Here is a 57216-nt window from a genome sequence, read left to right on the forward strand (position 1 = left end):
TACTGAAGTGGTTTGTCATTCCCTTCTCCCATGGACCACATTTTGTCAGAACTCTCCACCATGACCTGTCTGTCTTAGGTGGCCCTACATGGCATGGATCATAGTTTCATTGAGTTAGACAAGGCTGTGGTCCATGTGATCAGTTTCATTAGTTTTCTGTGATTGTGGTTTTCCTTCTGTCTGCCCTCTGATGGATAAGAATAAGAGGCTTGTGGAAGCTTCCTGATGGGAGAGACTGATAATAGGGGAATCTGGATCTTGTTCTGATGGGCAGAGCCATGCTCAGTAAGTCTTTAATTCAATTTAACCCAAGCAAAAACTAGAAGAGTTCATCAATACTAAACCTACCCTAAAAGAAATTTTTAAAGGTCTTTTCTAAGTATAAAAAAAAAACACTACAAACTTAAGTAAAAACCTAGATGAAAGAAAAAATCCTACTAGCAAAAGCTGTGGATCAACCACTTAAATGAGCTAAATAAAGATGAAAAATCCAAAAATTGTCAAATGAACTATAACTATAATAAACAGTTAAGGGATAAACATGAAAGTGCAATATATAACATGTAAAACATAGATGGGGATAGTAAAAAATATAGACCTTTTAGAATGTACTGCTATTGTTCAGTTGCTAAATTATGCCTGACTCTTTGCAACCCCATGGACTGCAGCACACCAGGCTTCACTGTCCTTCACTATCTCCTAGAGTTTTCTCAGTTTCATGTCCATTGAGTCAGTGATGCCATCCAACCATCTCATTCTCTGCTACCATCTTCTCCTCCTGCCCTCAATCTCTCCCAGCATGAGAGGCTTTTCCATTGAGTCAGCTCTTTGCATCAAGTGTCAAAGTATTGGAGCTTCAGTTTCAGCATCAGTCCTTCTGATGAATATTCAGGGTTGATTTCCTTTAGGATTAACTGGTTTGATCTCCTTGCTGTTCAAAGGACTCTCAAGAGTCTTCTCCAGCACCACAATTTGAAAGCATCAGCCCTCTTTACAGTCCAACTCTCACACCTGTACATGACTACTGGAAAAACCATAGCTTTGACTAGACCGACCTCTGTCAGCAAAGGGATGTCTCTGCTTTCTGATATGCTGTCTAGGTTTGTCATAGCTTTTCTTCCAAGGAGCAAATGTCTTCTAATTTCATGGCCGCTGTACCAGTCTGCAGTGATTTTTGGAGCCTAAGAAAATAAAATCTGTCACTGTTTCCATTGTTTCCCCATCTATTTGCCATGAAGTGATGGGACCGGATATGCCATGATCTTAGTTTTTTGAATGTTGAGTTTTAAGCCAGCTTTTTCACTTCCCTCTTTCACCCTCATCTCAAGGCTCTTTAGTTCCTCTTCACTTTCTGCCTTTAGAGTGGTGTCATCAGCATATCTGAGGCTATTGATATTTCTCCTGGCAATCTTGATTCCAGCTTGTGGTTCATCCAGCCCTGCATTTCTCATGATGTAGCCTGCATATAAGTTAAAGAAGCAGGGTGATGATATACAGCCTTGATGTACTCCTTTCCAAATTTGGAACCAGTCCTTTGTTCCATGTTGGGTTCTAACTGTTGATTCTTGTCCTGCATACAGGTTTCTAAGGAGACAGCTAAGGTGGTCTGGTATTTCTGTCTCTTCAAGAATTTTCCACAATGTGTTATGATGCACACAGTCAAAGGATTTAGCATAGTCAATGAAGCAGAAGTAGATTTTTTTGGAATTCCCTTGCTTTTTCTATGATCCAACAGATGTTATGGATTTGACCTCTTTTTCATCTTCCTTTTCTAAATCCAGCTTCTACATCTGGAAGTTCTCAGTTCATGTACTGTTGAAGCCTAGTTTGAAAGACTTTGAGCATTATCTTGCTTTTAGAATGTGTTTGAACTTAAATTACTACCAATTTAAAGCAAATAGATGTAGTTACAGGTCAACATAGATGAACATCACAGTAACCACACAAAAAGCCAACAACAGATACACAAAAAAGAGAGAAATACAAATACACCACTAAACAAGATTATAAAACCCTAAAAGCAGAAACTAAAAGAGAAAAGAACAGAGGGAAACTACAAAAACAACCAGAAAACAACTAAGAAAATGGTAATAAGTACATATCTATTAATTAATTTATGTCAATGGATGTGCCAAATGCTCCAATCAAAAGACAAAGGATATAGATATTTCACCTCTTTGGTTAAGTTTATTCTTAGGCATTTTATTCTTTTTGATTAATTTTAATTAGATTCTTCAAAAAACTGAAAATAGAACTACCATGTGACCCAGAAACTTCACTCCTTGGTATATATCCAAAGAAAATGAAAACACTAATTCAAAAAGATACATGCACCCCCATGTTCAAAGCAGCATTGTTTAAAATAGCCACAATACTGAAGCAATCTAAGTGTCCACCAACAGACGGGTGAATAAAGAAGATGTGGTGTGTATATAATGGAATACTACTCAGCCATAGAAAAGAACTTAATTCTGCCATTTGCAACAACATGGATAGATCTGAAGGGTATTATGGTTAGTGAAATAAGTCAGACAGAGAAAGACGTTTGAGTGTATGTTATCACTTGCATGTTTCAATATAAAAAATAAAACAAATGAATGAGTATAACAAAACAGAAAGAGACTCACAGATAAAGAGAACAAACTAGTGTTCACCAGCGGGGAGAGGAAAGGGGGGAAGCACAAGATAGGAGTAGGGGATTAAGGGATACAAACTACTATGTATAAAATAAATAAGCTACAAGTATATATTATACAGCACAGGGAATACAGCCAATATTCTACAATAACTTAAAGTTGAACATAATCCATAAAAATATTAAATCATTATGCTACTGCTAAGTCACTTCAGTCGTGTCCAACTCTGTGTGACCCCATAGACGGCAGCCCACCAGGCTCCCCCGTCCCTGGGATTCTTCAGGCAAGAACACTGGAGTGGGTTGCCATTTCCTTCTCCAGTGCATGAGAGTGAAAAATGAAAGTGAAGTCGCTCAGTCGTGTCCGACTCCTAGCGACCCCATGGACTGTGTAGCCCACCTGGCTCCTCCATCCATGGGATTTTCCAGGCAAAAGTACTGGAGTGGGGTGCCATTGCCTTCTCCGTTAAATCACTATATTGTAGTTAAAACTAATATAGTACTGTAAGTCAACTATACCTCAATAAAATATTTTATGTATTAGATATGTGTGTTAGTCACTCAGTCATGTCCAACTCTTTGCGACCGCATGGACTGTAGCCTGCCAGGCTTCTCTGTCCATGGAATTCTCCAGGCAAGAATACTGGAGTGGATTGCCATTCCCTCCTCCAGAGAAATTTCCCAACCCAGGAATCGAACCCTGGTCTCCTTCTTCACAGGCATATTCTTAACCACTTGAGCTACAGGGAAGTCTATTTTATATATATATATATATATATATATATATATATATATATATACTCTCATTTTTAGGCCAGTTTGAGTCAAAATTGTTGTTATTTAGTCAATAAATTGTGTCCAACTCTTTTGTGACCCCAGGAGCCTGCCAGGCTCCTCTGTCGGTGGGATTACCCAGGTTAAAATACTGGAAGAGGTTGCCCTTTTCTTCTCCAGGGTATCTTCCTGACTCAGGGATTGAACCCACCTCTCCTGACGGCAGGCAGATTCTTTCCCACTGAGTCCCCTGGGAAGCCCACCTGGCTACAGCAGTTCCTTGATCATGGCTCCCATTATGAGGAACACTACTGTTCTTATATCTAAGCCATGTCCCCCAATCTAGTTTCTTGAGAGTTTTTTATGTCCCCCAATCCAGTTTCTTGAGGGTTGGTTTTTTGGGGGGTTTTTTTGGCCTCAACACATGGAATGTGGGATCTTAGTTCCTGGACCAGGGATGGAACCCCATGACCCCTGCCTTGGAAGCTCAGTCTTAACCACTGAACCATCTGGGAATTCTGCCAATCCAGTTTTGATTAGTACTAAAACTGAGGTTACAATTTCCAAATGCTTGACTCTATATCTCTCCCTTAAGTGGATCTGAACTCAAGCAAGTAAAATGTGTGTTATTGTGAAGCCTCCTCAAATCCCCACTGAAACCAAGAGAGACACATAGCTATAGCCTTTGCTTGGAGAGGTGCCTGTTATAGATGAAGCTACCTTCCTAGACAGGTCCAACACTGATTTATCAGTGGTGTGGCCAGAGCACAGGGCTCAAAGGGCCAGTGAAAATCAAGAGGTTTTAAATATCCGAGGTGGACACCATGGAGGAGAAGGGAACCACTGGAAGCCTTGGAACTGATGATGCTCTCCCTGAAAATTTACAAAGTTTACAAGATAGATGCCATTCGCTAGGGCACTCAGATAAGTAGATTTTCCCCAGCACATAGTGCCACATTTGACCTTCAGATGGAAACTAACCCAGGTTAAAATTAAGTTCCACAATGGACTCTAGACAGTGACCAACAATTTTTCTTTCCTCTGTGGTTTGATCTGTTTGTTGCTCACACCCCAGATAAGAGGAAGTTTTTACTAGTGTATAGCCATTGGTGTCCTGGGATCAGATTATACATTTCTAGGTTGGCTTCAAATTTTCTTGGTTTTTTGTTTGTTTGTTTGTTTGTTTTTTTGATTTCTTTGTTTAATTCTGTGGGGTGGAACCAGACTTGTGATATTCTTGTTAGATCTGGTTACCCTCTTGCTCCAGGGACTCAAGAAACACAGGACACATAGAGACCAAGGCATAGATGACACTGGGTTGGCAGAGCGAAAAGAACCACATCTTCCAAGAGGCATAGCTGCTGCAGCCCGGACACTGAGAATCCAGACTCTACCTGGTCCTCTGCAGCTAGGTCTGAGCGAGCAAGGACATCAGCCCGGGGCACTTTGGGCTACAACCCCTTTGGGAGCTTAACTTACAAAACAGTTCAGTTCAGTTCAGTCGCTCAGTTGTGTCCGACTCTTTGCGACCCCATGAACCACAGCACACCGGGCCTCCCTGTCCATCACCAACTCCCAGAGTCCACCCAAACCCATGTCCATTGAGTCGGTGATGCCATCCAACCATCTCATCCTCTGTCATCCCCTTCTCCTCCTGCCCTCAATCTTTCCCAGCATCAGGGTCTTTTCAAATGAGTCAACTCTTCACATCAGGTGGCCAAAGTATTGGAGTTTCAGCTTCAACATCAGTCCTTCCAATGAACACCCAGGACTGATCTCCTTTAGGATGGACTGGTTGGATCTCCTCACAGTCCAAAGGACTCTCAAGAGTCTTCACCAACACCACAGTTCAAAAGCATCAATTTTTCAGCGCTCAGCTTTCTTTATAGTCCAACTCTCACATCCATACATGACCACTGGAAAAACCATAGCCTTGACTAGATGGACCTTTATTGGCAAAGTAATGTCTCTGCTTTTTAATATGCTGTCTAGGTTGGTCATAACTTTCCTTCCAAGGAGTAAGCGTCTTTTAATTTCATGGCTGCAATCACCATCTGCAGTGATTTTGGAGCCCAGAAAAATAAAGTCAGCCACTGTTTCCACTGTTTCCCCATCTATTTGCCATGAAGTGATGGGACTGGATGCCATGATCTTAGTTTCATGAATGTTGAGCCTTATGCCAACTTTTTCATTCTCCTCTTTCACTTTCCACAAGAGGCTCTTTAGTTCTTCACTTTCTGCCATAAGGGTGGTGTCATTTTACAAAACAGGGGAGATTTTCTTTGGGTCCTTGGTGACTGCAGGCATGAAATTAAAAGATGCTTGCTCCTTGGAAGAAAAGCTTTGACAAATCTGAACAGTGTATTAAAAAGCAGAGACATCACTTTGCTGACAAAGGTCCATATAGTCAGAGCTATGATTTTTCCAGTAGTGTACGGAGGTGAGAATTGGACCATAAAGAAGGCTGAGCACCAAAGAATTGATGCTTTTGAACTGTGATGCTGGAGAAGACTCTTGAGAGTCCCTTAGACTGCAAGGAGATCAAACCAGTCAATCCTAAAGGAAATCAACCCTGAATATTCATTGGGAGGACTAAGCTAAAGCTTCAATACTTTGACCACCTGATGTGAAAAGCTGACTCACTGGAAAACACCCTGATGCTGAGAAAGACTGAGGGCAGGAAGAGAAGGGGACGACTGAGGATGAGATGGTTGGATGGCATCATTGACTCAATGGACATGAGTTTGAGCAAACTCCAGGGGATAGTGAAGGACAGGGAAGCCTGGCATGCCACAGTCCATGCAAAGAGTTGGGCACGACTGAGCGACTGAACAACAGCAACAATTTTACTATGGGGCTTAATTATGCGAGGGGGAGTCAGGAAAGATGGCAAAATGTCAAGCTCCAAAGTCTGTCTCTCCACTTAGACAACAGCTGTACTAGCAGAAACTGGCCACAGGGTGGGAGGCACCCAGCAAGGTCTCAGAGAGAGTGAAGAGTGAGATCCTAACAGATCACTCAGGTCTTGACAAATATCAGCAACTTCTCAGAGCTACACCTGAGCTTCCTATTCTGCTGGTTTCAACAAACTCGAAACAAGCTCCGGCAGAAAGCACTGGTCTCCGCTTGAAGGGAGCCTTCCAGGGGGCCCTCCTCCTCTTTTCCCTAAATTTCATCCTGGGGTGAACTAGGTGTGGCCAAGATGGACTTAATGGCAAAGGTGAAGAAGAACTCCTGTCCGCAAAGGAAGGAATCATGATCGGATCCAGACAAGGGACGAGCAACTGAAGCCGCGCTTGGGTAACAGAAGATCAGACAGAAGATCAGGCAGGAGCGGTTTTCGACCAGCAAACACCGGATGTTGGGGACGGGTAGGGACTTCCCCGCCGGCACAAGGTCGCTTACTGGAAGTCAGCTGCTAACGCAAGCTCAACCCCCTGGTAGCCAGCCACGCACTTTCCCAAACCACCCTCCCCCTTGTAGGGCAAAAGTCAGCCAAGACGTTCCTCTAAAGCGAGGCACGTTATCAAAAGTGGTTTTGACCCAGTGGGTAAGTAGCCGCTGCCCTGAGCCCCTTTAAAGGGCCTCCCTCCACTTCCTGCTGCTCTTGCCACTCATCTTAAACCTAAACACCCCCCCGCCACCCCACCCGAAGACGTCTCCAATTAGCAACCAATCAGTCCGGGATCCTCCAGGAACCTGCTGCAAACTGCGGCCAGCGTCAGTTTTCATCCGGAGCACACAGAGCAAGATGAAAGGAGAAGCATGCTACCGGGGTCACTTTTTTAAAATTCTAATTTTAGCAGATGAAACTTCGCTTTAAATCTGCATTTTTCAGGGTGGGATGCGGGGACGTAGGAGGGATGTTCAAGTGGCAGGGGACACGGGTAGACCTATGGCTGATTCATGTTGATGTGTGGCAGAAACCAACACAATACTGTAAAGCAATTATCCTTCAATTAAAAATAAACAAATTTAAAAAAAAATAAAATAAACAAATTTAATTTTTTTTTTCATTTTTTAAGGTTCTTTACCCCGTTCCCGGCTCCAGAACCTTCAGAACGTCTACACTGCCCCCTGGTGGCTGAATGTTGTTATTGGTCAGTTCCCTTTAGAAATGTCTTAAAACTTTTCCTCTCCTAATTCATCCTGTTGTCAGTCCTGAAAAAGTAGAACTCATTTTTTAATCCTCTAAACAAAGATCTCAAAATCAAGGTTAGAAGTGATAGTGTTTGTTTAGTTGCAAAGCCCGTCTGACTCTTTTGCCACCCCATGGGCTCCTCTGTCCATGGGGTTTCCCAGGCAAGAGTACTGGCGTGGGTTGCCATTTCTTTCTCCAGGGGATCTTCCCCACCCAGGGATGAAACCCAGGTCTCCCATGTCTCCTACTTGGCAGGTGGATTCTTTACCAGTGAGCTACCTGGGAAGCCCTAGAAGTGACATTATGAAAGTCGCTCAGTTGTGTCAGACTCTTGGCGACCCCATGGACTACAGTCCATGGGATTCTCCAGGTCAGAATACTGGAATGGGTAGCCTTTCCCTTCTCCAAGGGATCTTTCCAATCCAGGGATTGAACCCAGGTCTCCCGCACTGCAGGTGGATTCTTTACCAGCTGAGCTACAAGGGAAGCCCAAGAATACTGGAGTGGGTAGCCTATCCCTTCTTCAGCAGATCTTCCTGACCCAGGGGTCTCTCTTCCCCATTCAGGGGTCTCCTGAATTGCAGGTGGATTCTTTACCAACTGAGCTATCAGGGAAGCCTAGAAGTGACATTATTTCCTTCTAAATAAAAGGGAGTGAAATAATATAAGAAATTGGTGCCTGAGATGGTTTTCCTGTTTGGCAGTTCATATGCCCATAATTGGATTCATGACCTAGACAGAGAGGTCTTAGTTCAAATTGTGAAGATCCTTTGTCTTTGACTCTTTTCCACTCCCACTTCTGAGCTGTCCCTGAGAATGTCCTTGGGCCTAGAAGTCCTCGAGGACCAGACATTCCTGCCCTCCGGACTTCCCCCTTAGGCTGGGAATGCTATGAGGTGAACTTCCCTCAGAGGACTCCCGCAGTGAACCAAGGGCTATCTGAAGCTACAGAGCAGCGACATGGTGTCTGCACATTCATCTGGACAGCCTCCACCTCAGCACGGAGCCTGTTGACTTCCACTGGCTTGCCTTACAGATTTTGAATCTGAGAATGCTTCTTAGGAGTCTCAATGGTGGCTTGCACAGAGAAGAAAGATCTGGGTATTAAGGTGAGCATAACTGCAGCTGACAGTTGTCTTTTAAGGGGAGATGAGAAGTGGGTTGCTGTGGGTGGACATTGTCCTGGGGAGGGCTCATCCGTGCACTGTCGTAACTGTTGTCCAGCGCGAGTTCATGTGCAGGATGTGACCTCTGGAGGTGATGTGTGTAGAGAAGTGGCTTCACACCAGAGGTCATGTTCCAGTGGGAACTCCCTCTGTGACGTGTGTGGTTGGCAGACGGAACCAAACTCTTCGTGCATTCATGAGGAGTCCCACACAGAGAACGGGGTGGGTTTTCTCAAACTGACAGTCATAACTAAGATGGCATCATGGCTCCAGCCCCAGGAAATTGTATCCACAAAAAGCATCAGGCAGATTCAAGCAAACACTGAAGCAGGAGCAACGTGCCCGGAGATGCGTGTTTCCCAGTCTCGTGACGAGGAAATCATAAGCAAAAGAACTTCACATCACAAGTCCTGAAAGTTGAAACCAAATAAAAATTAAGTCTGTTCAACAGGATGTGAACTGAGAACTTCCAGATGTACAAGCTGGATTTAGAAAAGGCAGAGGAACCAGAGATCAAATTGCCGACATTCGATGGATCATAGAAAAAGCAAGGGAATTCCAGAAAAACATCTACTTCTGCTTCATTGACTATGCTAAAGCATTTGACTGTGTGGATCACAACACACTGTGGAAAATTCTTCAAGAGATGGGAATACCAGACCACTATACCTGCCTCTGAGAAACCTGTATGCAGGGCAAGAAGCAACAATTAGAACCTTACTTGGAACAAAGTATGGGTTAAATTCAGAAAGGAGTGAGTCAATGCTGTATAGTCACCCTGCTTATTTAACTTATATGCAGAGTACATCATGAGAAATGCCAGGCGGGATGAATCATAAGCTGGAATCAAGATTGCCGGGAGCAATATCAATAACCTCAGATATGCAGATGACACCACCCTAGTAATAGAAAGTGAAGAGAAACTAAAGAGCCTCATGATGAAGGTGAAAGAGGAGAGTGAAAAGGCTGGCTTAAAACTCAACTTTCAAAAAACTAAAATTATGGCATCCAGTCCCATCACTTCATGACAAATACATGGGGGGGAAATGGAAGCAGTGACAAACTTTATTTTCTTGGGCTCCAAAATCACTGCAGACAGTGGCTGTAGCCATGCAATTAGAAGACATTTGCTTCTTGGTAGAAAAGCTATGACAAACCTAGACAGCATATTATAAAGCAGAGACATTACTTTGCTGACAAAGGTCTGTATATTCAAAGCTATGGCTTTTCCAGTAGTCATGTGTGGATGTGAGAGTTGGACCATAAAGAAGGCTGAACACCGAAGAAGTGATGCTTTTGAATTGTGGTGCTAGAGAAGACTCTTGAGAGTCCCTTGAGCAGTAAGGAGATCAAACCGGTCAATCCTAAAGGAAATCAGTCCTGAATATTCATTGGAAGGACTGATGCTAAAGCTCCAATACTTTGAACACCTGATCCAAAGAGCCGACTTATTGGAAAACACCCTGATGCTGGGAAAGATGGAAGGCAGGAGGAGAAAGGGCAACAGAGAATGTGAAGGTTGGATGGCATCATTGATCCAATGGACATGAGTTTGAGCAAACTCTAGGAGATAGCGAAGGACAGGAAATCCTGGAGTGCTGCAGTCCACGGGGTTGCAAAGAATCAGACATTATTGAGTGACTGAACAACAATGTGTGTATGTCTGTATGTTTGTGTGTGTGCGTGTGTGTGTGCACCCGAACTTAGTCATATCTGATACTTCGAAACCCCATAGACTGTATCCAACCAGGCTCCTCTGTCCAGGGAATTTTCCAAGCAAGAATACTGGATCTGGTTGCCATTTCCTTCTCCAGGGGATCTTCTGGATCCAGGGATTAAACCCAATCTCTTACATCTCCTGTACTGGCAAGCGGACTTTTTACCACTGCACCATCTGGGAAGCCAGTATGTATGTACATAACAGTTATATGTGTATATAACTGGATCATTTAGCTGTACATCTAATGCACAATATTGTAAATTATTATATTTGTAATTTTATCAGTTATAAAAATGATTATAAATACCTTCCATGATGCTGGCTAACTCTTATAAATAATTCTCCATGTAAATAATTTTTAAAGAAGCAGTCTCAGTGGTTGCTAATCAATGAAATAAGAGTTGTTACAGAGAACAAGGAATAAGACTATGAGGAAAATAGAACAGAATGATTTTATAGACTGGGAGCATAGGTGGCGCAGTGGAAAAGAATCTGCCTGCCAGTGCAGGAGACTCAGGAGACACGGGTTCCATCCCTGGGTCAGGAAGATCCCCTGGCGTAAGAAATGGCAACCCACTCCAGTATTCTTGCCTGGAAAAATCCCATGGACGAAAGATCCTGGCAGGCTAAAGTCCATGGGATCACAAAAGAGTCGGATACAACTAAATACACACAGCCCAGCACTGTAAGGAGGGAACACTTATCCTGTGACCTAAATTTTCATGTACAAAACCATCCAGACACAGTGGAGTCATCCGTGGAGGGAACGGTTCTGATAACCCCTTCAGTCCCTTATTGGCACTCTGTTATAATGTCTACCATGGGGCTGTCATATGTAATACTTTTTTATCTTGCCTACAAAGTTACCATGGATGATTCACTTGTGCCTCAACTAAGGCTACATCCCTCACTGGCACACTGGACCCTGTTTACCTCCTCAAGGGCATCTCTTCTGCAATCCTACCCTCCACCTACTGCATCATCAGGTTTTCCACTAGTTCTGGCTCTTTCCCAGCAGCATAGGAACACACTATTATCAGTTCAGTACAGTTCAGTTCAGTCACTCAGTCACAGGACAGTCACTCACTCTTCGAGACCCTGTGGACTGCAACACACCAGGCTTCCCTGTCTATCACCAACTCCCGGAGCTTGCTCAAACTCATGTCCATCCAGTCGGTGATGCCGTCCAACCATCTCATCCTCTGTCGTCCCCTTCTCCTCCTGCCTTCAATCTTTCCCAGCATCAGGGTCTCTTCCAAGGAGTCAGTTCTTCCCATCAGGTGGCCAAAGTATTGGACCTTTAGCTTCAGCAATGAATATTCAGGACTGATGTCCTTTAGGATGGACCGGTTGGATCTCCTTGCAGTCCAAGGGACTCTCACTATTATCTCTTCCTAACATCACCGTTTCCTGGCCCGTTAGCCCCTCCACCCACTGCTGCATTTCTGTCTTTGCCTTTACAGCAAAATGCTCCAGAGAGGTCTCTGTTCACTCTCTCCACTTCCTCTTCTCCCTTCTCTCTTGAACCAGTGTAGCAGGGCTCTTAGTCCCACCACTCACCAACATGGCTCATTGTTGGGGTCATGAGCCAACTTTTATGTTGCTGAATCCAATGGTCAACCTTCATCCTTAATCTAACTGAAACTTCTGGCACAACCTGCCACTCCCTCCTTATTACACTTGCTCTTGGCTTCAGAGACTTGACTCTCTCCTGGACTTCCTCCAGGACTGCTTTCTCCCTATCTCTTGCTGGTTTCTCCACATCTCCCTGGCCTCTAAGTGAGGACATGGCCCAGGGTTCGATTCTTGGATTTCATTCCTTTCCTAACTATTCCTCAGAGATCTCACCCAGCCTCACAGCTTTCGATACCATCTCTGAGAGGATGATTCTCAAACACATCACCTAGCCAAATGTCTCACCTGAGCTTATTTGAATATATGTGGGTATGTATGTATGCATGTGTGTGTGTAGTCACTCAGTCATGTCTGACTCTGTGAGACCCCATGGACTGTAGCCCACCAAGCTCCTCTGTCTGAGCTCCAGGAGGAGATGTTAAACAGGCAGAGGCTTCCCCGATGGCTCAAGTGGTAAAGAATCTGGCTGCCATGCAGAAAATGTGAGTTCAATCCCTGGGTCAGGAAGATCCCCTGCAGGAGGAAATGGCAACCCACTCCAGTATTCTGGCCTGGGAAATCCCATGGACAGAGGAGCCTGTCAGGGTACAGTTCATGGCATCTCAAAGAGTCAGACACTGCTGAGTGAGTGAGCATGCCTGGAGCTAGAATGATCCTTTAAAGGGTGAGTTGGATGCTGTCACTCCCTTGCTTAAAATTCTCCAGTCCTTGCTAGTTTGCTCAGGGTAAAAGCCAAGGTCATCAAACCAGTCTGTAGCGTCCTCTCCCTGAACTTCCATGACAGTCCTGGATTCATTCTAAGATCTGCTTGTGCTGTAAGAAATTTTGCAGAATTGGAAACCAATGATCAGATACTAGTTCAAGTTCCCACAGAGCAGGTGAAGGAAGTCCCCACAAAAATGCCTCTTTGTCATTAAAATTATTTTGAGCTGAAGGCAATTAAGAAAGAGCAAACACAGGAAAAGCTCTCTCTACCCTCTGCTTTTCTGCCTAAACGCATGCTAAGTTGTTCAGTCACATCCAACTCTGTTCGACCTTATGGACTGTAACCTGCCAGGCCCCTCTATCAGTGGACTTCTCCAGGCAAGGATACTGGAGTTGGTTGTCATTTCCTCCTCCAGGGGATCTTCCCGATCCAAGGTTCGAACCTGTGTCTCTTGGGTCTCTTGCATTGGCAGGCAGATTCTTTACCACTAGTGCCAGCTGGGAAATCCCTTTCTGCCTAAAGATAGAATATAAATTATCCCTGGGCTGGCCACAGACTGTTAGCAGCCCCAGTGGAATCTGCAAGCAAGCTTTACGCCGTCAGCTTCCTCCCATGTATTTATTTACCTTATTGCCGTTTGTCACCCTAGGAAACCTAAACCTGCTTTCCCCTGTCCTCTCATTTCTCTGCAGGTTTTTGATCTTTGTTGAAGATGATAATAAGCCAGGGTTGTAAGCCTCCACTTTGAGTTACTTTTTCTGGCGGTTTCTCCCACATCCTACTCGAGTTAATAAACCAGCTTTCTCTTGTTAATCTGTCTTTTTATTAGATTCCCCCATTGCAAGCTTAAGATGAGTAGAGCTAAGATTTTGTGTCCCCTCTGAGGACCAGGAGCAGGTCATTTCTTTGAGAAGTGGACTAGGACACACACATGATGGAGGGACTGCAGAGGGGAGGGAAAGACAGAACAAACGGCCTGTTTATGAAGTAGGGACATCAGTGGCTCTGTCTCTGACAGAACTCCCTGAGGAACTATGGCCCACGCCGCTGAACCAGCTCATGAAGGGAGGAGGTGGCAGCTCCATGGGCTGACTCCTGTTCTCCACTCACTGATTGCTCCCAGGGACAATAACAGCTCGGAATTTCCAAGGTTTGCTGCCTGCAGCCCAGCCAGCTCCCACAGTGTCGCAGAAATCCCTCAGCTAGACAAGGGAGAGGCCAGGCACTTGGGGAGGAAGCTGTGAGATGCTGGACCGTCTTCCTCAGCCTCCATCAGGGAGGAAGAGGGACTCACAGGTCGGCTGTGAGCCCACACCAGCCTCTGATGGTTGAAGACCATGACATCAAACATCTGAAAACTTGACTTAAATGCTATTCCTGGCCCTTTCCTTTCAAATATTCCTCTTGCCCCATATTTTCTTCTCTTTCTGTTTCTGTCCTCTAGGTCTTTTATTCTGGCCTTCGTCCCTGGGTCTGACACTTGCTTTGGCACTAAGGCCCCGCGGTAGAGACCAATGTGACCAGCAGACCAGTGAAGGGGGAGCTGGTGAGGTGGTCTCAGAGAGGAGGCAGATAGACAGATGGCGGAGGGTCTGGGAGGCTGTTTTAGGGCTTTGCTTGAATGTGAAATTGATGGACTGTGTTGGATGATTTTAAGTTGAAATTTTCATGTTCTGTATCATATTCACAGGAAGTAAATTTTCCTTTCACCTTCAGAATCTCTTCTGTCTCTCCCTCTTACATTTCTCATTTCTTCTTTCTCTCAATTTCTTTCCGTCTCTCCCTTCCCAGGGTAGTTCACTCCATCCCAGTTCCTCCCCGCCTCCCTTCAACCTCAGCCTCTCTGCTCATTGAACTTTCTTCTGCTAAGTGCCCTGTAAGCCCTCTGGCTTCTCCCTTGGTCTGGATCCCTCCCAGTCATCACTGCTCTTCTCTGCTAGTATTTACCATTCAGAGGCTTTGAGCCATGCTGCTTGCCAGCTTATGCAACAGTGAGCCTTCTGAAATATGACTCTGTCTCTGACATTTTGGATCAAAGCTATCCTACCAGAAAAAAAAAAATCCAGATATAAATTCCTGATGTCAAATGCATTCAGCATCTTAGGCAGTTTGCGAGTTCGGGTCACGTTGTTGGTGTGACCCTGGGATCACAACACAGGGGAAAGGCATCAGCATCTGTGAGGAGTCCAGGGGGCCATGAGTTGTCTGATGACATCACACCTAGCCTATCCCAGGCCCTGCACCAAGAAGAAGCCTGCTTCTTGCAGAAATTGCTCTAGGCAGAGGAAGGACCAGAGACTACAGTCTTTGATCCCTCCAAGTTGGGAAAATTGCACACTGAAATTAAGAAGCATTTTTCCATCTCCCAGGAAGTAAGGTCATGCTCAGTCACTACAGTCATGTCTGACTCTTTGCGACCTCATGGACTGTAGCCCACCAGCCTCCTCTGTCCATGGGATTCTCCGGGCAAGAATACTGGAGTGGGTTGCCATGCCCTTCTCCAGGGGATCTTCCAGACCCAGAGATTGAACACACGTCTCCTGTGTCTCCTACATTACAGGCAGATTCTTTACCCACTGAGCCACCTGGGAAGCCTGTAAGTAAGATCTGAACATACTTCCGGACCATGCTTGTCCTCTGGTCCGGGGAAACCTACTTTCAAGGTCACTGAGGTAGGCAGAATTTTGGCCCCTATAACTTTCACACTCTGGTGTCACAACCTCAATTATTTTGCCTTACATGACAAAAGGGAATTTGTAGATGTACTCAAGGCTATTAATCAACTGCTCTTAAAATAGGGAGATAAGCTGGATTGTCCAGGTGGACCCAATGTGACCACATTAGCCCTTGAAAACAAAAGAAGAAGTCAGAGATATTTGGAATTTAAGAAGGACTCAACACATCAACACCACTCAACATCACTGTTGGCTTTGAGGACAGAAGAAGGGCCACAAGTCAAGGGATGCAGGCAGCTTCTGGAAGTTGAGAAGCTCCTCCAGCTGATGACCAATGAGGACATGGGGACCTCAGTCTTGCAACCACAAGGAAGTGCATTCTGCCCACAACCTGAATGAACCTGGAAGCAGATTCTTCCCAGAGCCTCCCAGTAGGAACACAGCTGGCCAATACCCTAATTTCAGTCTTAAGAGACCCTCAGAAGAGGTCCCTGTTGAGCCTAGCTGAGATTTCTGACCAACAGAACTTTGAGATAAAAACATTCATTGTTTTAAGCCACTCGATGTGTGGCGGTTTGTTGCAGCAGCACTGGGAGACTAACAGGTCCCCTCTGCTTAGACCACTGTAAGCTGGAGCTATCTGCCTGACCTCTGCAGTTGTGTTCCTTCTGGCCTGACCTCTGCAGTTGTGTTCCTTCTGGCCTGACCTCTGCAGTTGTGTTCCTTCTGGAGAGGTCTTTCTTTGCCAACTGTAGATTGGGTCAACACTGCCCCCGAGCTCAACAGGAAAATCCTCTCCCATTTACTCTTGGAGACTTGACCAAGATATTCTTCTACTTCGCCCTTCCTTACAGTAATATGTGTGAGGATAATATAAACTTCCCATCAGTTCTAGATGTTATTGAGACCAGAGACATGATGTCTTAATCAGGGTTCTCCAGAGAAATAGAACAGAGGCTGTGTGTGTGTGTGTGAGTGTGTGCGTGTGCAGAGAGAAAGAATTTATTTCAAGGAATTACTGATGTAATTATGGAGCTGGCAAGTCCAAAATCTGCAGGGTGAGCAGGAGGCTGGGGACCCAGGGAAAAGCCAATGCTGTGGTTCAAGTTCAGAGGTCATCTTCAGGCAGAACTTCTTCCTGCTTGAGAGAGGCCAGTCTTTTGTGTTATTCGGGCCTTCAGTTGATTGGATGAGGCCCACTCACACCATAGGTCACACTGTGCAGCCATGTTGGACAAATAGCTGAGGAAAGAAGAGAAGCAAAAGCAAAGGAGAAAGGGAAAGTTACACCCAACTAAACGCAGGGTTCCAGAGAATAGCAAGGAGAGAAAAGAAGGCCTCCTTCAATGAACAATGCTAAAAAATAGAGAAAAACAACCGAATAGACTAGAGATCTCTTCAAAGAAATTGTAGATATCAAAGGAGCATTTCATCCAAAGATGGGCATCACTGATTCAATGGGCATGAACTTGGGCAAACTCCAGGAGATGGTGAGGGACGGGGAGGCCTGATGTGCTGCGGTCCGTGGGGTCACACAGAGTCGGACACGACTTGGTGACTGAACAACAACAAAATGTAGCTGTATTACCTGTTCCTTAGAATGAGATGGATCCATATGTGTGGACATGGGAATTGTGCTAAGATACATCATTAAGCAACGAAGGCAGAGTGCACAGCAGGGCTATTGTATAATCCAATTTGTGGTGTTTAAAGAATTCACGTGTATTAAGTTCTACATAACCACTGTGGAAGAACTTTTTTTACTTTACACACTTCTGCAATTCTCATTTTTAACTGCATGAATGTAAAACTTTTGTTTTTTAAAGTTTATTTTTTAATGAGAAAAACGATGTGACAGATATTAAAATGGAGTGATATTATGTGGAAAAGGTTACACAACAGGATGTATATGATAATCGTATTTCTTCATGCATCTGTAATTATTTCCAAATGTATCTATGTGCATTAAAAAAAATCTGGAAGAATTTGGCCAAAATGTTAATTATAAAAATCCCCAGTAGATACTATTTTTACATTTGTTTCTTCGAAGTTCCTATTGTTCTACAAAGGATGTTTCAAACTTAGTAGTATTGACATTTGGGGCAAGACAATTCTTTATTGTGGGGGCTGTCTTGTGTCTTATAGGATGTTTAGCAGCATTACTGGCCTCTACCCACTAGATGCCAATAGCACCCACCAGCTGTGACAAACAAAAGGTCTCCAGACATTGCTCAGTGTCCCCTGGGGAGAAAAATTATATCCCCACCGACCCACACCCCCACTGTAAATCACAGTAAACATGATTTATGTATGTAATTAAATGGTTAAATATGTATAGATTGGACAGAAACATAGATAATAGACAAATGGATAAAATGAGAGAGGAAGAGATGGATATATACAAGACATGCAGGGTAACCACAGGGAGGCAGAAAAAAAGCTCTTGGAAGTGTGTTAGTCACTCAGTCGTGTCCAACTCTTTGTGGCTCCATGGACTGTAGCCCCCCTGGCTCCTCTGTCTATGGAATTCTCCAGACAGGAATACTGGAATGAGTTGCCGTTCCCTTCTCCAGGGGATCTTCCCAATCTAGGGATTGAACACAGGTCTCCTGTATTGCAGGCAGATTCTTTACCATCTGAACCACCAGGCAAGCCCAAGAAGCTCTTAGTGAGCAGCTAATGAGATCACTCCACAGAGATTTTCTTCTGACCTTTTTCCAGGTTCCTTTCAGAGGGAAACAAAGATAGTGACTGTCCCCATATTCACCAGAAGGTACTTATCCAAATGAGTGAGTGGCCACAATACCATTCTTTGAAGGCTCTGCCTATATGCTAATGATATTGTCAATGTAAAAATATTTTTGATACTCCTCTTTGGAGTTTATCTTCAGAATAGATAGCATGAACTTTTGAATAACTTCTGAGGGGGTTAATATTTCTTCTTGCTTTCTTCTTTTAAGTGAAATTGCTTATGAGAAATAAGCAAATGTCATTTTCATTCAAGTGTGATGAGTAAATTACATAATCAGATTAAATGCTTCTGTGTGAAAATAAGCTGTGAGAATAGTTTTACATAGATGTCTGTTGTTATTATGAATTGAATGGTGTCCCCAAAAAAGGTATGTTGAAGCCTTAATCCTCAGTATCTCAGATGGTGACTCTACTTGGAAATAGGGTCATTGTAAGTTAAAGTGAGGTCATACACTAGTAGAGTGGGTTTTTAATCCAGTCTTACTGGTGTTTTTGTAAGAGAAGAGAGCATCTTGTGAACACAAAAACACTCAGAAAACAACATGAAGATGCACAGGGAGAGGACAGCAATGTGACTACAGTGACATATCTATAAGCCAAGGAATGTCAAGGGTTACCAGCAAACACCAGAAGCTAGAAGGATCCTCTCCTACAGTTGTCAGAGACAGCAAGGCCCGGCCAACATTTTTTTGGTCACAGCACGCGGCTTGCGCGATCTTAGTTTCCCGATCAAGGACTGAACCCAAGCCTTCAGCGGTGAGAATGTGGAGTCTTAGCCACTGGACCCCCAGGGAGTTTCCCCTGCCAACCTCTTGATTCAGACTCCTAAAACTGTGAGACAGTGAATTTCTGTTGTCTTAAGCCATCCAGTTCAGAGTTCTTTGTAACAGCAGCCCTAGGAAACGAATACAGTTGACTATGCATCACCCTCTTTCTAACAACACCTAGTTTTCATTTGTGCATTCACCCCTTCTTCACACCAGCCATGTACTGCAGAGGAACTGATATGCCTCCGGTCATATCAAGTCAGACCCTGGGAGGCTTAGCCAATCAGCATCTTCCCTCCCCTCACCCGTAAGTCCCTGGTCCATGAACAGGTATCTTAAACTGGGTCAATCAGAATGACTCCCAGGATCCTCCCTTAGAGTGGTGGGACAGAGAGATCTCTGGAGAAGGAGGGAAACTGCTCGATGTGAAGCAGAAGACAGGAAACCTAAATTGCATCTGCAACAGTCATCTTCAGACGCAGCTGAGAGGGTTAGCAACAGAGCAGAGAACGCAAAGCCCCTGGGTCTTGGGAGAGATCTTTAAACTACAAGATCAGTCTGCCCTGAAACACTCTTATCTTGCAATTTAGAAGCGTCATAGTTTAAGCCACTGTGACTTGGATTTTGCATTACTCTCGACCCAAAGCTTCTAGCTGACAAGCTGGCATCGCAAGGCAGTACAAACTACCTCAAGCCACCGAGGGGAGCTTTAAGAGAGACTTTTGGAAAGCTAGATACGAAAAGCACAGGGCTTGCATCAACATCCACAGAATCTAAAGATTGGAGGTTGTCGCTGAACTCCCCGCTGTGAGTCGTAGGAAGCTGGCAGCTTGCAAGAAGAGGCATAACCTGAGTGGGAATGGGAATGGCTATAACTTGGAGAGCCTGATGGGACAACAATGGGTGTGCATCTCCCAGAGGCCAGAGCTAGACTTGAGGAAGGGAGCTGGACCAGGTCTTCTTGAGAGTCTGCCCAGAGAACCACAGTGAAGTTCAGCAGGAGACTGAAACAGAAAGAGGAGGTCGGGGGGCACCTACTGATAATCAGTTGGCCAGCAGGGGGAGCCATTGCCCACTTCAAGGGAACTGCAGGTGCAAGACACCCAGCAAGGTTAGAATCCCTAAAAAGCAGCAACCACCCGAAAAGCAACCCCCCCACAAAAAATGCTCCCTGAGAAAACTTGTCATAGCAAATGACATCTCCACCATGCAGAGACCGCCAGAGCCAAATTGCAAGGGAGCTAGTCAGGTCACGCCTTTCCTGCCCCTTTTGTCTCCTCCTCTACTGCAGCCCTGCAGAGACCAACCAGAGCAAGTAGTAGAGGAGGAAAAAGATGGAGACAGAAAGACAAACAGTTAGGTCATCTTCCTGCTGGTGTCCAGACCACGGAAGACCTCAGCTAATGGCACAGGAAGGATTTAAGGACAATAAAGTATCAAATATGATGAGACTTTTTTGACCTTTAAGAGGAGTGAGTCTTCTCTTGTGACTAAAAAGGCCTGGAAAATCTGTGGACCCTCCCTAGATCTTAACCCGTTCTAGTGAACACTCATGACCATACCCCTTGGATTTCACCCTGTGCAGGAAGGCCGTGTTGCCAATACCTGCAACTCTGGCTGAGGGCTTTTATCCAAGCCTTGAGCAAGGCAAACCAGATGTGCCACAGAACTCACGTATCTGGAAGCAGTCCTCAACCAGGGAGGAGCAGGGGGCTGTTGGTTAAGTACCAAGCCCCACAGCTGGCAGGGCTCTGTGATCCCTGGCCAGAAAAGTCACTCTTCACTGGCTCATTCCCTTTCCTGTCTCACCTCCTCACTCCTCCTACCTGTGTGTTCTGGGATGGTCTCCATATGAATAGCTTGCACTCAAATTCTGTCTCAGAGTCTGTTTCTAGGGAGAGGCAAACCAAGAGACCAGAAAAAAGATAAGATGATCTCAAAGAGCAGGTTTGAGTTGTCATGAGGGGACAAAGTGGCACCTTGCCGCTTATCCAGTCAACACATCAGTCACACTGGTGTTCTGGATGTACTCATCGCTGAGCTTCCTGTCTAGAACCCGGGGATGGGAGGCCTTGGGGTTTTTCCATTCCCTTCTGCATGCTCATCAGATCTTGAAACTGAATCTAAATAGAGGCAGATACTCATCACACCACTCTTCTGACTTCTTCCTGCCTACTGAACCCTCCACTTCCTCTTACGCTGCCCTCGGAATGGGATGAATTGTACATGGGGTGGGGCTCACATGATGCACCGTTCATCAGGTTGGACTTGGTGACTGACCAGTGTCAGGGACACTAGCTCTGATCAGCCCTGACTTACTTTGCCTTTTTATTTTCCTATTAAAGTGTAATTTACTCACAGTAAAATGTAATCATTTTCGAGTTCTTTTACTTCTACCTTGCTTTCCAAATAAATTTTATTGTGGACTATAATTCAATGATTAGAAGAGCATAAAACACACATATCTGGGTGGATGAATTGTCATGAAGTGGACAATCATATAACAAATTATCCCACCATATACCACCACACTTATTGTTTTCAGCTTTCACATTTAGGACTGTGATCCATCTTAAACTAATTAATATATTGTGTGAGGTAAGGGTCAGGATTATTTTTTCCCCATTCAATTGATCCACATCATTTATTGACAAAAGTCTTTCTTTACTGACTTGCCAAGGAGCTTTGGCCATAAATCAAGAACCATATATGTGAGGACAGTATTTTTTAAGTCCAATTTTATTTTTTTAATATTTTTATTATTTATTTATTTGGTTGCAGCAGTTTTTAGTTGCAGCATGAGAGATCTTGGTTCCCTGACCAGGGATCAACCACCAGACCCCGGCACTGGGAAGACTGCATGAAGTCTTAGCCACTAGACCAGCAGGGAAGTCCAGGACAGTTTCTTGATTCTCTTTTCTATTCTGCCAATCTATGTGTCTATTCTTGCACCACCACCAAACTGTCTTAATTGTTGTAGCTTCATAGTAAGTCTTGAAATCAGGTAACATGTCTTCTTTGTTTTTATTCAGAATTTCCTTGCTTGTGTGCTAAGTCACTTCAGTCATATCCAACTCTGTGCAACCCTATGGACTTTAGCCAGCCAGGCTCCTCTGTCCATGGAATTCTCCAGGCAAGAATACTGGAATGGGTTGTCATTTCCTTTTCCAGGGGATCTTCCCAGCCTGGGATCAAACCCATGTCTCTTATGTCTCCTGCACTGGCAGGCAAGTTCTTTAGGACTAGTGCCACCTGGGAAGCCCAGAATTTCCTTGGCTGTTCTAAATTATTTTAATTTCCACACAAATTTCAGAATCATCATCTCAATTACCACAAAGTAACCAGCTGGGATTGTTGCTGGGATTGCCCTGAATCTATAGGCAGATTTAGAAAGAACTGTCATATTTAACTTTTTAAAATATTTAGTCTTCTAATCCATCACCAGGGTAGAGATCTTCACTTTTGTCCTTCTTTAAATTCTCTCAGTAATGTTCGGTATATTTACTATGCAAATCTTAAATAACTTTCATTGGATTTTTTTCCTGGCTCTTTGATATTTCTTTAAGGTCAAGACTAGAGTAAGGTGAGAGATGAGAAGGAGAGTGAATTCTTCCTTATGTTTTTATTTGTTTACTCTATGGAAGTATTGTATACAGTGTTGTGGGTATACAGCAAAGTGATTCAGTAATATATGCATCTTTTCTTTTTTAGATTCTTTTCCATTATAAGCAATTACAGATACTGAAGGCAGTTCCCTGTGCTATACAACAGAACCCTGTTGCTTGTTTTATATAATATAGGATGTCTGTGTTCATCCCGAACTCCTAATGTATCCCTCGCTTAAATTTTGCACCCTAGATACTGCTCTAACTTTAGCCAAAGTCCTAGCTTTGGATGTTCTCAGGTCAGTTCACTTCAGTCCCTCAGTCATGTCTGTCTCTTTATGACCCAATGAACCACAGCACGCCAGGCCTCCCTGTCGATCACCAACTCCCAGAGTTCACCCAAACTCATGTCCAGTGAGTCGGTGATGCCATCCAACCATCTCATCCTCTGTCGTCCCCTTTTCCTCCTGCCCTCAATCTTTCCCAGCATCAGGGTCTTTTCCACTGAGTCAACTCTTCACATCAGGTGGCCAAAGTACTGGAGTTTCAGCTTCAACATCAGTCCTTCCAATGAACACCCAGGACTGATCTCCTTTAGGATGGACTGGTTGGATCTCCCTACAGTCCAAATGACTCTGAAGAGTCTTCTCCAACACCACAGTTTAAGAGCATCAATTCTTCGGTGCTCAGCTTTCTTTATAGTCCAACTTTCACATCCATACATGACTACTGGAAAAACCATAGCCAAAGTCCGTCTAGTCAAGGCTAGGCTACGGCTGCTCTACATGATGCTTATTTAAAATTTTTATTTCTACTAGGTGGTTTCCAACATGTTAAAAATTCAGCTGAATCTTGGATACAGACTTTGTGTTCAGCAAGCTGTGCAGCCCCAACTCATACCTCCCAGAAAGCAGAGTGTGGCATCCAAGGCTTGACTTAGACCTGTTAAAGTTCCTTGATATGCAGATTTAGAAGGGGCTGCCCCACCGGCTGGAAAAGAATGGAGTTTCTGCATTTTTAGGGACCTATGGGCTGTCTTCCAAAGCTCTCCATTGCCTGCCTTGACTTCTGAGTCTCTTACCAGGCTCTCCGTATGCCACGGGCAGCTGGGAAGGCAGGAAGAAGAAACAGAACTCAAAGCCAGGTAAATACTGGGGTGCGGGCGGGGTTGGGGGAACGAACAGCAGAAGGAGTCAGCTTCCTCGAGTCCACGAAAGCCAGGAGTCTGCCCACCTGACTTCCTGCCTACCACCTCTTTCTTTTCCCATTCAATTCAGTTCAGTTCAGTCTCACAGTCGTGTCCCACTCCTTGCGACCCCATGAACCGCAGCATGCCAGGCCTCCCTGTCCATCACCAACTCCCGGAGTCCACCCAAACCCATGTCCATTGTGTCGGTGATGCCATCCAACCATCTCATCCTCTGTCGTCCCCTTCTCCTCCTGCCCTCAATCTTTTCCAGCACCATGGTCTTTTCAAATGAGTCAGCTCTTCGCATCAGGTGGCCAAAGTATTGGAGTTTCAGCTTCAACATCAGTCCTTCCAATGAACACCCAGGACTGATCTCCTTTAGGATGGACTATGGATCTCCTCGCAGTCTAAGGGACTCTCAAGAGTCTTCTCCAACACCACAGTTCAAAAGCATCAATTCTTCAGCCCTCAGCTTTCTTTATAGTCCAACTCTCACATCCATACATGACCACAGGAAAAACCATAGCCTTGACTAGACGGACCTTTGTTGACAAAGTAATGTCTCTGCTTTTGAATATGCTGTCTAGGTTGGTCATAATTTTCTTTCCAAGAAGTAAGTGTCTTTTAATTTTATGGCTGCAGTCACCATCCGCAGTGATTTTGGAGCCCAAAAAAACAAAGTCTGCCACTGTTTCTACTGTTTCCCCATCTATTTGCCATGAAGTGACAGGACTGGATGCCATGATCTTAGTTTTCTGAATGTTGACCTTTAAGCCAACTTTTTCATTCTCCTCTTTCACTTTCATCAAGAGGCTCTTTAGTTCTTCTTCACTTTCTGCCATAAGGGTGGTGTCATCTGCATATCTGAGGTTATTGATATTTCTCCCGGCAATCTTGATTCCAGCTTGTGCTTCCTCCAGCCCAGCGTTTCTCATGATATACTCTGCATAGAAGTTAAATAAGCAGGGTGACAATGTACAGCCTTGATGTACTCCTTTTCTTATTTGGAACCAGTCTGTTGTTCCATGTCCAGTTCTAACTGTTACTTCCTGACCTGCATTCAGGTTTCTCAAGAGGCAGGTCAGGAGGTCTGGTATTCCCATCTCTTTCAGAATTTTCCACAGTTTATTGTGATCCACACAGTCAAAGGCTTTGGCATAGTCAATAAAGCAGAAATAGATGTTTTTGTGGAATTCTCTTGCTTTTTCAGTGACCCAGCGGATGTTGACAATTTGATCTCTGGTTCCCCTGCCTTTTCTAAATCCAGCTTGAATATCTGAAAGTTCACGGTTCACATATTGCTAAAGCCTGGCTTGGAGAATTTTGAGCATTAATTTACCAGCGTGTGAGATGGCAACCCACTCCAGTACTCTTGGCTGGCAAATCCCATGGATGGATGAGTCTGGTACGCTGCAGTCCATGGGGTCACGAAGAGTTGGACACGACTGAGCAACTTCCCTTTCCCTTTTCACTTTCATGCACTGGAGAAGGAAATGGCAACCCACTCCAGTGTTCTTGCCTGGAGAGTCCCAGGGACAGGGGAGCCTGGTGGGCTGCCGTCTCTGGGGTCACACAGAGTCGGACACAACTGAAGCGACTTAGCAGCAGCAGCAGAGATGAGTGCAATTGTGCAGTAGTTTGAGCATTCTTTGGCATTGCCTTTCTTTGGGATTGGAATGAACACTGACCTTTTCCAGTTCTGTGGCCACTGCTGAGTTTTCCAAATTTGCTGGCATATTGAGTGCAGCACTTTCACAGCATCATCTTCCAGGATTTCAAATAGCTCCACTGGAATTCCATCACCTCCACTAGCTTTGTTCGTAGTGATGCTTTCTAAGGCCCACTTGACTTCACATTCCAGGATGTCTGGCTCTAGGTGAGTGATCACACCATCGTGATTATCTGGGTCGTGAAGATCCTTTTTGTACAGTTCTTCTGTGTATTCTTGCCACCTCTTCTTAACATCTTCTGCTTCTGTTAGGTCCATACCATTTCTGTCCTTTATTGAGCCCATCTTTGCATGAAATGTTCCCTTAGTATCTCTAATTTTATTGAAGAGATCTCTAGTCTTTCCCATTCTATTGTTTTCCTCTATTTCTTTGCACTGATCGCTGAGGAAGGCTTTCTTATCTCTCCTTGCTGTTCTTTGGAACTCTGCATTCAGATGCTTATATCTTTCCTTTTCTCCTTTGCTTTTCGCGTCCCTTCTTTTCACAGCTATTTGTAAGGCCTCCTCATTACAAAGGGGAAACAGGGGTGGTTCACAAAACTGCCTACAAAGTGGCCAGATGAAACTAACGTATAGGGAAACCGAAGGGAAGATGGGGAAATGGCCCTAAACTGAAACCAGGAAGGGCGAGCAAAACGGTAGTGAAAAACAGGTCAGCGCCAGGAAGAGTCGAAGGCCAGAACCCGACTGACTTTAGAGCAGACCCAAGGCTCGGCCTTACAACTTAGAGAGTCAGAACTTATTTTGACGACCATCATCTCTTATCCGGATGACTACACTAGCCTCCTATCTGTTCTCCCAGCTTCCAGTTCTGCCCTCTTCCCACAATATACTGTCAAAATAGTAACCACAGCGATCTTTTGAAAACTCAAGTCAGCTCCATAATGGGGTAAAAATATCTCCAAGTCCCATATGTGATAAGGGTATTTGTTGTCTTAGTTGCTAAGTCATATCTGACTCTTTTGCAACCCCTTGGACTGTAGCCCACTAGGCCCCTCTGTTAATGCGATTATCCAGGCAATAATACTGGCATGGGTTGCCATTTCCTTCTCCAGGGGATCTTCCCGACTCAGGGTTAGAACTTGCGTCTCCTGCATTGCAGGCAGATTCTTTACTGGTGAACTACCAGGAAAGACCTAAAATTCGGCATATTTAAAATATAGTTGCAACACGTCAATTAAAAAAAATTTTTTTTTAATGGGCAAGGTTTTGAATAGAATTTTCTCCCCAAAAAAGACAAGCAAATATCCAATAATTGCAAATCTTGCTCAACATCACTAGCCATCAGGGAAATGCAAAGCAAGACCACAGTGGAACACCAGTTCATACCCATTAGGAGGACAGTAATCAAAAAGACACAAAATAACCAGTACTGGTGTAGATGGAGAGAAATTGGAACTCTCACACTATGTTAGTGGGAACTTAAATGGTGTAATTGTCTTAGGAAACAGTTTAGTAGTTCCTCAAATGTTATCATAGAGCTATCACGTGGCCTAAAAATCCTATTCAGAGGTACATACTCAAGGTCACTGGAGGCAGTTAAAGTGAAAAAGCCACTGCTACGTACAACATGGATGAATCTTACCAACCATTGCATCAAAGAGACAAGGACAAATGGGTACAAATTGTGTAATTCCATTCATACAAAGGTCAAAGACAGGCAAAACTAATTTTTTGGCCCATACCAAAAGTACTAGCCCTGGGGCCTTGGGGATGGCAAGAATCGGAGCCTCCATCACCACTTGGGCTCTAGAGCTTTCTTTGCCTCTTGTCTCAGCTTCTATGTGGGAGTCAGCTTCAGTCTCTTTGGGATTTCAAACCTGGCTGTGGCTCACTGGTAACGACTCTGCCTGCCAAGTAGGAGACACAGGAGATGTGGGTTCCATCCCTGGGTCAGGAAGATACCCTGGAGAAGGGAATGGTTACCCACTCCAGTATTCTTGCCTGGGGAATCCCATAGACAGAGGAGCCTGGTGAGCTACAGTCCACGGGGTCATAAAGAGTCAGACACAACTGAGCAACTAACACTTCAGTCTCTCCAAATCTCTTTCTCCACAGTGCAGAAACCATGATCCCTGGTTGACTCTAGACACGCATATTTCCAAACCCCTCACCTAAAACAAGACTTGTCTTCCCTTGAAGTGAAGCAAAAGTCACTCAGTGGTGTCCAACTCTTTTCAACCCATGGACTGTAGTCCATGGAATTCTCCAGGTCAGAATACTGGAGTGGGTAGCCTTTCCCTTCTCCAGGGGATCTTCCCAACCCAGGGATCGAAGCCAGGTCTCTCACATTGCAGGCGGTTTCTTTACCAACTGAGCTAACAGGAAAACCCTGTCTTCCCTTACTTCCCATTCAAAAGTGTTAGGGGACTTCCCTGGTGGCCCACTGGCTAAGACTCCATGCTCCCAACGCAAGGGGCATGAGTTCAACCCCTGGTCAGGGAACTAGATCCCATATGTTGCAACTAAGAATTCACATGCCCCAGCTAAGACCTGGCACAGGCAAATAAATAAATATGTATATTTTTAATGTTAGGGAAAGCTTCCAGTTAGCCAGGGATTATATTTGCTGACCCTTGGCTCAGCCAGCAAACAACAGCATGGGCAGCTCCTACAAGAACCTAGTGTTTGAAACTGGGGGAGGAGGAAGGGGTCTCTCTCAAAGGGACTATGTTAGACACACAATTTCAGAAATCTCCCTCTTTCAGGCTTCAACTTACCTGAGATTCACTCAAGTGATGACTGTCCTTTCCAGACCGACAGTTTATCCTCTCCTGGGTTAGTCCTCACACACAAAGTTGCCTCAACTCTTGCAGGCAGCTGAGGAAACACTTCCAAGTTACACCCAAGTTGGACCTCCACTCCTTCCCGTTGTGAGCACTGGGAAAGTATCCTGTGGCATTCCTACCTTCAAGAAATCCACGAACTGAACCCTAGTCACGGTGCTTAGTCAGTTCGGCAATGCCTACTAAAATTTAAATGTTTATACCTTTGATGCAGCATTTTTGCTTCTAGAAATATACCCTGTACTCATAGAAACACTCTCACAAGTATATAAAAAAATATGTGCAAGGATATCCATCGCAGTATTGTTTACATAAAGTAAAAATTGGATTGGAAAGGGTTGAATTCCAAATATCTATCAACAGGAAGCTCATTAAAAATGATTACTCGTGGACACAATGAAACACTGTACAATTGTTTTAAAAATGAGACCCTAATACAGAAAGAAGTTCTGCATTAAGTCAAAAAGCAAATAGCAAAATCACATCTATGGTACAATGATATAAAAAGAAGGCAATGATACTAATATGTATGTCAGTAGGGGCAGAGAAGAAAAATCTGAGCAATATATGCCAAAATATTAACAATAGTTTTCTGACACTGGGGAGGGGGGAAGGGGGGAGGTGCACATTTCTGAGGGACTTTCATCTGCCAATGTCTATATTTTTATAATATCTGAATTTTCAAAGAACGGTAAATGTAAAACAATGACCTGCTTTTTAAGAAAGGGTCTTGGAAGTTGGGGAGAGTATGACAGATGTTTGATTGCCTTTGAGACAGATGTCTTGCGTTCACCAGTTTGTTTAAGAATTCAGACTTATCTCCTTGCTCACTGACCCATAACACAGCAGACTAAATGTTTGACATGGGAAAATTCTCTGTGACAAAAGAGCTTATTCAAGCAGACTTAACAGCCATGAGCTATCTCATAATCAGCAGAGAGACAGACGTCGCTGTGCCTGTGCTGGGGGTGGGGAGAAGCCCGGTGGGGACCGCCATGGGCTGGGAAGGAAACTAACCCTTTTCTCCCAATTTCGGCTCTGGGGCCTTGGCTTTGCTGAAACAGCTGGGGAGCTCCTGCTCTGGTCTTGACTGCTGGGGAGGCCGCAGGAGGAGGTCAGGAAGCTGCTGCAGGGAGGAAGGCAGCTATGCACTTCAGAGGCAGAGCAATCATAGCAAAAATTCAGAGTGGGGAGTTGCATGTTTGGATGGTGAGGACATGGCATGCCATTGAAAAGACCTAGGAGAGGGACACCTGTGTAGAACCTGCATTCCTACCTGAGCTTTTCTGATGTGGAGCAGGTCATCTCTGAATCAGACGATAGTAATAATAAATCCCCGATTCACAAACCACCTTCTATTTTTCCAGTTATATGGCCATCTCATTCTTACCTCCATCGATCATCACAATGTTGGAGAGAGAGGAGCAATGCAACCCTCATCTGTGCGGGCAAAGAAATCAAGGCTCCCCCTCACGGTGTCCAGTTCCCTCGTCCCTCAAGGTGCGGCATCCCCTCCCAGAACCCATCGGACTGTGCAGGTCACTGTAAGCCTGTTGCTGAGACCCGGCTGAGACGCAAGTAGATCTTCTGTTGCTGTTGTTCAGTCGCTCAGTCGTGCCCAGCTCTTTGCAAGCTCATGGACTGGCAGTGCCCCAGGTTTCCCTGTCATACACTGTCTCCCAGAGTTTGCTCAAACTCATGTCCATTGAGTCATTGAGGCCATCCAGCCATCTCATCCTCTGTCGTCCCCTTCTCCTCCTGCCATCCATCTTTCCCAGCATCTGGGTCTTTTCCAGTGAATCAGCTCTTTGAATCAGGTGGCCAAAGTATTGGAGCTTCAGCTTCAGCATCAGTCTTTCCAATGAATATTCAGGGTTGATTTCCTTTAGGATTGACTGGTTTGATCTCCTGGCAGTCCAAGAGACTCTCAAGAGGCTTCTCCAACACCACAGTTCAAAACCATCAATTATTCGGTGCTCAGCCTTTTTTATTGTCTAACTCTCACATCTGTACATGACTACTGGAAAAACCATATCTTTGACTTGACGGACTTTGTCTTTGTGTAATCGCCTCTCTTTGTGGGAACAACTGAGAAAGTAGAGTTTGCATGTGTCCTTAGATACACACAGGCATGGCCACTGTCCCTTCTTTCTGGGGAGGCAGCTAGGTGGGCTGGGCACTGGCTTTCCATCAGGTTTAATTCCATTAAAGTTTATCTGAAATTTGCTCCTGCCTTTTACCAGGAATGCCAATTTCTTACCAGAAGAAAATTGCTAATTCCATCATTCAAAAAAGTTTTGTTCATAATCAATTTGGGTACCCTTCTTTTACAGATAATTGGCATATAATCTGTATTAAAATGACCCCAGGTGCTGATGAAAGAGCCGAATGTGTTCACCAGGGAGGATGGGGAGCTGACTCCACCACATCCCAGGTTCATTCAAATGACCCCCATTCTCAATGGGGACCCCTTCCCAGAACTGTCTGTCCTCAGAGGACCACCAATCGTTTACCTCTCCCAGAGTCTCCCTGAGGGCCAGAGGGCAGGAGTTTGAGCTTGAGATGGAAAGAGTCTCCCTTCAGTTTCCAGTGGGAGCCCTCCAATTTGGGTGCAATCTACTTTATTGAAAGTTTGGGGAGACAAACAGGGCCCACCGCACCACAATGACAAAGTGGGCATCCTTATTCTTATACAGTCCTCTGGCCATCCTGCACGCAGTGGCTCTACCCTCCCCGCTCACCCCCTTGACCAATTCCTGAATGCCTATCCCCAAATCCAGCTCCAGAAATATTCCTCCCCTCATTAAGCAGAGCCATTCCACTCCATGACCGGCTCCCACGGGGCTCTTTGCATATTCAGAGACTCATTACTGTGCTCTTTCAGATAGTGCAGAGACTTCTGCAAGGCTCAGGCTCACTTCCAGCCCCTCCTCACGTTGAGGAAGGAGCTGGGAGGTGGGTGGATCATTACTCGAATCCATCCCTTCTGCTCTGAGGCCCCTTGAAAGGTAGGATCTTGAGGTTTGGGATTTGAAAGGGAACAGGTCCAGTGAAGCTACTGACCCACACTCAGTGGTTGCCCCCTTTCTGTCCTCTGTGACACGTTGAGAGGCTATCTCAGCAAAGGCTGGGGGACATCTGCCTACTATGAAACAAAGGACAGAGCAGATGCCAGCCAGGCTTCAGCGTGGTCTCCCAAGACCCAATTCTTCCCCTCCAGTGTCCAGACCCTTCCAAGAGGCACCCTAACTTGGATCCTGTTATGAATTTGAGCAGACTCCGGAAGATAGTGAAGGACAGAGGAGTGGTCCTTGGGGTCACAAAGAGTCGAACATGACTTAGCCACTGAACAGTAAAACAACAGCAACAGAAGTGAGGAAGAGAAAATGGAATAAAAAGCATAAATTGGACAGGGATGGGGGGCCATAGAAAGTGGATTTTCTGGAATTGGCTTAAGTATCCACCTTGAGGCAGAAAAGGGGCTCCAGCTAGAAAATGAGTTGTAGAACTCTTTAATATTTTAATTTAAAACATTCAGACACTTATACCTATAGCTTACACTTAGTCCTATAGCTTTGAAACAGAAGATATGTTAAAAATATTTTGATGAATATTATTATCAAACAACCAAAATAATTCAGGAACTGCTGGGTACTGAGGATAGAACATTGAGAAACTGACAGGCATGAACCATTATAGGTATAACTACCTGTGTGCAGTTCAGAGTCACCAGGGAATCCAGATTGAAAGCGCCCAGATGGGAAGAGAGGAAGGCACTGCAATGCAGGGACCCTGAGCAGAGTTACCATGCATTACACCAGTAGCCAGCAAACACTGTGGACATTTCCACTTAAAGAAAAAAAAATCTACAAGTCATATAGTGACACAAACATTGAAAATAAAAGTCAAGATAAGTAGAAGTTAGGAGGGAGAAAAAGGTCTGGGGTGAATTAGGTATTCCAGGCAGAGGGATCAGCTACAAATGTGTGCGGGTTCCAAGAAAGTAAAGGTCCAGGGGTTTTAGGGGGGAGATTTCAGTGGACCTGGGCCCCCAGGTCCAAGAAATGGGTGGGCAAGAAGGAGAGGGATAAGCTGAACATGGGGAGGAGGGCTTGTTGCTAAGGAATTGGAGTTTTAGCTGGAAGGTAAGTGAAAGCCATTAAGGGGAACTCTGGCAGTGGGCTTTGCGCTTCTAAAAAGATTCTTGCTTAGCTGTTTGGAGCAGGGCCCTGAAGGAGAACATCTGGAGGGGGGCCAGACACTGAAAGGCTAGTGTAATAACAGACAGCAGGTAGGAGAAGACGAGGGCCTGGGGGAGGAGGGGAGGGTGAGATGAGCCCTAGTCCCTTGGATATGTGTGGGAATGGAGTCCCCAGGCAGGCTGGGAGATTAAGATCTGCGTAGGTGACAGGTCTCTGCATGGGGAGCAGGTTTTGGGGCAGGGTCCTCTGAATGAGGCCCTGGCTTCTCTGAGTTGAGGTCAGGGTGGAGTTTCCTCATCTGAGTTCTGAAACACTCTCCAAGGTGCCTTGGGGCAACCCTGGGCTAACCGAAAGGATACCTGGACCCCACTTCACTCTGGGCAGTAAAGGCATCACTCCAGAGGCTGAAGCAGCCCCAAGTTTCACAGGAGCTGGCCCCCAGCCCTGTCCCGTATCACCCCCAGAGGACAGGCCCAGGCAAGGTGAAAGGACGCCTTCATCCACTGGAGTGGGGTTCACGTGTTCGTGTCTGGGCCGGGGGCCAGGGCAGTGGGGCTGCCATGCCACCACGCTGGGTCTCAGCTCAGAGGAGCTGAGCTATGGAGGGCTGGGTCCACTTGGGGTCCAGCCCTGACCCTGGGGGCAGGAAATGGGTTAAAGGGCAGAAAGGGTGCAAAAGGGCATCCAAAATAGTTGTTGTTCAGTTGCTAAGTCATGTCCGACTCTTTGTGCCCCAAGGACTGCAGCACGCCAGGCTTCCCTGTCCATCACCAACTCCTGGAGCTTGCTCAAACTCATGTCCATTGAGTTGGTGCCAATGGATGCCATCCAACCATCTCATACTCTGTTATCCCCTTCTCTTCCCGCCTTCAATCTTTCCCACCATCAGGGGCTTTTCCAGAGAGTCAGCCCTTCGCATCAGGTGGCCAAAGTATTGGAGCTTGAGCTTCAGCATCAGTACTTCCAATGAATATTCAGGACTGATTTCCTTTAGGATGGACTGGTTGGATATCCTTGCTGTCCAAGGGACTCTCAAGAGTCTTCTCCAGCACCGCAGTTCGAAAGCACCAATACTTCAGCGCTCAGCCTCCTTTATGGTCCAACTCTCACATCCATACATGACTACTGGAAAAACCATAGCTTTGACTATGCAGACCTTGGCCAGCAAAGTGATGTCTCTGCTTTTTAATACAAAATAGGCTGATGCTCAAAACCCAGGGCACCGGCTCATTTCACAGTTTGCAGGGGGGGTTGCAGCGGGGGGCAGGGGTCTGGCTCCTGGTCATAATAACAACTGCCATTTGCCAACTGCTCACCCTGCGCCAAGCCTGGGGCCAGTGCTCCAGAGCCTCTTTCACACCCTTATTGACTTGACAAGCCCTACCCTCATTACTCTAGCTGTTGTCATTTTAATTGTGATTGCTCAGGCCAGTTCTCACACCACCCCTTCCCTCGTGATCCTCGCCCCCTGGTATCTCAATCTGAGGCCCACACTACCCTCAAGGCCTAGTCCAAGGCCACCTGCTCCATGGCCACGGACCACCCCACGACCCCACAGTGGAACCCACATTCTGTGTCTGCTTCTTTGGGTGCCTGGGCCTTTCTGCCTCTTGTTGGACTTGTCACCTTCTTCCCCGGTGTCCTGCACACATCAGAGTCTTTGTGGCATCTGGAAGGAACTACTTCATGAAGGGAAATGTCCCCCAAAAGGGAGTGATGGGTGAGTGGTAGCCAGTGCCCCTGGGCTGGGGCCACTGACCCCTCAGTGGCCGTGTCCTAGCCACAGTTCTCGGCCCCAGTCCTGCGCTGACCGACCACACAGCAGATGCCCCACAATGACTCTTTCCTGGACGTGAGGACCATCCCTGCCCTGCCACCAACCCCGCTCTGGGGGTAGCACCCTTCATGGAGTCAAGGGCCCTGCACCCGTCACATCCTCTACAGACTCTTCCGAAGGAAAATTCTTCATCCGGCAGACAGAGGCTCAGGCTACCTGCTTCCTCCCAGGCCTCCAGTGACTCCTCCACAATCTTGACGGGGAACCAACAGCAGCTGCCCTGAGCAGGCCATACAGCGATGTCCCTGGGACGCTCAGCTACGGGTCTGGGTGACCAGAGCCCCTGGGACAGTCTCTGCTCCACGCCCGCGCTCCCACTGAGAATGGCACTGCCCAGACTGGCATGCCCTCAGCCCCTGTTGAGGCTGAAGCAGCCAGGCCTCTGCTGCCCTCTGGGGCTTCCCAGATCCCTCCCACACCCTCCGGCGTTGCCTGCCTGCCCAGCTCTCCCCAAGCACCCCAGTGATCTCAGGAACCCCGACCTGCTTAGTGAGCCTAGTCCTGCTCTTCTCTTCCTGCCCTTTGAGCTGCAAGTTGCCAGAGGTGTCTTGTGGAATCATGAGGTCTGTGTTGCCCATTTCCCTGGGTGGGGGTTGGGGGAGAGAGAAAGCACCTTTTTAGAATGCAGCGGGTTTTAATTTCTAGAACTTGCAGAATCATCCCGAAAATGAGAAACAGGGTGTTGGGTGTCTGCTAAGTGAAGATAGGGCTTCAGTGGCTGACAGGTTCCAAAGGAAAAGGCAGGTTATGCTACTTTTTCTAAAGAAGAGCCGGAAGCCAGCCTGTAAAGTGGGATACGTGTGGTTAGGAGGGCCCCGCCCGGACCCACGGGGACCCCCCCTCCTCGTGGTGACCCTCCACCAGCCTGCGCCGGGCCCCGCCCCCTCAGAGGTGTGGCTGATGGCACTTGCCCAGCGGAGGCGGCCCTGTGGGCACCTGAAGCTGGGGCCCTGCTACTTCCTCAGGCTCGGTCGGGCGGGCGGGGCCCAGGGCAGCCTCGTCATGTCCTCTGGCTTCTCCCCAAGGCCGTCCAGTCCACCTGCCCTCTGCATCCAGCCGGGTGACACCACTGCCCTCTTCCTGTGCCAGGCACCTTCCTGGGGGTGGGGGGGGCAGGGAATGTGCAGGGCAGGCTGGTCAACAGGCAAGGGCCATGCTCCTGGGCTCCATCCCTGAGGACCCCCTCCCCTAACATACACACACAGATGGCCCAGTCCTCACGGGGGTGGGAGGCATGCCAGCCCCATCAGTCTGCCACACTCACGCGTGGCTCACAGGCAGCTGTCCTCCAGGGAGGGGTTAAAGGAGAGCCTCCTTGGTCCACCTTTATCCAGATTCTGACCCGCAGAGTGTCCAGGGCTGGGAGGCCAGCAGAGAGGACTGAAGTTCCCAGCAAGACTGCAGAAACCAAGCTCACACAGCAGATTGTCGGGAGATCTCAGGAGGCTCCCCTACTTAGCAGTCTCAGCACAAAAGGAGCCCCTCACACTGTCACTGAAGGGGAGGAGTCCTGAGGGAAGAGCACAGGAGGGTCTCTGCCCAGGACCCACAGGCCTGGCTTCAGACCCTCTCCAGGTTGCCCTGGTTGCCCTGGGAAGGCCCGAACAATCCCCCATCGACTGGTGACTGACTAGGCTGTTCCAAAGCCGGCTGCCGACCACGGAGAGCTGGTGGTAGGGGCACCTCCACCTCCCGGTGACCCTGGCCAAGATGAGCACAGGGTGGCCTTGGAGGGGAAGACAGGCCAGACGGGGCAGACAGCCTCAGCTCCCAGGTGGAGGCGATCTTCGAGGGGTGGTGGAGGGTAGGCATGGGAGATTGCCAACTACTAGTTCAGACCTTTGTCACACTAGTCGTCAGAGTTTCCATCCTTTTTTCCACGAATTTGTTTCCTAACTCTCTAGAGCAAGGAGTTTGGGGAGAAGGCCAGACCATCTACAACCCAAGGCAGCACTTGGCAAGGAGTACAATCAGCGTCAGTTCATGGTGCAGGGACCCAGGGCTGAAGTCAGAAGGGATCGCAGCCCGACCACATGTGAGTCACTGGAGCTCGTTGAACCTCCGCTTCCTCACCTGTAAAGTGGCGATAATATCAGTGACCCTCTCACAGGGCTGCTCAGAGGATGAAAGGAGAAAGTCTCCATCGTATCTTGAGGACAAAGCTGGGCACCTGGTGGGACCTCAATGAATGCCAACCACTGCTGTTGTCCTGACTAGAGGTGCTGTCTGAAGAACTTCTCACACCCTTGTCTTGGGGGGTTCTGCCTCTCGGGACAGGCCTGTGGTCAGTACATCAGGACTAACTGCTTCCAGTTAGTCTGCAGAAAAATGCTTCTCCCCAAAGCTGTCTTCCTTCTTCTCCTCCCACTGGCCTCAGTGTCAGAACCATAGACACTTGTTTCTTTGGGTGGCTCTCAGATTACAGGTCTGTACAAAGCTGCTGGGAGAGCAGGTTAGCTGGTGAGGGGTCTAGCATAGACCGGTTCAGGGGTGGGATTGGGAGTGGGGCAGATGGAGGTCAGGCCTGACTGTCCACAGAACTCCAGATGAGAAGGAGGCCCTGGTGGGTCGGTCAGCAGCTGGGGCTCCCTCCCCGCAGCTCCAGGAGGCCTAGCACCCCAAGCTGTACCCCCAGCAGGCACCCCCATCATCACTTCCTGGGCTTCAGTTTCTGCATTTGAAAAGTAAGTACTTATCTCTCAAGGTTGCGGTTAAGATCAGATGAGACAACCTGTACAGGCCTTTCACACACAGCTGGGTGCTACTTGGGCTGCATAACAAAGGAGTACAGACTGGGTGGTTTAAACTAGAAAAATTTATCTTCTTACAATGCTGGAGGCCAGAAGACTGCAGTCAGAGTGTCAGCAAGGTTAGTTTCTTCTGAGGTCTCTCTCCATGGCTTGTAGGTGGACTTCATCTCTCTGTTGTCTTCACGTGGGCTTCCTTCTCTGTGTCCTAGTCTCTTCTTATATGGATGCTGGTCATACTGGATTAGGGCTCACCCTAAGGGCCTCATTTTAACTTTATTACCTCTTCAAAGACCCTGTCTCCACATACAATCACATTCTGACATACTAGGTGTGAGGACTTCAGCATACGAATTTTGGAGGGAATACAATTTAGCCCCTAATGGTTGGTGCCCAGGAAACATCCCAATTTAATTCAGTTCAAATACCTTCTTTATGCCAGCATTATTCTAGGCTCTTAGAATGTATTCGTGAGCAAAGCAGACCAAGACCTTTATTTCTGTGGGGCTTACATCTGGGGTGGAGAGAGAGGTGACCGACATGGTATAGCCAACACAATAAAAGTAAGTTAAATACTCTGCTAGAAAGTGACTTAAAAAAAAATAGAGTAGGGTAATAACATCAAGAAATAGGGGTTTGAAATTTTTTAAGAGTGGTCAGGGTAAGCCTCCTTGAGGAAACATTTGCAAAGCCTTCAGAGAGGTTTTGATCTACTATTTTTATTATTATTTTCCTAAGGAATCACATCAGATTCACTGACCTGTGAACACCCACATCTCTGCCCACTCTCACCCACCCTAGTACTGGAGAAGAAATGGTGCTGAGACTGAAGATCTTACTTTGACACTTACTCTGTTCTTATTAGCTGTGTGATGCAAGACAAGTCACTTAACCTCTCTGAGCTTGTGCCCCTACACTCTGCACTCTTCTGAGCCAAACTGCCTCAGGGGGCTGGGCTCAGGGTAGAGGCACAGCTATCCTTGGGTGGGGCTGCTCTAGGGTTGGCTGGGGTACATGCTGAGATTTCAAAAGAAGCCACCAGAGTTTGTATAGGAAGGGCTGTGTGTCAGTTAGTGCTATGCGTTCCTGCAAGTACCTGAAACCTAGAGTAAAAGGAGTTTAAACAAACAGGTTTTCTTTTCAGTCTCTTGAAAAAATAAGTTCAGAGTTGGCAGTAAAAGGGTCAGTGTTGACACAGAAACATCAGCCAGATTCCTTCTATATTTCTCCTCTCCCACACTCAGCACCCGGTTTTTGTCCTCATGGGTGAAAGGTGGTTGCTGCACCTCCAGGCATCCAAATTGTCTTCCAGGAAGGTTGAAAGGGGAAAGAGTGAATCAGAGGTAAAGAGCTGACAAATGTGTCAGCTCTTGAGTCAGATCCTTTTTCAGTATCTACTTGCTGACTTCTCCTCTTATTCTATTGGACAGAAGTAGGTCAACATGGTCACCACTAGCTACAGAGAATCCTAGGGAGTATTTTAACTAGGTAGAAAGAAGGGGAAACTAGACACTGGGTAGGTGCCTAGAGCACCGCTCTTAGCAGAGCTCAGTGCAGGCAGGGAGGGTGACACATCGGACCCCTGGTGATGTCAGGGCTGTCGCCAAGAGCCTGGCCCAAGACCACGCCCACCAGCAGCACCACCAGGGCTGGCAGGAGAGTCCTTTAACAATGTACCCTCCTGTCTCATTCACACACGTGGGGCCCCTGTGCACCAGCATCCTGCAACTTCCATTTTTACCCCTCACCCTGGGGTCTCCCATGGTGAGCATGATACCCATGGCAGCCGGGCAGGGGGCAGTTGGAGGTGAGGGGAAGGGGTGGCCACCACTTCATATCGCTGCTTCTTAGAGGTTTTGTCCCCTTCCAGTCTGCCAAAGAAGGGATGTGAAGCTGGGAAGTGGGACTTGTGTACCAGTTATAATATTATTTCTAGGGGATCACAGCTGATTTGCCATCTGCTGAAGTCTTTGGTGGACAGGCCATTCTAAGTGCCATCACTTCCCGAGGCCAGGACATACAAACATGGTGTGCTGGGAAGGGAGTGCAGGCAGGCAGGTGGAGGGAGGAACCTCAAGATAATATTTCAGTAAATTCTGCTGCCAAGCATGTGGGATGCTTAGCAGGTCCAGGGGACACGGCAGAGCTCCGACGACTCTGCATAGAATGGCTCTTGTTATCATTAGCTTAGAGTGAGCAGTTTGCGACGGGGCTTGCGATCATCACACCTTCTCTGGAAGCCTTCCTGGGCCCTCCAGCCTGTGCTCGGTTCTCCAGAAGTTTCCAGCACAGCTGCAGACAAGGAGACCTCACGTCCACAGATGGCATTTGCAAATTAGAGCCGTGTGAAAGTTGGGGTGGGTGACGCAGGAGAAAAGATGGCAAGAAAATGAATGAACAGAAGGCACCAGACAGGGCATTCTGGGGAGAGAGACTGCTGGTCCACCTGGGCCGCCATGATAAGCACCACAGACAAGGGGGCTTCCGCAACCAACATTTATCTTCTCATAGTCCTGAAGGTAGATGTTCAAGATAGAGTTGGCAGGGCTGGTTCCTTCCAAGGCCTCTCTCCTAGGCTTGCAGGTGGTGTCTTCTCCACATGTCCTCATGTGGTTGTCTCTGTATGTGTGTGTCTGTGTCCTGACTGCCTCTTCTTATAAGGACACTGGTCACATTGGATTGGGCTTCCCTGGTGGCTCGGTGGTAGGGAACCCACCTGCCAATGCAAGAGATGTGAGTTCGATCCCTGGGTCAGGAAGATCCCCTGGAGTAGCAAATGGCAACCCACTCCAGTACTCTTGCCTGGTGAATTCCATGGACAGAGGAGCCTGGCTGGCTACAGTCCATGGGGTCCCAAAGCCTTGGACATGACTGAGCGACAAAGTAAACAGCACACACATTGGATTCGGGCACACCTTCATTTTAACTGAATTACCTCCCTAAAGATCTTATCTCCCAACATCACATTCAGAGGTGCTGGCGGGGCTGAGGGTTTCCACAGGTGAACTGGGGTGGGGGTGGAGATGTAATATAAGAGGAAGCACATGGTGATGTCTGATGTCGGGGATGGCCCTGCACGGGGCAAGGGGTAGAGGGCACCATAGAGGCTGCCCAGCTCCCCAGCCCCGACTCTGCCGGCATCCCCAGTCTGAGCCGTCTCCTTCTCACCTCCCTACCCGCCCTCCTTGCTACTCCTCACTCGCTCACACCGGCTCCAGGGCCTTCTAAGGCAAGATTAGCTTCTCAGACAACTTCTAAGGCTTGATGACAGCACCCCGCTCTTTGCCCGACGGTGAGTAATGGAGGGAATTTCAGGCAAGGTCGGAGAGGAGACTGGCACAGGGGAGCTGTGGCGGGGGGGGGGGGGGACGGGGGGGGTAGAGGGAGGCTTCTGATCCCTCCTCCCCCATCGCCCCCGGAAGTTGCCTGCCCCAGGCCTCTGCCTCCGCCCCCCGCCCCCACAGTGAGGCTGGCCCCGCCCCCGCTGGGGCCGGCCCCACCCCTGGCTCTGGTTTGCAGGCGGGTGTGCTGACCAGTAGCTGGCCCCACTCAGGCCCGCAGATCGGGTCGGACGGAGCACGAGGACGCCAAAGAGGAAGTGGTGTCAAGACAGAGAGGGGAAGGTGGGGGGCAGGGGCTCCCCCTTCTCTTTCATCAGGCTCTGCAGGGCTTGGGGTTCTCCCATGGGGGCGACCACATCTCTGCCGGGAGCTGCCCACCCCCCACCCCTGCACCCCGCCACTGCCCAGCCTGGCCCGGCTACCCTGTTCTGCTTGCTGTGACCTGGGCAAAGCACGAGTGGTCTGGGCACACGTTCCTGCTCTCTGAAACCTGAGGAGGAGGCCAGGGCGGTAAGGGGGGAGTCCCACACCATCCGGACCCAGCTGGTCAGGCTAATTTTAGGTTTTTCCCAGCTTGACCAAGGCCCCCTCGTCTCCATTAGCCCAGAGAATGCGCACTGATCAGATGGTGCCTTCACTCACGGGGCCCCCCAGCCACCAAGAACTCACCTCCTCCTCTGGTCCCCACCCTTCCGAACAAATCTGCCCTGACCCGCTACCTCCTCTCCCATCCCCTGGGGCAACTGCAGTGTGAAGGCACAGTTGGGGCCCTGTGTCCCCAGCGCTGGCGCAGTGTGGGGGGTGGGGGGGGTAGAGGGGGGAAGGGGGCGAGGGGGCCAAAATAAGCACTCGGTCAGTATGGGTGGAAGGAATGAATGAACACTGTTCCCCAGGGTATTACGTGCTATGTAGAGGTTAGGTCTAAAGTTAGCAAATAAGGTCAAAAGAGCTCAGATTCTAAATCACCCTTGAAGCGCCATCAGGAAGACATTAATCTCTCGATAAGCTCAGTGCAGTGTATTTCCTCCATAAGACCTGCCTGGCCCCCCAACCCCAACCAAAGGAGAGGTTCTCGGTCCACTCCCCCTACCCCAACCCCAGCCCTTTGCGCAAGACTTGAAGCTGACAGGTGCTTGCTCAGGGATTCCTGAGGTTCATACAACCTGTCCCTAAAAGAGGCCACATTTAGAAGTCTTAAAAGTAAGAGGCTCTCCATCCTTTCTCAGCCTCCTCCAGGGTCTGCTCTGTTACCATGGCAGCCAGGGCAGGGTCTGGCAAATCCTCAGAAAGACCAGCAGGCTGAAGATAGAGACACTGAGAGGCAGAGAGCAGAAATCAGAGGCCTGTGGGAACTGCCCAAGCTTTAAAGAACCCTGAAGTGTGAGGGAAACACTGCCCAACTCCAGGCATGAAAAGGGAAGTGCCCTAGGCTAGATCCTAAAACTACCAGCCAGGAAAGCACAGCCATTCCTCTCATTTCATTTTCCCCCTATAATTCAATGAGTTTTCTCTACTTTTTCATTTGATGATTTCCAAACATAGAGAAAAATGGAAAAATAGGACAAAGAACACTCACAAACCCTCCCATCTAGGTTCAACAATTGCTACTATTTCCCCCTGTTTTCTATCAATCTATCTGTCTTTGAAACATTTGGGAGTGAGTTTACACATAGTGATACATCAGCCCTAAATGTTTTAGCTGCATCTCCTAAGACTGGCCCATTCTCCTACATAACCACAAAACCAAGTGCACTGGGTATTTGGATTAAAAAAAAAAAAAAAAGCAACCTGTAACTAATATTTTTTTCTAAATAAGGAAGCTTTGCATGACTAGAAAAATAAAGGAAGGGCAGGAATTACAGAGTAAAATCATACCTAACCAAGCCTAGGTTTGTTCTGAAAGACTTCTAAATTGGGTTCTCATCACAAAAAAACAAGTGAGCTTTTCAGTTCTGCCAAACATCTACCCAGGAAGCATCTAGGTTATATATTTAACAGCAAGTCTCCAAATCATATATTTCCCAAAATAATGTTTTGTGAAACCAAAGCTGTTCCGTAAATGTATGCTTACCACATTTTTGTTGTGGCTATTGTTTAGTAGCTAAGTTGTGTCTGCCTCTTTTGCGACCCCATGGGCTATAGCCATGGGATTCCCAGGCAAGAATATTGGAATGAGTTGTCGTTTCCTTCTCCAGGGGATCTTCCCAACCCAGGGATTGAACCCACATCTCCTACACTGGCAGGCAGATTCTATACCACTGAGCCACCAGGAAGCTTATCACATATTAGGTGCTTAATAAACCCGAGGGCAAACTGCTCTGGGGCAGTAGAAGTTCTTCAGAGCCTACCAGGTGGGCTTCACAGAGCTGGATCAGCCTGAATCTGCCCTAACTTGGCCTTGCAAGAATGATCTTCACTGAACCAAAGATTCTTGTAGTCCCCAAAGTGGTTCATATCTATAATGGAATATTACTCAGCCATTAAAAAGAATGAAATAGTACCATTTGCAACAATATGGATGGACCTAGAGATTGTCATACTGAGTGAAGTAAGTCAGACAGAGGAGAAATATCATATGACATCTCTTATATGTGAAATCTACAAAGAAATGATACAAATGAAATTATTTGCAAAACAGAAATGGACTCACAAACTTTGAGAATGAGTTTATGGTTGCCAGGAGGAAGGATGGGGGAAGGGATAGTTAGGGAATCTGAGATGGACAAGTACACACCACTGTATTTAAAATAGAGTACCAACAAGGACCTACTGTATAGCACAGGGAACTCTTCTCAGTGTTATATGGCAGCCTGAATGGGAAGGGAGTTCGGGGGAGAATGGATACATTCTCCTTTGCTGTCCACCTGAAACTATCACAGCATTAATAATCAGCTATGTGTGCTAAGTTGCTTTAGTCATGTCCAACTCTTTGTGACACAATGGACTGTAACCCGCCAGGATCCTCTGTCCATGAGATTCTTCAGGCAGAAATACTGGAGTGGGTTGCCATGCCCTTCTCCAAGGGATCTTCCCAACCCAGGGATCAAACCCGTGTCTCTTATGTCTCTTGCACTGGCAGGAAGGATCTTCACCACTAGTGCCACATGGGAAGCCCCATTAATCAGCTACATCCCAATACAAAATTAAAAGTTTTTTGTTTTTTTTTTTAAAAAGATTCCTCTGGTCCCATCAGTCAGCAGCTCTGCACGCTCTGAGACCTCCTTAACCATGCAAATCATCCGTTATCTCATATAAATCCTAAACTGTCTGTGGCCTGCATCACAATTTAGCTTTTAATTTGCTCTCTATTTTCTCTCATGGACTGGTCTTATTTCCCCAACTAGAAGCACAACCCCTCCTCTTTCTGCAGCAGCTCAGAGCTCCCAGGCAGAATTTGCTACAGGCTCCAGGCAGGTGGTGAATCACAGTATCCCTGACTCCTGAAACGCCAATTCCCAACACGATCTCATTTAATCTTCACAAAACCCTGTGATGGCAGTCCTAGTTTGATCCCTAATTTACAGATGGGGAATTGAGGCTCAGAGAGATCAGCAGAAGTCACACGACTAGTAAGTAGCAGGGACAGGCCCTGAACTGGTTGCTCAGAAACCAAGACCTGGATTTTTTTTTTTTAATTTATTTTTTAAATTTTATTTTATTTTTAAACTTTACAATATTGTATTGGTTTTGCCAAATATCGAAATGAATCCGCCACAGGTATACATGTGTTCCCCATCCTGAACCCTCCTACCTCCTCCCTCCCCATACCATCCCTCTGGGTCGTCCCAGTGCACCAGCCCCGAGCATCCAGTATCGTGCATCAAACCTGGACTGGCGACTCGTTTCATACATGATAGTATATATGTTTCAATGCCATTCTCCCAAATCTTCCCACCCTCTCCCTCTCCCACAGAGTCCATAAGACTGATCTATACATCAATGTCTCTTTTGCTGTCTCGTACACAGGGTTATTGTTACCATCTTTCTAAATTCCGTATATATGTGTTAGTATACTGTATTGGTGTTTTTCTTTCTGGCTTACTTCACTCTGTATAATAGGCTCCAGTTTCATCCATCTCATTAGAACAGATTCAAATGAATTCTTTTTAATGGCTGAGTAATACTCCATTGTGTATATGTACCACAGCTTTCTTATCCATTCATCTGCTGATGGACATCTAGGTTGCTTCCATGTCCTGGCTATTATAAACAGTGCTGCGATGAACATTGGGGTACACGTGTCTCTTTCCCTTCTGGTTTCCTCAGTGTGTATGCCCAGCAGTGGGATTGCTGGGTCATAAGGCAGTTCTATTTCCAGTTTTTTTAAGGAATCTCCACACTGTTCTCCATAGTGGCTGTACTAGTTTGCATTCCCACCAACAGTGTAAGAGGGTTCCCTTTTCTCCACACCCTCTTCAGCATTTATTGCTTGTAGACTTTTGGATCGCAGCCATTCTGACTGGCGTGAAATGGTACCTCATAGTGGTTTTGATTTGCAGAAACCAAGACCTGGATTTTTAACCGCTGGGTACCAGAGATGGGATGCAGGGCAAAGGGGCCGTCAGGGTTCCCATGCAGAGTGAGGTGGAGAGGGTGAGGGAGAGGATGATTGAGGCTGCAGGGATGGGGCCACTGAGCTGGCACTACTGTGGTTCTATTTCCAGGGCGAGCTTTGCATCCTTCTACAGAAAGAGGCCCATGGAGCCAGGGACACAATTGTGTCTTCCTGCCTGACCCTGGGATGTCACACAACAGGTGCTCCCTAAATACTCTGTAATCCCAGGCAGGTATGAAGAAATGTGACTTATTTCTCCTTTATCACCACCCTCCTCCCGCCCCCACCACCACTTCCTGAGCAAATGTCCAGAGTGCAAGGGGAGCCGTGACCTCCATTGGTGTCCCCTTGACAACTGCAGGTCACCCCCTCCGCTGGTCCCGTTGTGTCCTGCCATCCTGCCATCGTCTCCTGGGGAACGGTTTCTCCACAACCAGAGACAGGGAGAGACCCCACATTCTTCTGAAATATGTAGGGCAGCTGTGCGGGTGACAAGGGAGGCCAGAAATGGAGCCAGGACGGTGGGACTGGAGACACAAGAATAAAGGGCTGCCCCCAGCCCTTTATTCATCGTTTGACTCATTCATTATCCAGAAAATATGAAACAGAAAACAAAGGGCGGATCTCAGTTCTTTTCCTCAAGCAGCCAAACAAAACTTTTCAATTAATTTATTTGAGGGGGAGCAAGAACTTTGTATGTGATGAATGGATGAGTAGAAAAGTGTGCAATGGGTTTGAAAAATATTGGTGAGACTTTGAACCTCCACCTTCATCTGTGCTTTGTCTGCCTGGGGAAATATTAAGATTGTTACCAAAGTTAAATTAAAAAAAAAAATCTAGGTGCTATTCAACTTCCATAGAGAAAAGTAAATAGCCTTGCAAGTTAGACTATTGCCTTGATAAAGAATTCTAAATTACTTAATCCAGCCCCACACTCCACCCTCCGAGCCTCTAAGTGAGCTTGTGTGGAAGCAAGGGAGGAGCCAGCTCAGGAAACAGAGAAGAGCTTAGCAGAGGGCAGAGAGCAGGGGAGCAAAGCAATCCAGTGTGTACACCAGTCTGTGGGAGGCAGATAGGATATAAAATAGAGCCAGTTGGAGGGTAGAGGGGATCCTTCCTCTCCTGTCACCCTCCCCCACTCCTACTCCCTGTTCAGTCTCTGGGAAGAGGCTGCTGATACCTACCTGGGATGCAGCCGTCTCGGGGCCAACCTGAGGGGGCATCTCGATTAGCCCAGGCCCTCTCCACATTTGAGCTTGGCCAGAGCCACTTTCCAACTGTGATGGTGGAGAAGCCTCTTGAGAGTCCCTTGGAGAGCAAGGAGATCAAACCAGTCAATGCCAAAGGAAATAAACCTTGAATATTCATTGGAAGGACTGATGCTGAAGCTGAAGCTCCAACACTTAGGCCAGCTGATGCAAAGAGTCAACTCATTGGAAAAGACCCTGATGCTGGGAAAGATTGAAGGCAGGAGGAGAAGGGGACGACAGAGGATGAGATGGATGGATGGCATCACCGACTCAATGGACATGAGTTTGAACAAGCTCCAGGAAGATGGTGAAGGACAGGGAAGCCTGGTGTGCTGCAGTCCATGGGGTCCCAAAGAGTTGGACACGACTTAGCGACTGAACAAGAGCCACCCTTGAATCCTGAGGTCATGGGCTGGACTTTGAAGGAGCTGTGGGTCTAGATGGGGCACTTTCTAGAGGGGCCATCACAGCAGGGGAGTTACAGTGTAAGCAGACTGCTAACTCGGAACCGAGTGCAGGCGGCAGGCTGACCTCAAAGGAGCCTCTTGCCCCAACTGTGTGGTGGGCCAGCTGTGTAGTGTGACACTCCTGGGAGGGCTGCAGGCCACAGAATGGTTTCTGAGAATGTAACAGAGACACCGTTCAGCGTCACTACCCTGTGCCCTTGTTCTGCAGAGCTGGCCTGGGGACAGCAGGCACATCTGCACAGGGCCAAGGAGCCTCCCTGAACCAGAGTAATCCTGACCCTGGCCACAGGGTCTATTGACCTTCAGTGTTGTATAGGGCGTCTCTGAGGAAGGGTGTGTGTGTTCAGTCGTGTCTGACTCTTTGCGACCCTTTGGACTATAGCCTGCTGGGATCCCCTCTGTCCATGACGCCCTGAGGTTGTCTCCAATGAGAGACTGGTGACAGCAAGGGCCTGAGAGGGGGAACTCACCATCAAGAGAGGGGGTGACCAATTCAGAACCCAGTTTCAACTGGAAGGCTTAGCATGTGGGGCTCAGCCTGTGGAATGGGATTAACCTCCAGAGATGGAGGCTGAGCACGAGGCTATAAAGTGAAAATCTGTACCTCTGAAGCTGAGGGTGGGGTGCCTCTGCCGTCTGGGCTAAAAGCGGAGCGAGGGCACCGTCCCAAGCGAGAACAAGGAGGCCTTCTTCTGCAGGGAACGCTTCCCCAGCAGCATCTCCATGTGGCAGGAGCAGAGCAGCCCAGCCAAAATGAGGAGTCAGGTTGAAGTCGTCATCGTTCATTCACTATCTCCCTGACATTCCTGGGGATGTGAAAGTGAATTCCAAGTCCCAGGAGTGCCCGGCTTAGAGGCTGGCCCAGGGATGCTGTAGCTGGGAGGTGACATACTAGATTGGAGTCAGTGCCCCATGCAAAGACGAAGCCTCCCCAGCTGGCTAAGGGAGAGTTGCACAAGTGTGCAGAGGGGTGGGGGCTGCAGGAGAGAGAGACAGAGACAAAGAGACAGAGAGATGGAGAGGTAGAGACAGGCTGGGTCTGACGGGCTGTGCTGCATGCAGTGGTGGAGGGCATGCCCACAAGACCAGCACGTGTCTCTGCCTGAAGATGCCAGACAGCAAAGCTTCCTGGCAGAGAGGTGATACCTAAGGTGAGCACTGAGGATGAGTTAAGAATGAGGCAGAGAAGAAAGGAGCGGAAGGGATTTTGAAGCTACATGTGTAAAAACTCAAAAGATGTGAGCCATCATGATGTGTACCGGCATTCCAGGGAGTCTGCCATGACTAGACAGAAAGTCAGACTTGAAGAAGGAGCGGGAGCTGAGACCTCAGGGTACACACCCCCAGGAGCTTGGACTGGGTGGTCTGCCGTCTTCATGGAGGAGCAATCCATAGAGGACTGAAAAAAATGTTTCAGCCTTAGAGGCAGTATCAGGACTGACGATATGTATCAGAGAATCAGCAGCATAGAAGTGATAGGAATTCTAAGATGAATGAGAAATGACACAGAGGAGGAGAGGAAAGAGCCCCACACTGAACATAGAACTCCAAGGGGCAAGACTAGGGTCTTAACACCCTCAATCAAAGAGTCTTGGAGGAAGTGATTGACTGAGCAGAAAGAACGCCAGGTGAGAAACTGTCTTGGAAGCCAAAGAATTGAGAAGTCTGAAAAATGAGAGTATGGTCACCGTGTCACATCAAAGCAGCCCGGGAAGATAAGGACTGAATTGTCTCCAGTGGGCTGGATAATCTGGAAGTCCCTGGAGACTTCTGTAAATAGTTTCAGTAGACTGGTCGGGACAGGACCAGAGTCAGGAATGGAAAGCGATTGAGTGGAGAAGGATAGAATTACCCAATGATGATGGATCTTTTACCAAGCTCGGGGCCAAAGGAAAGGAAAGAGGAAGTGCAGGGGGAGAGTACTAGGTCAAAGGGAGGGGTGAGCATGTGGGCGGGGGGTGAGTGTTGAGGGAAGCTTGAGCATATTTCCAGGTGAAAGGCAAGGAGGGAGATGTTAAAACAGCAGAGGGAGATAGGAGGAGAAGGCAATGGCACCCCAGTCCAGTACTCTTGCCTGGAAAATCTTTCAGTTCTTAAAGTCTTTCCCTGGAGGGGACACACATCATATCCACTCATGATCCTCAGCCAGAATTCATCTCTTGGCCCCAACTGAAACTGCAAAGCAGGTTGGGGGCCAGGGGGAGGCAGTTGTTGGGAGATGCAGAGGAGCACACAGAATACTCCGGGAGCGCTATCTCAGCTACCGGCCTTCCTGAGAACCTTTTATCACAGTTGTCATTTTACAGTAATTTATAAGCTTCTTTGATGACAAGTGTCTCTCTCATTAGACTGTGAACCCTAAGCGGGCAGGAACTGCGTGTGCACTGGCTTATCACTCATCTTCAGAGTACTATGAAGTTGATCCTCACTAAGTATTTATTAGATCACCCAACAAACAGGCAGTGGGCTCAGCAGTTGGGGAGTTCATCTCCGGAGACACAGGACATCACTTGAGAAGGAAAAAAAATTTTGAAGTCTAAGGGGTGATGCTGAGTTCAGGATCAGCAGGAGGGTAGTGGATTTTGCTGGGGAAGAGTGAGAAGATCTGATCAGGAGAGGTGTGGGTGGATTTGCCCTGCAGCTTCTAGCTTCCTAAATCAGCTTTTATTCATCCACTTGCAAAAGCTTCGGGTACCCGCTTCCCTGCTGCCTCAGGGCAAGTAGAGAAGGGGGAGGGTGAGCATAACCATCACCAACACCCACTCCTTCCCCTCCCTCCATCCTCCTGCCAAAAATAATATAGCAACAGCACAATGGGCAGTCTCTATAATTAGGCAGGGCCAAGAGGGGTTGCTGTCTCCGAAGAGTACTTGCTTTCTCTCTGTTAGTAAGTAGTTAAGTAGTAACCCGAAAGGGGAAGCTCTTTTTTCCAGGACAGATGGCTTAGGAACTGGTTCTTGAAAACAGGTGAGGAAAAGGAAACCACGGGGGAGAAAAAGCCTTCAAACCTTTGGAGAAGCAGGGACTCTGGCACAGTCTAAACCCAGCTCTGCCTTTGATGAGCTCTGTGGTTCTGGCCACATCACACAGCCTCTCTGAGCTTCAGCTTCCCCTGCAAAATTCACCATCGAGTCTAAGATGCACTTTTTTTTCTTCCCATTTTAACATCTCTGAAATTAGGCTACACTTTGCAATCAATGTCAGATTATAATACAGTTGATAGGGTTTTTCTCTTGTTTTCTCCTTCATGTTACATCGAGTAGGGGGATTCCCTGGTGGCTCAGGTGGTAAAGAGTCTGCCTGCAATGTGGGAGATCTGGGTTCGATCCCTGGGTGGGGGAAGATCCCCTGGAGAAGGAAATGGCAACCCACTCCAGTATTCTTGCCTGGAGAATCCCATGGACAGAGGGGCCTGGTGGGCTACAGTCCACGGGGTCGCAAAGAGTTGGACACGACTGAGCAGCTTCACCTACACTGAGTAGCATTAGATCTGATGAAATACTGCCTGTCCCTTTTTGTGTTGGGATCAGCAATCACTTTGGCACAGGACCTGCACGTTGGAATTTCAAGAACTGTGGCTATTTTAATAATATTGCTTCAAGATATTAAAGACAGTCTTGTTACTTCTCTGGTGGTCCAGTGGTTAAGAATCTGCCATCCAATGCAGGGGACTTAGGTTCAATCCCTGGTCTTGGAACTAAGATCCCACATGTACAATTGTCATTGCGGGCCTTAGGAGGTACCCTTGCAAAGCTTCTTGTGGGAAGTGCTCTGATTTGTAGGTGGGACTGGAATACAGGGGCTTCCCTCGTGGCTCAGCAGTAAAGAACCCCCCCTGCCAATGCAGGAGACATCAGTTCGATCCCTGGGTCGGGAATATCCCATGGAGAAGGGAGTGGGAAAGAGCCCACTGATGGGAAAAGACCCTGATGCTGGCAAAGACTGAAAGCACATAGAGAAGGGGGCAGCAGAGGATGAGATGTGATAGTATCACTGACTCAGTGGACATGAATTTGAGCAAACTCCGGGAGATAGCAGAGGACAGAGGAGACTGGCATGCTGCAGCCCATAGGGTCACAAAGAATTGGACACAGCTTAGCAACTGAACAACAGCAGCAACAACTAGAATACAGACTAGAAGATGAGCGGGAGTGGGCGGGGGCAGAAAACAGAGGGATTAACAGGAGGAAGAATTAAAGGTGAAGTAATCGACGATCATCTTGTTGGAACTTTACAATGGCAATGGAAATGTGAGCCATGCTGGTTCCAAGCCTAGGAAAGACAAATGAGCTCAAATGAAGTGATCAAGCCTCACGGATGACTCAGCAAGGAGCAAAGAACATCCAGGACAAATCTCCCTTAGCCTCAGAGAACCAGAGGCTAATCTCTGCCAGACCTGGAGGAGTTAAGAAGTCTGATTATTACAAAGTTGGAAGGTGAAAATGTGACCTTTTCGTTCCTTTATTCTTTTTAATCAGAAGATAGAGACTGTTGTTTGGTGCAAAGCTCCCTATTAATTTTTAAAGACATGAAGGAACACTTACATGCTTGGGAGTAGATCTGGGAAGAATGTCTACCCCTGGTTTAGGTCCCTGCTCCTTCCCCCTGCCCTCACACCCCACCCCCAAGAGGTTTGTTCAATTTGAATTGTATCATTTTGTTAAATTTTTGTTAGTGTGTGAACATCTGGGTATTTCTACTTGAATTTAATACTTGATTGTATAGTGTACTTTTGGAAATGCTTTTTATGAAAGGATTTCATTACTTAATGGAGCAGGGTAATGTTTAAAGTAAAATCAGGGTTTGATCTGTATTGATCTGGAGAAGTTCCACCGGATGTCAAATGTTTATGGTTTTGCAGGTCCCAATTCTAAGAATCAGGGAAAGACATTAAAACATCAAGATAAATAAAGGTACAAAGAAATTTGTGTAAGGAGTGACTCAGGACATTCATTATTTTAGGAGAAGAGAATTATTAATGAATTACTTTAATGGTAGAATTGCTAATTGCTATGTTACCTTTATGGCTGAATAGAGCAAATGTGGAAATTCTGTTTCGCTTATAACTTAGCATGTAATTGTGTGAGTGTGCCCAGTTCTGCTCAAAGAAAGTATAAAGTTGTAGAACAGATTTATGTTTAGAAAATATAGATTACACAAAAATGCAGAATTGAGTTTTTGATCATAAGATAGCTTGGCAAAAAACATTATGGCAATTGAAATATGAGCGATGCTTATAAATACTTTCTATGATGTAATTTATCCTTTAACTTAATCAACATGACTTTTGAGATAATTTTTGTTAAAACAGTCAGTGATGGAACTTACATTTGAAATGTTGAGATAGAAATTGGGCTGTTTTCACATAATTTTGATTAGACACATTCCATAGTGTTTATTTGCTTGGTAATTTTAATATAAGCCTGCAATGATTATTGGTGAACTTGAAGGGATTTATATTTTTTTTAGTGGTATCTCCAACCCATAACCTGGCCTGCCCTCTGAGGTGGTTTGTGGTATAATCATCATAAAAGAGGCCTGGACCATTAATACTTGGGATCAACTCAGATCTACAAAGACATTTCAAACACTTTCAATGACAATGTTACATTGTTGATACCTTATATATTTTGAAAATAATTTTTATTTCTTTTCATTTGAAATTTCTGTACTGTATAGTGGGGTCCCTAGCCCTGGTCTGGTTTCCAGAAATTTACTTGCATGATTCTGGGAGTGGCTAGTAGGGTGTTCTGTGGAATTGGTATGGCTGGATGCACTGGGATTTGCAGAAGCCACACCAGAGACACACAGATCCTCAGCCTGGAAGAAACCAAGTTTCAGTTTGATGAATTTGCCCTGGACCATCTCCAGCACACTTTACGTACTTTATGTACTATTCCTCAGACACTGTGGTGATACAAATAACATCTTCTGTATCCACCCTAAAATAGCTGGAGATACTGCAGCTCCTTCTTGGGGGCTCTGCTGGCAAGTGGAGGCCAGGTGCCAAGACCATCAGCTGCATCCTAGCTGCCCCAGCTGGGCCTGAGCCCTGGGGTGCTGTCACCCAGCCTGTGCCTGGACTGGAGGGAGTCTTCTTCACCCTTCTAGGTCTGAACAATCCTTTCTGGAAACAGTGGGACTAAACCACAGTAACTGACAATTTCCCTGGGCTCTCTTCCACTGTAGCAGAGTCTTGGGGAGTTTGGATTCCAGCCCAGGCTACTGCTTCAGTGAGGGCTTCGTGCCTCCCTTCCAGTCCCTGGAAGGCTCTGACCCCTGGATTCTTCTGGCAGAGGTCATCAGTCACCCTTCACTATGAGGTCAGAGAAGAAAATGGCAACCCACTCCACAGTTCTTGCCTAGAAAATCCCATGAACAGAGGAGCCTGGCAGGCTATAGCCCATAGGGCCACAAAGAGTCAGACACGACTGAGCCCATGCCTGTTCTGAGATTTGTTCTACCTGCCAAACTCAACCCATTTGGGGGCGGGGGGATGGGTAGGGAGTTACCTGGATAGAATACAACAGGTTGATAGAACTCTACATTTTTTTGCCTTTCTGACCAGCCCAGCATGCACTGCCTGGGGTAGGTCAGTGGGCTTCCTATGTAAGTGTTATAAGCCACCTCCTGCTGTACCTCCCTGACATTGTTGCACAGTCATGTTCACTCTCACCTATACTCACTCACCTGTATGCACTACACACCACATCAGCCAAGTGGACAAACCACCCAAGGGAACCATGGCATTTCCTCAGCTTAATAGATGCTCTTTTCCAGCTATCCCCTCTCAGCCCCCAAGAATGGTATCCTTCACCAGGAATCAAGACCCAACTCTCCACCCTAAAACCCAGGACAGCCAGGATCCAGCTCCCTTTCACAGGGAAAGGAGCCTGTGATCTTCGTCGTGACAAATTACAGGGTGTCAAAAAGCCTCCTCGACTCTGGTCCACGTAGCACCATGGACCACGTGGCACAGTATGGACACGCAGCACAGGTGAGTCCCTATACTAGGGCGCCCCACGGCCACTGAGACCGTATCCACAAGCTCCTCAGCTGCTGTCTGTAAGCCATGCCGGAAGCCCCACAGCTCCTGGCCCCACCCAGGAGCAACTGGAATAGAATACAACAGGTTGATCGAAGGACACCGTTGGTCTCATATTCACCTGGGTACTTGGACATGGAGCTCCATCCAGTTCTTGCATTCAGCACTCTCCTAGCTCGGTGTCCTCCAGCCAGACTATACCATAAAGAGTTTAAACAGCAGTCCCCAACCTTTTTGGCACCAGGGACCAGTTTTTTGGAAGGTAATTTTTCCACAGACTGGGGTGGGGGATGGTTTCGGGATGATTCAAGTGCGTAACATTACTGTGCACTTTATTTCTATTACTATGGCATCAGTTCCACCTCAGATCATCAGGCACTAGGTCCTGGAGGTTGGGGACCCCTGGTTTCAAGGGTATATTCATCTTTTGAAGGTCAGGTCTTCCAACTAGGACAGTCTGGAAGAAACTTACCATGAGTAGTTAATAAATCCTTGACCACTCCCAGCAAGGACTTGATGTCTTTGTAAAAATTAAAAACTGGGAACTCTAGCTAAAACAGGATATCCCAGAGTCAGGGCTGGGGCCACCAAGACAGGGGACATCAGTCTGGAAGGGAAATTAGGATCTAACTAGGTTGCATATACATACAAATCCCACATAAGTACTTTTAGCCATCAAATCCCTACCTCTCTTTTTTTCTCACCAGGCCCTCATATGGTATGATGGCCCTAATCAGGGCGGTCACAATAAAAGACTCACTTCCAATCATTTTCAATTCATGAAGTCAATTGGAGGAGCCTGTCTGTTCATAAAGCTGGACATTCTGAGGATGAACAGTTCAGAGGTGCACCTCTGAGCGAGCAGAGAAGGCCTTCTGCATATGCTTTGACCAGACCCGGTATTTGGTGATACTCTGAAGCCTGAGCCACACCATGTGGATTCTGAGGACTCACACGTGTGGTCCTCCAAGGCCTCCCAGTCAGGAGCAAAGCCCTACATGACAGGCGTTCTGATGTACTGTTATTTCCTGAACCTGGTCTTCAACACCACATGTGGGCCAGTGTCCCCTCCCCCAATTTGCTTCAAAATATTTAAGGTTGAGTTGACCAGGTTTCTACATTCAAGTAGCCAAACTCTTATACACCAGAAATAATACTTCTCTGATTACCACAGCTATTAAAAAAACTCATTTACCATTGCATCTTGTCAATAGATCTCCTCAAAATAAAAGAAATATTCTCTGGACCCCAAAGTTAGCAAAGGCTCCTCCCAAAATCATAGACCTGATTTTTCCTGCCCTCATCCAAGCCCACCCTAACTCAGCCCACCCATGTCTGCCTGGCATGGGAGCCTCCCAAACATGTACACAGGGCTGCCATGTTGCTAGGAAACTTCTGCTTTTGTGTCTATTTTTCAAAGAATCTAATTCTGTGAGAAGTCAACTCCCAGGACACAGATAGCATTAAAAAAAGGCTTTAATGCTTAGACGAGATGAATTCAACAGAAACTTACATAGTGGGCCCCAAAGGCTAATCACTGTGGCTTGAAATAGCTCTAAGAGACAAGAAAACTCAGTCCTGGCCACTTGACTTTCAGTGATTGGTGTTTTCAAATAGCTAGCCTAGGCAACCATACAGCTAAATCCTTATCAAATGAGATTGAATAACAGGAGCCAGCTGAGGTCACCTAATTCAAGGAAGATCCTCCATTCTAAATAAGTCATAGCTGAGTACTCCTAGAGGGCTTCCCAGGTAGCTCAGGGGTAAAGAATTTGCCTGCCAATGCAGGAGATGCAGGTTCGATCTCTGGATCAGTAAGATCCCTTCCTGGAGAAGGAAATGGCAATCCATTCCAGTCTTCTTGCCTGGAAAATCCCATGGATAGAGGAGCCTGGTGGGCTACAATCCAAGGAGTTGCAGAGTTGGACACAACTGAGTGCATGCACACACACACACACACACACACACACACAAAGTACTCCTAGAACCCCCAGCATGATCAGACACCAGCAACAGGCCATTGTTGCATTCAGCAGTCCCTGGACAAGGTCCTTACCATTCTGTGGGGACTTCCAGAGTACAGAGGACAGGAGAGGCTTGCTCTGCCATTATGACTCCTCCAGCATGTTCCCTGGGGAAGAGCTGGAAGACAGGTATGTACTGCTGCCAGGACGGCAATCCAGATGTCAGGTTTCTGGCAGAACATGCTCAGGGCAAGGCAAGGCCCAAAAAGACCCTGCAGGCTCCCTTATTTCGGATGCCAGAGGCCCCTGAAAACCGGACTCTGTAATAGTTTTGGCCTCTTGATCACTGGTGTTCTATATGAGGTCACCAAGACAACTCACAGGACCTTCTAGACCAGAGCCCTGGATCCAGCCATCACAGCCTTAGTGGTCAAGGCTGGATTCTAATCCACTGACTAACCAAGTGGCCTCAGTTTGCACACCAATTCTGGAAGCACAGTTCAAAGCCCTATTGAGTGCCCGTCCATCCTTCTGTCCCCTGATTTTGTTAAAACATTAGGTGAGCCAGACCCCAGAGAGGTCCTACCATTGCTATACACAGAGATGATCTTTCAGCCAGAATCCATTCTGCTTTGTAGGTACCTACGTAGTTCTAGTTATTAAGCATGCTTAATATGACTTTTGGCTACCTGTCATAGACTCAGCATGACACATTCCCTCATCCTGCCTCTAATGAGCTTTATAGCTTTGTCTATTTATTTTTGGCTATGCTGGGTCTTCACTGCTGCACAGGCTTTGACTAGCTGGGGTGAGCAGAGGCCACTCTCTAGTTGCTGGGAATAGGCTTCTCATTGCTATGGCTTCTCGTGGAGCACAGGCTCTAGGGCGTGTGGGCTTCAGTAGTTGCGGTTCCTAGGCTTAGAGCACAGGCTCAGTAGTTGTGGTGCATGGGCCCAGTTGCTTCACGGCATGTGGGATCTTCCCAAACCAGGGATCAAACCCATGTCTCCTACATTGGCAGGCGGAGTCTTTACCACTGGACCACGAGGGAAGCCCTGTCAAACTTTACGACCCAGGACACACTTTGTACAGTAAGGACAGATTCTCAAGCTTCATAAACTGTCTCCTCTGTCCCAGGCACTATGCTAGGCCTGGGGACAGCACAGAGACACCCAAGGGCCCTGAGAATTCTCAGGGGCTCCCTGGCTACCATTGGCCCCTGGACCCGGCCTCAGACACGCTTGCTTCAAACGGGGGAAATCATATGTGATATATTAAAAACAAACAGAAACCCTACCACCGATGTCTAGATCCCTCAGGCTGCAAAAGAGACAACTTCAGGACAGAGTTCAGGCTCTTCAGCCTTCTCAATCATGCCCTTTGAAATCTTGAAGGCCACTTTCTGATTCCTGTACAGTAGCAGAGGTAGTGAATTCTGTCACCTGCTGCCATCAAAGACCCCTGAGAATGCACATTCTTCCCAGTGGAGCCTTCCCTGCCTGCCCCCGTTCCCCACCCAGAAGAGGGAT

At 47.0% G+C, this 57216-nt stretch overlaps 1 long non-coding RNA gene across 2 annotated transcripts; it reads left to right on the forward strand.

Moving 5' to 3' along the window:
- The first annotated feature begins 4721 nt into the window (after positions 1 to 4721).
- LOC133230439 (uncharacterized) lies at positions 4722 to 33029 on the forward strand. Of its 2 annotated transcripts, none has more exons than XR_009730855.1 (3): positions 4722 to 7185; positions 7435 to 8659; positions 29647 to 33029. It is a non-coding gene; the product is annotated as an uncharacterized LOC133230439 (long non-coding RNA). The 2 variants fall into 2 exon arrangements; XR_009730850.1 differs by lacking the exon at positions 29647 to 33029 and adding an exon at positions 10531 to 18349.
- Positions 33030 to 57216: the final 24187 nt, after the last annotated feature.

The sequence above is a fragment of the Bos javanicus genome, chromosome 2, assembly GCF_032452875.1.
Source record: "Bos javanicus breed banteng chromosome 2, ARS-OSU_banteng_1.0, whole genome shotgun sequence".
Classification (NCBI taxonomy): Eukaryota; Metazoa; Chordata; class Mammalia; order Artiodactyla; family Bovidae; genus Bos; species Bos javanicus.